General features: G+C 42.0%; 2 protein-coding genes across 2 annotated transcripts; one reads left to right on the plus strand and one right to left on the minus strand.

The window, feature by feature from the left end:
* Positions 1–2,762: 2,762 nt before the first annotated feature.
* Positions 2,763–37,080, minus strand: fbxo15 (F-box protein 15). Its single transcript, XM_071414914.1, has 12 exons — positions 36,918–37,080; positions 36,459–36,635; positions 26,970–27,074; positions 26,795–26,867; positions 16,253–16,419; positions 7,663–7,863; positions 7,364–7,493; positions 6,995–7,077; positions 5,711–5,856; positions 4,998–5,122; positions 4,661–4,825; positions 2,763–4,549 (listed from the first exon to the last, which is right to left on the minus strand). The coding sequence occupies exons 1-12, from the start codon at positions 36,950–36,952 to the stop codon at positions 4,439–4,441; spliced, it is 1,518 nt and encodes a 505-aa protein (XP_071271015.1). The 5' UTR covers positions 36,953–37,080; the 3' UTR covers positions 2,763–4,438.
* An 11,194-nt stretch (positions 37,081–48,274) lies between these two features.
* On the plus strand, positions 48,275–51,899 carry cbln2b (cerebellin 2b precursor). Its single transcript, XM_071414915.1, has 4 exons — positions 48,275–48,670; positions 49,091–49,691; positions 50,471–50,590; positions 50,798–51,899. Exons 2-4 carry the CDS (start codon positions 49,398–49,400, stop codon positions 50,993–50,995), a joined length of 612 nt encoding a protein of 203 aa, XP_071271016.1. The 5' UTR covers positions 48,275–48,670; positions 49,091–49,397; the 3' UTR covers positions 50,996–51,899.
* Positions 51,900–72,089: the final 20,190 nt, after the last annotated feature.

The raw sequence follows: 72,089 nt of genomic DNA on the forward strand, positions 1-72,089 counted from the left end.
ATACGAATTGACTCAAGCCATTAGTTTTTCATTTGTAATGATTTAGTATTTTTTTTTTTATAAAAACACAATTCCACTCTGACATTATGGGGTATTGTGTGTAGGCCAGTGACCCAAAAAATCAAAAGTTAATCTATTTTAAATTCAGGTTATAACACAACAAAATGTGGAAAAAGTCAAGGGGTGTGAATACTTTCTGAAGGCACTGTATATTTTGGAGCAGTAACAGCGAGTAGGCGTTCCCCTTTCTCTTTATATTGGATCTTTTTCCAGCTCATGTGAAAAGTTTGGATGTGCATAAAATACTCCACAGTCTACATAGTTTTAGGCCAAAAATTATATGCCCACGGGAAGCAATTATGGTGCCTGTAACTTTATTTAGACATAGCCTATTTCAAACAAGTTGTTTTATTTTATTCTAATTTGATTAGAATTATTTGCTGTCTTTTTAGGTCTTATCATAAATTGCCTGGATTGATGCGCCAACGATTAATAGAATGACACATTTATAACATTAATGTGCACCAGTTTTATTAAATGACCCTTTCAACTGCTACTACTAGTTTTATTGTAGTAGCCATCAATTGTCCCATTAACAATCACTCATATTAGCAAACTTATTTCATTCCAATCTTCACATTTCTCTAGTATAAGCTACTTATCGTAACCAACGATATCAGTAAAATGCCTGCGATAAGTGGTCGGTATGGTCGGTGTTGATCATTTTCGTTTTGTTGTCCCAACTCTAGTCTTATCAATAGTGGATTCAATCTTGCTTATTGACAACGTTAGGCATGTCCATGGCTCAGACATAATGCACTTTACAGTAGGCCAAAATCAGTGTGAATGCTATGTTATCAATATATTTCCATATGGAAGCCATGCAATTACTGTTCAAAAACATGTTCAACATGTTTAGCAAATATGAGATAGGTCTACATTTTGTTGTTTTGTTTCTGTAGGCTATTTAACAAACTAAGCTACGACGGACTAACATTCAAATCGGAGTTGATGACAATGCAATACATAAAAGACCGTAAATACACAACTTGAAGCAACCACATATTTAGCCATGGAGCACGTCCCGATTGGCCCGTGAGGCGTCAAGCCTCGACACACCTTCAACTTGCTTACACACTTAACTTGTTTATTCAAGTTGCTGCGCCCATAATTCTGGTTGTGAAAATATCAAAAATATTTGACACACCCCTGAACCTATAGCGACCGCCAGAGCTTACAACTTGACCAAACCGGCCCCACGCGTGCATCTGCCATCTTGCCATTTTTGTCTATCCCCACCAGACACATTCATGCAGATTAAAATACCAAAACCAACTGAGAAGCAACTCTATTAACTTTGGGACAGGTCGGAACACACAAAACATTCATGGACATTTAGCTAGCTTACTGTAGATAGCTAATTTGTCCTGGGAGATAAACAGTGGGTTGTTATTTGACCTGAAATAAATATGGTCCTTTTTTTTTGCTGGATCTTTGTAAGCAGTTTGGATGAAATAATTAAATAACGCTTGGACATGCAATGTGGCCGGTCTAGTCAGCATGTTAGATTTACCATTGCATTGGGTTTGTTAAAATAGAGCCCTCCATGTCTGAACCATGGTAACTTAGGAGTCTGGTATTGAAATATAATATAATTTAGCATGAAATATTCAGCAAGTGTTCCAACAGGGCTATGATATTATCTGCTGTCACCATGACAAACATCTGCATTTAAAAATGGTCACATTGTGCCTCCCATAAAGGACAAGAAACACACAAACACATAACAGATTAAGTATTTTTAAGGATCTTTTGGGGCATAGGTAGGGCTGTGGCTGTCATGAAATTGTCAACCGGGGATTGTCAAGCAAACAACTGGTCGGTCTCACGGTAATTGACCGTTAATTAACATAAACACATTTAGCATCTCCTGGCTTCCACACATAGCCTACAAGCCATTTTAAAATGACTATGCCAAATGGCTGTGGGTTACACTAGTTCATTTATCAGACAAGATTTGCTTATAATTCTGTGGCATTATTTTATATTATGAAGAATACAATTGAACAAAGCTGAATAAAATAGAAAGGACATTTTCTCCAAAGGATTTGAGGGAGAGCACACATTCTATTCTGTGTTGAGCGGTTAACAAAGACAGGTACTCCTATATGCTTAATTTAGAGTTACTAATGTAACTTTAGTTGTTCTACAAACGTTGGGCTATATGTTTTGATTTATAATACATTGTAATTCTTCATGATGAGACTAATGATGATTTGAAAAAGGTCACTTGAAAGGCATGAGCTCTGCTGTTTTTTGTGCAGGCTGTACACACTCCAATAGTCCCTTATTCACAATTTGACAAGCACTTGATAATGCCTCAAAGTTCAGTGGCATTCCCCTTGTGGCCGTAATGCACCCTAAAAGAATCCATGCCTTTTGCGGCCCGGAGTGTTGCGTTGTGCCCTTCTCCCTGAGTGTGCTGCGCAATCCGATGCGTCTCTCACTCATACGGCTCTCCGTCACGTGATTGGGTCTTTCTCACAGGCTACAAGTTAAGGCAGACACATTAGGGACAGAACTGCACGTGTCCTTATCCAATTCCGAGGTGCATATTGAAGATATTGGATGACCTGTCCACATTTACTTTTCATCAGCCAACAAGATAAGTAGGCCTAAAGGACAGCAAAAGCACTAGCCTATGTCAATCTACCCTCCTGTTAGGTTCTAATTACCATAATAAGAACTCAACGGACACTATGAAAGCTTAAACTAAGTTTATTAATCGCAGAGGATCGAACAGCTGTACCGACAAAGACATGGTTCCACCAGTGGTGGTATACATACCCCACTTTGGATGGAGTCTCCTCCTTCTCGCTAAACATTGTATCTGTATTGCTAGGCAGGAAACTAAGTGATATGGGCAATAAACTGTTCCTTCCCCCTTAACGTGACCTGACCTGGACACCCTTCATTGCCAACTCATGGTTCTCTCCCCTTATCAATGCCGGCCACGTGATCGTTTTCCCTACACTCAGTACATTCCAAGCTTAATTGCACCTTAATATACCTTCCTCCTACAGATAACCATTAACTTCTGGTGTAGACCCTAGACTATGGCACCCCTCATGTCTCTAGCATAACTAATGATTAATAATATTCAAAATTTAGAAATCCAAACCCATCACCCCCATAGTACAAAAGTCGACCTATTCTATTCTGTGCAATAAATAAATATTCCAAACATAGTCTGGGACAGTTGAGGGATGTGATAGATCCCAAATTAATACAACCACTAACATCCCAAAAATATTTTTATGCAATGTGGCTGACGCAACAGATCAGCACTTTTAGCTTAAAATGTTGATAAACATTTAGGCTATTTCTTCACATTATATGTGCAGCAATGCGCACATGGTAGTAGGCTATAAGCGCAAATGTTCCATTAGCGGAAAACACCATTATCAAAAGTGACCACAAATGCAGTTATGAATGTAATGTTTTTATAGTAAAGGTGCATTTTTATGGTGAGAATTATCTTCCCCAAACTTGAAATTCACACGCTGCTTATATATGCCAGTTAGGCTCTACACCTTGTAAAGCGGATTAATGTGCTTAATTTTAAGAAGTTATTTGGCAACTTTAGTTGTGATACAAACCTTATTAAAACATACAGGCCTATAGGCTAGGCTACATGGGGTGTGCGACTATGATTCGAACATAGGGGGCATCATTCACAAGTGATCATTTAGAATTTACAAGTGATAGGCTAATATTGTCACTCATCGGACTATTCTTGATTTAATCTTGTCTTTACATATACTAAATAATATGTGTGTGACATTTGTTTTGATTTAGAATGGACCATTATCATGCACCTGTATCGAAACGGCAGCAGGAAAAAATACATGTTATCTATGCACTTAAATAGCGAAAGGAGGACGCTTTTCCCCGTGGTTTATTTTCAATTTAAGCAATGTGCTTAATATTAAGAAAGTTGAGAAATAAATATAGTAGGCCTAGCTTATAGAAAGCTGATGGGATCCTCCTCTTTTTAATAGCTGTTTTCTCCCACAATTGCATAGCCTATAGAAATGTTGCGTAACATGAATTGATGGGCTCTCATGAAGTGTTTGATTAGCTTTTCGAATATATTTGCATTGATGTCAGAGTGATTAGAGAGACAATAGAATGCTGAGTACCAGGCAGTTAGCAAGTTTGGTAGGCTACTAATGACCATCAGCAGCATCAGAGCTTGGAGAAGCCTAATTACCGTGACTAAACAGTCACGTGGAATTTGACTGCCCTCATGAATCGTGACCGCCGGTGTGGCGGTAATATGGTCACCGCAACAGCTCTAGGCATAGGGAAATGTACCTAAAAAAAACTAGGCAGAGATCATATAGTACAAACTTACAGTACCCCCTAAACAGTAGCCTTAGTAGGCTCTGCCAAAGTGCTGGTTGACTTTGACTGTGCTGATGTAGACAACCAGATTAATAAGGAAGAACTGTCTCTGTTCCTCCAGCAGCACCACGTCCATCTGTACCTACACACAATCATATGAAATAATATAATACATAAATTATTCTAATTATTATTCACTTTGGTAGAGAAACAAAAGTCAATAACTGATAATTGAATAAAGCTAAAAACACACCTTTCCCTCTGCATCCTGGTACTTGATCAGGAAGTGCTGGCCCTGGTAGTCATAGTCATAGGAGAAAGGCTCCTCATTGGCCAGCACCATGGAGACAGGCGTGCTGACACACCAGAAGGGTATCTGGGACTCATCCAGCAGAGTCAGGCTCATCATGCAGCAGTTCTACACACAGAGGAGAGAAGAGAGAAAAACACAGACAAATGCTGCTTTAGCTAAAAATAAGTGATGATGGTTTATGCCATCTGTTATTTCATTGCTATGTCAACGTTAGGTAGGCCTTATGACAGGTGGTTGCTGTAAACTAAACAAGTGAGTCAGTGTTCCTTTCCTGTACCTTCACAGTCCCCTCCAGAGCATCAGACCTCCAGGGCAGGCTGACCCTGGCAGAGAGAGGGGTCTGCCGAGACTGGTTACTCCTGATGATGGCATTCAGCTGGATGAAACCTTCATTGATCTGACCTGGATAACCACAAGGACCACATCAAGACATCGTTAAGCCACATTATCTCTGCCTGTAGGAACTAATGTGCCGAGATGCCCCCTAAACATTTTCCCTGGGATGAGATGGGAATCATGGGATGGAAACCGGGAGAGGAGTTAGCTAGTGTTAGACGCATGTCGATGTTTGAGGCATTAATGCCCAACAGCCTAAGGTCAAGTAGCTGTGTAGAGCAACTACAAGGCAGAGGAATGAAGACTTGACTCAGTAACTCGAGCGAGGGCACACAGTACTGTAGGAAGTTTCAGTACAGACTTGATATTAAACAGTGTCACTAAGCTAAAAACAACCCAACTCTATCATTCTCCTCGGGAACCCAGGCTTCTCACCTTCTGTTTGAACGCTTGGGGAAGTTCTCCTCAGTAAGAAGCTACAAAGGGTAGAGTACGGTGTCTAGATGGAAAATGAACGCCAGCGCTTCCGTTCAAATGCAAAATACAACACTTAAGCTCGCCAGACTTCCAATAGACAAGTCAATGAGACGAGATTTGGAAGAACGGCCACGCGAGACCATGATAACCCTAACCTGTGGACAGTGGTTAATTAACCTTTCCGGCAGAAGAGCTGAGGGAAGTGGCCAGACATGATCTCCGTCACAGTGTTGTGGAGGGTAATGTGTAGCGTGTAACCATGGAGACCGTAGTTTGGGTCCACGTCGTCAAAAAGAGGCCTGTTCTCTGGAATGGTGTATGGGCTGGGAGAAAAAGTGATAGAGAGATGAGAGACAGAGACACAGACCGAGAATTAATGTAAAACAGAGGCCTATAGGACCATTCCCACCTGTCACCAGGAGAGGGAGTTAGCACGCCATCTGCAAGTCTACAGCTCTGTCACATCAACCCACAGAACCAACTAGAGGCAGTGTGCAGTCGGCACAAATCATCTTAGACATTTCTTATTTTATTCGGATCCCCATTAGCTGTTGAAGCAGCAGCTATTCTCCCTGGGTTCCACACAAAACATGACAAAATACAGACCACTAATAAAAAAGAACAGCAACAGAAATATAAAACAACATTTCAAATAATAATAATAATAATAATGGGAGTGTGTGTGTCTCTTCACAGTCCGCATTGTTCCTTGAGTTGTTATTTTATATGTTTTATTTCCAATGTATTTTATTTCTTGCCTTGAGTTACTTTGCTCTATACAGTATCGTGGGTTTCCCAGCCTCTGTTCTGACTTGGGGACTGTGAAGAGACCCCTGATTGCATGTCTTGTGGAGTATGTATGGGTTTTTGAGCTGTGTGTTAACTGACTGAACAGACAATTCGGTACATTCCTCACGTCAATACTTCTTACAAAGCAGTGATGCAGTCAATCTCGCCTCCACTCTGTGCCAGGAGAGACTGTCATGCATGTTATTGACATTGGCCCTAAGCGTACATTTGAGGGCCAGAAGAAGTGACTGATTGTGTGCCATTAGTTTACCATTGTCAACAGCTGAACTCAAATTGGTTTATAGATGTTAAATACTGAAATTAACTATTTTCTTGACTCTCAAGAGTTTGAGAGTAGAGTGCCTAGAGTACACTTGGCAATGGGAACTGCCATAATGTAAACAATAACACAAGCATTATATAGAAACTAACAGACTAATGTACTTAACAAATAAGCAGCAAAAATAATATATGAATAATGTATAACTCCGGGTTAAATAGTGGAACAAAGAATCTGACCCTTAGTCATGTTAAGGGACATTGGTCTTCAAAGACACTTTGAAACAGCCAGCGGGCCATCTGTGGGTAATAAAGCTATGGAAAAAGGTGAATACAGAGAGTTGCGGCTGGCCTGGACCCGGGTGGGGGCGGGGGAAGCCAGGTGCTGCATACCAAACAGATGAGCCCAGGAGACTCCTTTCCAACAGCCTGTGGTAGTGGAAGGTGGCCATCACAAAGGCTATGGACGACTGGCCCTGTGGTGAGAAACGGGGAATAGACGTCATCATTATTCAATCATTAAGATCAAATTAATCCCCTCCTAATTATCATCCTCTTCCTGATCATCATCATAATTATTATCATCAGGGAATAGAGAAACACCATCATTACTCAATATCTTCCTTCCCCTCCGAATTATCCTCATCATCATTGGGGAATAGACCAATACCATCATTATCACCCTCATTATCGTTCTCCTCTTCCATCATTATCAGCAACAGATCAACTCATCATCAGCACATACTGTGAATGTTGGCCTACCCTCCAGATGCCGATGACGATGCCTGGCGACAGCAGCACCAACTTGACCAGTCTGTCTCCACCAATCACCTGGCTGCTCTTAGAGATGGTGTCAATATCCAACTGAGCCATCAGAGACCTCCAGCCTGGCCTGAAGGGTGGAGGTGACAGAGGGGGGAGGGGAGAGGGCAAGAGCTCTTTTCACTCAAAGGACCAAAACCTCCTAAATATGATTTGATATTGGATGGCTATAAGGATGGGTGGTAGGAGATGGGGGGAACAAGAAAGAAATGGTGAGGAGGGAAAGAAAGCAAACTCACTTGATGGCGCTGGGACATTTGAGGGGAACTCTCTTGACACCGTGAAGCTGTACGGTAGAGAGTTGGTGGAAGGCGGGCCATGAACCGTTGGTCCAGCACAATGTCACTGACGAGTCACTGTAGTAGGTGTGGCTCTGCTCAAAAGTCCCCTCACAGACCGACCTGTCACACACTGTGATCTCCCAGGCCACACGCTGCTCTCTGAAACAGAGGACAAGAGAGGAGAACAATTTAATGAAGTGATACTGACATGGTTTTCATACACTTTAGTAGTTTTCAATAGGGTATGTAGCCAAATCAAAGTTTATTGGTCACGTGCACATCGTGCAGTGAAATGCTTACTTGCTAACCCTTCTCCTCAACAATGCAGTACAATATCAATCAAGAATCAAATAGAGAAGTCCAAACATAACAAATAATAAAAAATTAGAAGGAAAAAATCAATAAAAAGTTATGAGAAATACAGTATGTACATAATAGAATATACAAAGCATGATTCAGTGTCAAGTCATTAAATCTCGAGTCCGAGTCCCTAGCATTCCAGTCCAAGTCCGAGTCCTTTATGCTCGAGTCATCAGTCCCGTGTTAGTAGTCAAAGCTACATTTTGTAACGTAGAAAGTTGGATAAATGACTGTTTTGAACAGCTAATTCAGTAGCCATCTGACATTTGCTGTTGTAGCCATAATGTTGAAAAATGCAAGGGAGAGAGACTTTCTGACAACAAAGTCACTACTGGTTGAGTCTGAGTCCAAGCCATCACTGGTCGAGTCTGAGTCGAATCACGAGTCATGAAAATCGTGACATGGATCCGAGTCAAGTCCGAATCTTGGACTCGAGTACTACAACAATGATATGATTTCTAAAATGTGTCAAATTATGATGACTGTTTCTGTATACATTGTTCTGACTATGTCAGCATTACTTAATGGAAAACATATCTATCTTTCTGTAAACTGTTTGTGACTGAGCCCATACAATGTAAGCCAGATAAATTCCCATTCTACCCTCATTGTTCAATAAAGCATTTGAAGGAAGAAATCAACCAATGTGTTTTTGGCTATTGAAATCACAGCATTGACAATGACCCACTAAAACCGAAATGACTTGCAGATAGCTGAAATTAAATCGCATGTATTAGGATACATTTCTGACCCAGTTCTTTCGACAAACACAGCCCAGGGATACCCCCACATGATGATGCATCCTGTGTCTGCTGGCAGCAGCCCCATCATCCAACATAAATTAAATAACAGAATAAAACGAAGAACCCGAACAGCCAGGAAGCCCTGGGGAGCCCTGGGAGAATTCCATTGACTCTGTGTTGTTTTGTTCGTCTGACTGTTGTCATATGAAATTATCATTACCTGGGTAAATCGCAACCTCCTGCATGGCAAGAAACCACAGGTCTCCAGAGGTAGTAGTCTGGGCAGGTGGGGATGTAGGGAGGGGTGGGGGTTCAAGTAATTTATTTAAACAGAAACACAATTATTTCTCCATATGCCGCAGCCACTGCCATGGAACTCAGAGACTGAGTGCCAGCGTTGCTTCTAATCAAAGGTTTAAAAAAAAACAGAGCTTAAAACAGCAGAGGAAATGCTAAGTGAGCTTTCACCCCTGTGTGTTTTTAATCGGTATTCCCCATAGCACGGATCGCAATTCAGACAGAAACTCCCTCCCTGCGCTTTAATAAGAGAGGTCATTAACAGAGGACAAAAACAAACGGAAGCGGATTGATCAAAGATTGTTCTGAAAACGTTTCTGTAGTTAGAAACAGATAAGATTAGCATTCCTACAACATTTTGTTGAAATATAATTTGATATCTGAGAAATTAAGCTAATTGATTGCACCCAAATTGAAACAGCACCATCTAGCGGTCAAAATCTGGTAATATCAGGATGTAGGATGTGACAACTTCAATGACACATTTCTCTGAATAGAGGACTAAATAAACTGAGAATACATTACATAGGATGAAGAAACAATACGCAGAACCGCAACTCCATACTACACGTTATAGAGAACTGATACTGTATAGTTATTGTTGGGGTGGGATTGGTGTGGGGCGGGTCCCTGGGTGGCTTTTGACTATGTCTTTGGATTCTTCATGTCTTACTCATTGTTAGAAAAAATGTTTGGTCCAAATCTGATGTTAGGTACTATATATTTATTGATTATGGCCAATCTGGATGCAATCATTTATCGTAATTTCTCAGATCAAATTATATTTCAACTAAATAATGTTGCAGGAACAATTTCAGAACAATCTGAGATGGTGGGAGTCGAAATCCTCTTTCTTGTGCTTTTTGAGGTGGAACGACCAAGGCGTTTTATATTTTGGAGGCTCATATCATCTTCATTAGGGGTGTGCCGACATGGCCATAGTTATATTCGTAATTGGATCCGTAAATTGACAGTTGATAGTCAGATTGGATATGCCTAAATAGATGGTCAAAATACCGAAATAAATGTTGTCAAAATACCTATCTCCCTGCATGTTTATAGACCGAAAAACTGCAGATTAGGAGCAGCAGAGGGATGTCTATGTCCTAAACTTGCAGTGGGCAGACAAGCTTGCTGTCACTTAGTCAGCCTGTGCAGTTCACATTTTTTCCCTACCCGCTTGTTAGATATTATGCACATTGATAGCTTGGCAGGCTAGCAAACGTCCTCGCCATTTGATTTATCATAGCAGCAGGCTAACACGAGGCAGCAGCAATCTAAATGATCAGACCGAAACAAGTGAGAAGTGATCGGATTCAGGTGAAGTTATGAAGAGAAGTGAGTGAACTGAGAAATACACCTTCGCTCTATCCAATCAAAGCAGCAGGATCAATGTACAGCCCGCCCTTCTCTTTACAAACAACTCAACTGCCTAGTTTGTCTATTTAGTCCACGTAGCACCTCGCACTTGATTGAAAGACGCATGCTGGCACCCAAAAATACCTTTACTCGTTTGTCTGACTATTTGGCACAACCCTAATCCCCCATGCTTTAACATGAACCCCGAATAACAGGGAAGCGCTTCAAAATACACCGTTTTTAATTTGGCAGAGAGAATATGAGATTACCTTGACAGCGCTGAATGAAGCCTGGAAATCCCACGGTGTTATAGCTTTGTAAATACTAGGGATGCGCGATATAAAATCTGTGAACATATTGGAATCGGCCGATATTAGCTAAAAATGTCAACATCAGTATCGGCCCGATGTCTAGTTTAAAGCAGATGCGCAAAACCGATGTCAAAGCTGACGTGCATACCTATATACACGTAGGTACATTACGAAATAACTGCATGTAAAATTTTGCGCTACACATGCAACACAGCATTCCTAACCTAGCCCACAATGTCTGCAGTGTGGATCGAGCAGTCATCAAGTCGAGCAGTTATTTGATAGAGTAAAACAAATTCAGCGAGCCACCTCATTGCCCTTGACAATCAGACGTTCTCTGTCGTGGGAGATGTTGGCTTTCGCCGACTGGTCGAGCACCGGTACACATGTTGCCCTATGTTGTCAAATAACACAGTTCTATTATAGAATGTTGTGTGTCATGAATTTGCACGTGCAAGCCAAGCGCCACCACTACTGTCAGTAGCACTGTCAAAGCCGTACAAAAAAAGTCTGCAAACAAGCAAACACTGGCCACGAACAATGTGTTTACAATACCGCATTGGTAATAAAGCATTATTTGTTCGACTGCAACTTCTGGGGTAGCTAGCTTTAGCTTGGTACCTAGCTAGCACCAATACAACCAGCTTGAAAACAATGACCAGTAGAAACTGCAGTCATTTCAGTATTCTTAGCCATGATTTAGGAATCCTTGTAAGTATTAGCTAGGTAGCCACTTGTTGTTCACCTATTGAAATTGAACTTCAGTTCATGAAAATAAATAGCTAGCCAGCTACTTAACCCTGTTGCCCAAAGCTAATGTTATAAGCAGCCAGCTAGCTTCATCTGGCTAGTGATGCTCGACAAGACCGGGTTATGTGTTGTGAAGCTAGCCAAGATAAGGAGTAGGCACAATAGCGGAATTTGCGGTTTGCCTTCAAAATAAAAGTACCTCTGTGAAAGAGATGCAGAAGGTTACATTTGGTGGAATCATGCTATAATGTGACTAGATAATGTTAAACAAGGTTGGAATGTGAAGCAATGAAATGGGGTAACAGTCTACTCAATACCCACAATATTGTTTTCCAACGTCTTCCTCAGAGTTAACAGACTCCAAAACATCCACGCAGTATTGCTCTTCCTCGGGAATAGTGTTCAATACACATAGGTTGACAATAAATGCGGCTAAATTCACAGTTGTTTCAGATTCCCGCAATAAGAGCTACGAGGCTAATGTTCTCTGGGTGTCACGGAGTAGACTGATACCCCATGTCATTGATCCACAATCCATAGGTGAAATAGTGAAATAAGTATGCCCCCAATGCAATTCTAAAGTATAATACATCCAGTGTGATTTCAACTGATTTTTGTCAAATTAACTAAATGTATTTTGTTGATTTTATATAACATTCCAACCTCGTTAGCATGATCTATTCAATTATGGCATAATTCGACTATTTGTATTCATTTGGGTCACTGTCAATAACACACTTTTATTTTGAAGGCTAACCGCAAAGTCCATTATTGTGGCTAATCCTTATTGTGGCCAGCTTCACATAGATGGGTCTGACCACCATTAATAAAATAAGAACTGTCTTATAAATTAGGGTTATTTTAGATGAAGACACCTAGCTATATAATTAGCTAGCTAACTATAGCTACTGAAACAGATTGTTGTTTTGCTATGTTTTGGGGGAAGAACATTCTTTGCATCCATGAGCTAGCTAGCTTTTCTTTTTTAAATGACCAGCACTGTAGGTGCGCGAATCAACTTTACCAGCATCATAGCATACATATCGATGAATCGTTGTGACATATGAAATACGAGTGATAATGTAATAACTACGTAAAACATTTATGAACGCGTTAAAATATTATGTGAAGTGCAGTCATATTCAGGTCTTGATTGGTCAACAAGCTTATTTAAATAGCAGACCCAAACGGCATTCCATAGTATGAGAAACGACTGAACAAATGAACAACGAAACAGCACAGCAAGTAAGTGAAAGAAATAGGTTTTGATTATGTTTTACTGGTAATGTGGACATACGTAAATACCAACAAAATAACTTTTTGGTCAGTGTGGTGTTTTCAGTGCCATAATGTCCTTGAGGAGCAGATTCAAGTTAAGAACAAATTCTTATTTACAATGACGGCCTACACAGGCCAAACCCAGACGACGCTGGACCAATTGTGCATCGCCCTATTCACGGCCGGATGTGATACAGCCTGGATTCGAACCAGGGACTGTAGTGACGCCTCTTGCACTGTATGCAGTGCCTTTGACCGCTGCGTCCATGTTTGTGTTTTAACTATTTAACTGTACTAGAATGCTTAAAAGGCCGCTAAAATGTTGTTGTTTTTTGGCAAGGAAAATATTGGATATCTGTATTGGCCAAAAATGTCATATCGGTCGGTGCAGGCATAGAAAATAGTAGCCAAATAACTGGTTGATGTGTAATAAGTTCTTAAAGGCCCAGTGCAGTCAAAACTGTGATTTTTCTTTGTGTTTTATACATATTTCCATACTTTGAGGTTGAATAATCCTGTGAAGTTGTGAAAATTATGATAATGCCCCTATTTTGTAAGAGCTGTTTAAAAAGACTGCCTGAAATTGCAGCCTGTTTTGGAGGGATGGAGTTTTGGCATTCCTGGTGATGCAGTAAATTAGTTAATACCAATAACAAAGACAATTCCAAACCGCTCTGCCAATAACAGCTAGTTTTCAATTTTCCCCTCCTCACTCAAAACACTCCCAGACAGTCCTAGCAAAATGTTTGCTTGAGAAATCACTCTTTGCTAAGCCTAAGCAAAGCCTAAGCAAATGTTTTTTTAAAGCAATCACAGTAAGGTACCGTTAAACTTCCCTTAAAGCCTTGGCGTTTATTTGCTTAAATCACTCTACACAAGAGGCGATTAATAGAGACAGGCTTCTATTTTCTTAAATCACACAGCTTTTGCTCATTTGCATAGTTAAAGCTGCAATATGTAACTTTTTGGGTGACCTGACCAAATTCACATAGATCTATAACACATTTCTCATTGAAAGAAAGTATTTTGTTTGCTTCTATGTTTAAGTTTAGTTTTACTTTCGATTTTGTACACCAGCTTCAAACAGCTGAAAATACAACATATTTGGTTATGGAAAATATATTTCAGTGGTTTAGATGGTACAATGATTCTACACTATACTTCCTTGTTTTGTCACAAACAGAAATTAGGCAAACTATTAGATTTTTTTGCAACCAGGAAATAGCGGTGCGATTTCTGCATAGTGCATCTTTAATTGTTTAATTCCAGCATTCACTTCCACCATTTTAATACATTTCTTAATTTCCTGCACTAATGTGTTATCATTTACACACTGTAACCACATTTACAACCACAGTTACATATCGTAGAAAAACAAATCCAGAAAGATGTGATTGAAATGCAGACAGATAATTTGATAACTTGACATGGTGGGATCTTTTTGTGTCTGTACAATTAATAATGTCACCAAATGAAGGTGGAAAAACCTTTATGCGCAAATATTGATATAACAGCCATCATATTGAAGTAAACTTGGAGTCACGCGACGATATGGTGTGTGGTCTTCCCATTACAACTCAGGAAACCATGCAGTATATTAGGCTACAGATTAAATAAGTGATGAACTTCACAGGGTGGTGAAAGTGCAAGGTGATGAGCTTGATGCTCCTTTCCAATAAATATTGAGGGTCTTATTCTGGTGACATGATGATCGATGCTTGACTACCGTTTGACAAATACAAATATTCTCCCTCTTATCCATAATAATAATAATCTCATCATGTAGACTGTATCTGCGAGCTGTTGGCTAGAGCGCACGTAAGACTAGAGTAGGCCTCATTTGCGACAAACCTATCGGTAGAGATGAAAATGCGATGGAAACACATTGAACTTTAGAATTTTATTCAGTCCATGAAAATGAAAAAGTACATTGTGGGTGCACTAGGACATCACACACTGATTTTTACCCACAACCTGAAACACACCACTGGTGGAAAAATGCGCATATTTTCTTTATGTGGATTTTAGGATATTCGCATGAAAATCTGTCACCAATTGGATGGAAACCTAGCTTGTGTGACATTTATTTTGTCTTAATATTCCTCTATTTCGGGAAAACTTTTCCTTGACAGGATAATTATTTTCCTCTTTCACTGTGCATTTCGCTACACCCGCAATAACATCTGCTAAACATGTGTATGTGACAACAAAAAATATTTACTTTCGCCACTAGAGGGCAATCAGCTGATGTCTGGGGGTGTGTACCACAATCTATGGTCTGTACTCCCGAAGTAGACTCTTTTTGTGCTTGATAGTTAGCTAGGAGTTCTCAGCTGTTAGCAGCCAATGGCTGGAAACTACAAGTGTAATGGCTGGTACAATGCAATGGCACTTACAAATGTAGATCCTTCAAAACACCCCCAAACAGGGAAACAGATCCCAATCAAAGGTGTTATCACATGCTCCACTAAGGCAGTTATTTATCTTATAAAAATTATGTGGGCGAGCGCAAATTATAAGTACGAATCATTAGGTGCAAAACTTGATTTACCCAGTTGCGGCCCACTTTTTGGAAGCAAACCACTGATTTCGTCCCTACGTTATATCGGCATCGAACATGTCACCCTCCCTAGGAGGGGGTGACCTCGACAATTTATTGTTAAACGAGAGGCTGTCTGGATCTTTAATTTAAAGACCCTTGCTCCCTTCGGTCTCAACGTAGACTTTGATCTGAAGCCATTCATTGTAAAAGTTTGTAGGCCTATGTAGCCAAATTGTATCTATGATCGTATGCTATCCATTCATGTTTTTTGTATGTTATTTTTATATCTGAGAATTAACCAATGATATCAGGCCACACCTGGCCATGATTACAGACACGCGTCCTTTGACACTATATAAACTAGTGTCCCGCAGTGTTTGTCATTATACCCTGATGAAGACGTTGGATATTAGGTTAGTGTGCGGCTCTCCTTTTCTTTTTCAAGCAGCCAAATGGTTAGCAGCTTCATACTGGCGATAAAAATGGATGATTGCCTTAATTAGTCATTACTGAATTATTTAATGTAACAAATAAAAACATTAAACCTTGTAAACAATTCATGGTAATTCAATGGTAACCTCGTAAACAATTAATTTAGACCCAGGCGTGTATTTGCTAAAGCGTGCTGTTGGCCAGCTATTAAAAGGGACAGGTGGCTATTTGAGACTGCGATTAAAACAAGTTTTACAGTACTTCAATCGTTAGCCAGAAATTATTTGATATTGAGATAAAAACGGCTGCATTGGACCTTTAACAAAGGTATTGCATAGCCCAAACATGACATATTGTAACAAGGCATTCTGGCCCGTGAGTTTCAAATAGTATGTTCTGACAATACTTGTATTGGAGTCTGTTTGTTTCTGTACCTACAGTGTAGCCTCAGCTACAGAGCCAGTACAGAATCTAACCTGAGGACTCTCTCTGTGTGGCTGGGAAGGCCTGTGAAGGGATTGATGGTTCTCAGCTCCTTCAACCACTTGGTGTGGTTGTAGCCAGCTACGGTCCTAAAGTACAGCCTTCTCCAGTAGCCCTCTGGTCTCTCCTGAACTTTCATCACACTCAGCTTCTCCACAACCTGAATGGAGGAGCAGACACATGATAATACATTTGGTTCATAATGCTATATTAGTACATACAAGCATACAGTATTCACTTACATACTAAATCATGAACCATTCACATACTCAATACATTGAAGAAAATAAAAAACTGCTGTATTATGTATATACACTGTGTGTACAAAACATTAGGAACACCTGCTCTTTCCATGACATAGACTGATCAGGTGAATCAAATCAAATTTTATTGGTCACATACTAGGGTTGCACATTTTGGGGAATATTCTGAGGTGGAAACTTTCCGTGGGAATTAACAGGAATATATGGGAATTAATGGGAATATACGCAAATTAATATTAATACCATTTAAATGTAGATGGTTTTTGCATTGGATATATTTACCATATCAGAAACATAAACCTTTTACCTTATCATAAGTAGCAAATGATTAAATCCGTCCAAATGTAAAAAAAAAAAAAAAATGTAGTTACGAATTGAACTTTAATTAAATGAGTTGACTCTTCACATGGGAGGATTTCACTGAACAACAAAATAAAAGGCAATATTGAATGATCCCCAATGATCCATCGCATCTCCCAAAAACATTTTCAACATACATCTGTAAAATGATAATCTAGAAACTAAGAGTTGGTTGTCTTCCTCTCAGGCTTCCATGTCTTGTCCCTGAACTTCCTCAATGTCCACCTCTTGAACATCAGACTCTGAGGCCTCGTCTTCACTGTCACTTTCCAATCTTGTTGAGGATGGCTCGTTGTCAGGCTCAAAAAAACTCAAATTTGCCCGGACGGCCACCAATTTTTCAACCCTAGTATTGGTCAGCTTGTTGCGTGTTCCCAAACAAGGACCAGTTGCAGTCTGAGGCAGCTGATGCTGGTGGGATTTGGAGGATGATGATGGAGGCAACAGAGGAATAAGTCTTAGATCCACAAAGTCCCTTTCACCAGGTGGCTGATGAGATATGTTGGCACAACTGCCATATTGCATCTCCATCCCAAAGCCCTTGCTTGGAAGTGTACTTCGCCAGACTGTCAAGAACCTTGCCCTCATCCAGGCCAAGGTGGCGAGACACGGTAGTGATGACACCATAGGCCTTGTTGATCTCTGCACCTGACAGGATGCTCTTGCCAGCATACTTGGGGTCCAATGTACGCTGCGGCGTATATGGGCTTCAGGCAGAAGTCTTCACGCTTTTTGATGCATTTCAGAACTGCAGTTTCCTCTGCTTGGAGCACTAGTGAAGTGGTCAGGGCACTTGATGGGGCTGTCCATATCGGCAGACTGATATGGCCATTTCTTTGAGAGACTCCTTCCCCTTCAGGAGACTCAAACATGATGACAACACCACCCCAACAGGTGTTGCTGGGTAGCTTCAATGTGGTGCTCTTATTCTTCTCACTTTGCTTGGTGAGGTAGATTGCTGCTATAACTTGACCCTTCACATACCTAAGCATTTCCTTGGCTCTTTTGTAGAGTGTATCCATTGTTTTCAGTGCCATAATGTCCTTGAGGAGCAGATTCAATGCATGAGTAGCACAGCCAATGGGTGTGATGTGAGGGTAGGACTCCTCCACTTTAGACCAAGCAGCCTTCATGTTCGTAGCATTGTCTGTCACCAGTGCAAATACCTTCTGTGGTCCAAGGTCATTGATGACTGCCTTCAGCTCATCTGCAATGTAGAGGCCGGTGTGTCTGTTGTCCCTTGTATCTGCTCTTGTAGAATACTGGTTGAGGGGTGGAGATGATGATTATTCTTTACCCACGAACATTCGACCACCCGTCAGAGATGATTGCAACAGTCTGCTTTCTCTATGATTTGCTTGACCTTCACTTGAACTCTGCATCCAGCAAATGAGTAGATAAAGCATGACTGGTTGGAGGGGTGTATGCTGGGCGAAGAGAATTCAGAAATCTCTTCCAATACACATTGCCTGTGAGCATCAGAGGTGAACCAGTTGCATACACAGCTCGAGCAAGACATTCATCAGTATTTCTCTATGTTCCTCCATTGAGTCAAAAGAACATCTGAGGACCATGAGCTATTGGTATCAATAAGGTGTCTGAGTCATCATTTTCCCCTCGAATAGAAGTAGAGGGACTTTTGTCAGAAGTTGATTGTGAGCGCAGGGCAAACATTATGCACTTGGCCAGATGATTCTGCATCTTTGTTGCATTCTTCACATATGATTTGGCACAGTATTTACAAATGTGCACAGCTTTTCCTTCTACATTAGCTGCAGTGAATAGTGCCCTTAGCATTTTCCTGTAAAGATTAGAAAAACATAAAATAATACAATTCCATGTACAGATAAATAGTTAAGCAGTTAGACTAAACAACTCCTTTGTAAGATACATGTTTTAAATTGAAACATGTATGAAAACAGATGAATTAAGACTCCTAAGTTAGCATGCTCAAGCAAGCTAAAAACCCACATGTTAGCAAAAACTAACTAGCAGAAATTGTTAACAAGTTATAAATGATTTAAAACACACTTTGCTGTCGGCTACTATTTACTAGTTCACAAAAAATCATGTATGTCATATAAAATATATTCACCCGACCCAGTATTGTAATCAAAACTTAGCAAAAAGCATGTAGTCCAATGGCTCAGACAGTGTAGTAGTGTGGACTCAATAACATCTCATTAGTGTGCAAGATCTTGAGAATCAGCTGTACATGTGATGGAAGAATGCACTGTGCATGCAGAGTTTAACCAAAATATGCCACAAGACCTAGAATTGCCTTATGTGTATCCCACAAAAAAGGTTCACTGTTATATGCTAACTAATATCAACAATTCCACAACAAAACCTAATCAAACAAATTCCACAACAAAACCTAATACACACAATCTAGTAAAGGAATGTGATAAGAATATATGGATGAGCAGTGAGAGGCTAAGATTCTTTTAATTTTTACATTTATTTAACCAGGTAGGGAAGTTGAGAACAAGTTCTCATTTACAACTGCGACCTGGCCAAGATAAAGCAAAGCAGTTCGACACATATAACAACACAGAGTTACACATGGAGTAAAACTAACATACAGTCAATAATACAGTAGAAAAATAAGTCTATATACAATGTGAGCACGAGGTGAGATAAGGGAGGTAACGGCAATAAACAGGCCATGGTGGCGAAGTAAATACAATATAGCAATTAAAACAATGGAATGGTAGATTTGACAGTAGATGAGTGTGCAAAGTATAAATAGTGGGGTGCAAAGGAGCAAAATAAATCAATCAATCAATAAATACAGTACGGGAAGAAGTAGTTGTTTGGGCTATTTAAATATGGGCTATGTACAGGTGCAGTGATCTGTGAACTGCTGTGACAGCTGGTGCTTAAAGCTAGTGAGGGAGATAAGTGTTTTCAGTTTGAGATTTTGTAGTTCGTTCCAGTCATTGGCAGCAGAGAACTGGAAGGAGAGGCGGCCAAAGGAGGAATTGGCTTTGGGGGTGACAAGTGAGATATACCTGCTGGAACGCGTGCTACGGGTGGGTGCAGCTATGGTGACCAGCGAGCAGAGATAAGGCGGGGCTTTACCTAGCAGGGTCTTGTAGATGACCTGGAGCCAGTGGGTTTGGCGACGAGTATGAAGCGAGGGCCAACCAACGAGAGCGTACAGGATGCAGTGGTGGGTAGTATATGGGGCTTTGGTGACAAAACGGATGGCACTGTGATAGACTGCATCCAATTTGTTGAGTAGGGTATTGGAGGCTATTTTGTAAATGACATCGCCAAAGTCGAGGATCGGTAAGATGGTCAGTTTTACGAAGGTATGTTTGGCAGCATGAGTGAAGGATGCTTTGTTGCGAAATAGGAAGCCAATTCTAGATTTAATTTTGGATTGGAGATGTTTTATGTGAGTCTGGAAGGAGAGTTTACAGTCTAACCAGACACCTAGGTATTTGTAGTTGTCCACATATTCTAAGTCAGAACCGTTCAGAGTAGTGATGCTGGATGGGCGGGCAGGTGCAGGCAGCGATCGGTTGAAGAGCATGCATTTAGTTTAACTTGTATTTAAGAGCAGTTTGAGGCCACGGAAGGAGAGTTGTATGGCATTGACGCTCGTCTGGAGGGTTGATAACACAGTGTCCAAAGAAGGGCCAGAAGTATACAGAATGGTGTCGTCTGTGTAGAGGTGGATCAGAGATTCACCAGCAGCAAGAGCGACATCATTGATGTATACAGAGAAGAGAGTCGGCCCAAGAATTGAAACCTGTGGTACCCCCATAGAGACTGCCAGAGGCCCGGACAACAGGACTTCAGATTTGACACACTGAACTCTGTCGGAGAAGTAGTTGGTGAACCAGGCGAGGCAATCATTTGAGAAACCAAGGCTGTCGAGTCTGCCGATGAGGATGTGGTGATTGACAGAGTCGAAAGCCTTGGCCAAGTCAATGAATACGGCTGCACAGTATTGTTTCTTATCGATGGCGGTTAAGATATCGTTTAGAACCTTGAGCGTGGCTGAGGTGCACCCATGACCAGCTCTGAAACCAGATTGCATAGCGGAGAAGGTACGGTGGGATTCGGTGGGGTCGGTGATCTGTTTGTTAACTTGGCTTTCGAAGACCTTAAAAAGGCAGGGTAGGATAGATATAGGTCTGTAGCAGTTTGGATCAAGAGTGTCTCCCCCTTTGAAGAGGGGGATGACCGCAGCTGCTTTCCAATCTTTGGGAATCTCAGACGACACGAAAGAGAGGTTGAACATGCTAGTAATAGGGGTTGCAACAATTTCGGCAGATAATTTTAGAAAGAAAGGGTCCAGATTTTGCAGCTCTTTCAGAACATCAGCTGACTGGATTTGGGAGAAGGAGAAATGGGGAAGACTTGGGCGAGTTGCTGTGGGGGGTGCAGTGCTGTTGACCGGGGTAGGGGTGGCCAGGTGAAACGCATGGCCAGTCATAGAATGGCCAGTCATAGAAAATGCTTATTGAAATTCTCAATTATAGTGGATTTATCGTTTTCTATCCTCAGTGCAGTGGACAGCTGGGAGGAGGTGCTCTTATTCTCCATGGACTTTACAATGTCCCAGAAATTTTTGGAGTTTGTGTTGCAGGAAGCAAATTTCTTCTTGAAAAAGCTAGCCTTGGCTTTTGTAACTGCCTGTGTATATTGGTTTCTAACTTCCCTAAAAAGTTGCATTTCACGGGAGCTGTTCGATGCTCATGCAGAACGCCACAGGATGTTTTTGAGTTGGTTAAGGGCAGTCAGGTCTGGAGAGAACCAAGGGCTATATCTGTTCCTGGTTCTAAATTTATTGAATGGGGCATGCTTATTTAAGATGGTGAGGAAGGCATTTAAAAAAATTAACCAGGCATCCTCTACTGACGGGATGAAGTCGATATCCTTCCAGGATACCCGGGCCAGGTCTATTAGAAAGGCCTGCTCGCTGAAGTGTTTCAGGGAGCGTTTTGATAGTGATGAGTGGAGGTCGTTTGACCGCTGACCCATTACGGATGCAGGCAAATGAGGCAGTGATCGCTGAGATCTTGGTTGAAAACAGCAGAGGTGTATTTAGAGTAGAGGTCGACCGATTATGATTTTTCAACGCCGATACCAATACCAATTATTGGAGGACCAAAAAAGGCCGATACCGATTAATCGGCCGATTAATTTTTATTACTGAATGAACACTTATTTTAACTTAATATAATACATCAATAAAATCAATTTAGCCACAAATAAATAATGAAACATGTTCAATTTGGTTTAAATAATGCAAAAACAAAGTGTTGGAGAAGAAAGTAAAAGTTCAATATGTGCCATGTAAGAAAGCTAACGTTTAAGTTCCTTGCTCAGAACATGAGAACATATGAAAGCTGGTGGTTCCTTTTAACATGAGTCTTCAATATTCCCAGGTAAGAAGTTTTAGGTTGTAGTTATTATAGAAATTATAGGACTATTTCTCTCTATACGATTTGTATTTCATATACCTTTGACTATTGGATGTTCTTATAGGCACTTTAGTATTGCCAGTGTAACAGTACAGCTTCCATCCCTCTCCTCTCCGCTACCTGGGCTCGAACCAGGAACACATCGACAACAGCCACCCTCGAAGCAGCGTTACCCATGCAGAGCAAGGGGAACAACTACTCCAAGTCTCAGAGCGAGTGACGTTTGAAACGCTATTAGCGCGCACCCCGCTAACTAGCTAGCCATTTCACATCGGTTACACCAGCCTAATCTCGGGAGTTGATAGGCTTGAAGTCATAAACAGCGCAATGCTTGAAACGCACGAAAGTGCTGTTTGAATGAATGCTTACGAGCCTGCTGGTGCCTACCATCGCTCAGTCAGACTGCTCTATCAAATCATAGATTTAATTATAACATAATAACACACAGAAATACGAGCCTTAGGTCATTAATATGGTCGAATCCGGAAACTATCATCTCGAAAACAAAATGTTTATTCTTTCAGTGAAATACAGAACCGTTACGTATTTTATCTAATGGGTGGCATCCATAAGTCTAAATATTCCTGTTACATTGCACAATCTTCAATGTTATGTCATAATTACATAAAATTCGGGCAAATTAGTTCGCAATGAGCCAGACGGCCCAAACTGTTGCATATACCCTGACTCTGCATGCAATGGACGCAAGAGAAGTGACACAATTTCACCTGGTTAATATTGCCTGCTAACCTGGATTTCTTTTAGCTAAATATGCAGGTTTAAAAATATATACTTCTGTGTATTGATTTTAAGAAAGGCATTGATGTTTATGGTTAGGTACACGTTGAAGCAACGACAGTCCTTTTTCGCGAATGCGCACTGCATCGATTATATGCAACGCAGGACACGCTAGATAAACTAGTAATATCATCAACCATGTGTAGTTATAACTAGTGATTATGATTGATTGATTGTTTTTTATAAGATACGTTTAATGCTAGCTAGCAACTTATCTTGGCTTCTTACTGCATTCGTAACAGGCGGGCTCTTCGTGAGGCAGGTGGTTAGAGCGTTGCACTAGTTAACCGTAAGGTTGCAAGATTGAATCCCTGAGCTGACAAGGTAAAAATCTGTCGTTCTGCCCCTGAACAAGGCAGTTAACCCACCGTTCCTAGGCCGTCATTGAAAATAAGAATGTGTTCTTAACTGACTTGTCTAGTTAAATAAAGGTGTAAAAATAAAAAATGTAAATCGGCAAAATCGTCATCCAAAATTACCGATCCGATCCGGCCCTAATTAATCGGCCATTCCGATTAATCGGTCGACCTCTAATTTAGAGGGCAAGTTGGTTAGGATGATATCTATGAGGGTGCCCGTGTTTACGACTTTGGGGTTGTACCTGGTAGGTTCATTGATAATTTGTAAGAGATTGAGGGCATCAAGCTTAGATTGTAGGATGGCCGGGGTGTTAATAAGCATGTCACAATTTAGGTCACCTAGCAGCACGAGCTCTGAAGATAGATGGGGGGCAATCAGTTCACATATGGTATCCAGAGCACAGCTGGGGACAGAGGGTGGTCTATAGCAGGCGGCAACGGTGAGAGACTTGTTTTTAGAGAGGTGGATTTTTAAAAGTAGAAATTCAAATTGTTTGGGTACAGACCTGGATAGTAGGACAGAACCTGCAGGCGATCTCTGCAGTAGATTGCAACACCGCCCCCTTTGGCCGTTCTATCTTGTCTGAAAATGTTGTAGTTAGGGATGGAGATTTCAGAGTTATTGGTGGTCTTCCTAAGCCAGGATTCAGACACGGCTAAGACATTCGGGTTGGCAGAGTGTGCTAAAGCAGTGAATAAAACAAACTTAGGGAGGAGGCTTCTAATGTTAACATGCATGAAACCAAGGCTTTTACAGTTACAGAAGTCATCAAAAGAGAGCGCCTGGGAATAGGAGTGGAGCTAAGCACTGCAGGGCCTGGATTCACCTCTACATCGCCAGAGGAACAGAGGAGTAGAATAAGGGTACGGCTAAAAGCCATGAGAATTGGACGTCTAGGACATCCGGAACAAAGAGTAAAAGGAGCAGGTTTCTGGGGGCGATAAAATAGATGCAAGGTATAGTGTACAGACAAAGGTATGGTAGGATGTGAATACAGTGGAGGTAAACCTAGGCATTGAGTGATGATGAAAGCGATATTGTCTCTAGAAACATCATTGAAACCAGGTGATGTCCTCGCATGTGTGGGTGGTGGAACTGAAGGGTTGGATAAGGTATAATGAGCAGGGCTAGAGGCTCTACAGTGAAATAAGCCAATAAACACTAACCAGAACAGCAATGGACAAGGCATATTGACATTAAGGAGAGGCATGCTTAGCCGAGTGATCATAAGGGTCCAGTGAGCAGTGAGATTGGTTGGGGTCACGGCGATTCAGACAGCTAGCCGAGCCATGGGTAGCAAGCTAGCAGAAGATGGAGGTCTGTTTTTAGCCAACCTGTGCGTTTCCATCGGTAGATTAGTGGGTTCCGTGTGGTAGAGGGGACCAATCCAATTGTCAAAATAGTTATAGTTATAGTGGCCCAAGAAGATTGTTCGATAGACCTGTTCAGATAGCAGCCAATATGCTCAAGACAGCTAACGATTAGCGGGCCGCAGTTAGCAGATGGGCGTTCAGGTTACGTCGCGATGGAGGGGCCAGTTGAATAACTCCCTCGGGCAGATCACGACTGGAATACCGACGTTAAGGCCCGGTGGGGCTCCGCATCGGCAGTAAAACGGGTCCGGATAGGTGATTGTAGCCCAGGAGTGGCTGATGGAACTCTTCAGCTGGCTAGCTCCGGGATAATTGGTGTTTGCTCCAGAATCGACGTTAGCCAATAGTCACTCGGATAGCGGCTAGTTAGCTGCGAGATCCAGATGTAAATGTCCAGAGCTTGCGGTAGAAATCCGGGGATATGGAGAGAAAATAGGTCCGGTATGCTCTGGTCTGAGTCGCGTTGTACAAAACTGGCGAAAGCTTTCCGAGCTAAAGGATAGCTGATGACCGCTAGCCGTGGTTAGCTGAATACTAACGTTAGCTAGTGAGCTGGCTAACTTCTGGCTAGCTTCTGTTGTGGATTTCGGATACGAGGTGAATAATACTTTTGGGAAAAAAACAGATCTGCACCACATTTGGTGAAGCGGGTTGCAGGAGAGTGTTTTGAAGTTGAGTCTTTAGAAAAAATATATACAAAAAAGACACAAAACATATATACACGGGACAAGACAAGGACAAAGGACGTCTGACCGCTACGCCATCTTGGAAACCTGTGGCATTGAATGGCATTGAAGCTCGCCTGGAGGGTAGTTAACACAGTGTCCAAAGAAGGGCCAGAAGTATACAGAATGGTGTTGTTTGCGTAGAGGTGGATCAGAGACTCACCAGCAGCAAGAGCGACAGCAAGATGCAATAGATAGTGTAGGATACAGTATACAGTATATACATATGAGATGAGTAATATGAGATATGTAAACATTCTTAAAGTGGCTAGTGTTCCATTTATTAAAGTGGCCAATGATATCAAGTGTGTAGGCAGGCAGCCGCCTCCCTGTGCTAGTGATGGCTGTTTAACAGTCTGATGGCCTTGAGATATAAGCTGTTTTTCAATCTCTCGGTCCCAGCTTTGATGCACCTGTACTGACCTCGCCTTCTGGATGGAAGCGGGGTGAACAGGCAGTGGCTCGGGTGGTTATTGTCCTTGATGATATTTTTTGGCTTCCCGTGATCGGGTGTTGTAGGTGTTCTGTGGAGGGCAGGTAGTTTCCAGGTGAAAGCAGGTAGAATCAAGGTGAAAGCTATGATCCCTTATTGATATCACTTGTTAAATCCACTTCAAATCAGTGTAGATGAAGGGGAGGAGACAGGTTAAATAAATAGTTTTAAGTCTTGAGACAATTGAGACATGGATTGTGTATGTGTGCCATTCAGAGGGTGAATGGGCAAGACAAAATATTTGAACAAGGTATGGTGGTAGCTGATAGGCGCACCGGATTGAGTGTGTCAAGAAGTGCCATGCTGCTGGGTTTTTCACACTCAACAGTTTCCCGTGTGTATCAAGAATGGTCCACCACCCAAAGGACATCCAGCCAACTTGACACTACTGTGGGAAGCATTGGAGTCAACATGGGCCAGCACCCTTGTAGAACGCTTTCGACACCTTGTAGAGTCCATGCCCCTACGAATCGGGCTGTTCTGAGGGCAAAGGGGGGTGCAACTCAATGTTAGGAAGGTGTTCCTAATGTTTTGTACACTCAGTGTAGATTGGGTATGTAAATATTTCATGTTGTAAAGTAAAATAGTAGTGTGTAATATGTATGCTGTGCATGTTTGTATCTGCTTCTTGTATTTGAATTCACACTGCTTTGCAAGCTTGCCCTCCACTTTGTCCCTAGTGGGATAATTAAAAGTGTTATTCAATTGAAATTATACTGAACCTCGTCCATGCGCTTGGCCTTCAAGTTCTTACTCTCCCCATATTTTGCAGAATACATTTTACGCCACATTGCACTGCAAGACAATTAGACAACATATTCAGCTATTATGTGATTGAATAGGGTCGCTAGATAGTGGAGAAGAGTCCTACTGCCTCCGGATATAAAGTATCCTTACTTGTTTTTGGCCAGCTTATATAATAGCTTGTTGACATAGCCAATGCAGTAGAGAGAAGAGGCATCCAGGTTCCACAGGATCTTCATTAGGATCTCAGGTGGCAGTCTAATAAAACACAAATTACAATAAGGCTGCGTCAAAAAAAGGCATGAACTGGGTACTTGCTAGCTGTCTCCTGCCTAATAAATATACTTTTATACCAATACTTGATATAGTCTAAAACAGCAATGCAAAATTGTCAAAGTTTTCCATACAACCCAGAATATTCAATAACATTACATTTGAACTTACTCTACCGGTTGGTCCTGAAATTTGAGACAAAATATCCACAGGAAAGTATTGTTCACCCAACATTTAGAGCGCCGGTACTGCCGTTTAAATTTATATCACCTGGCACATGGTCAAAACCATGTAAACACATGCAGACTTCGGTTACATGCATGCGTCGCCTGTACTTCCGTCTTGTGCATGCGCCTTTGGTCACGAGCAAACAAATCTTAATTATCACACACAGAGAGATGCGTTTTCATGTCGTGTTAATAACACTTTCCTGTGGATATTTTGTCTAGAATTTCGACCAAAACCACAGACAATCGGCAGAGTAGGTTCAAATGAAGTTTACTCAACATTCTGACTTGTAAAGGGACTGTTTGGATTTTTTTTACGGAAATGTGAGTCAAACATAATTTGAATGCATCACCACGTTTCGTACCTAGCTGTCTCCAAGTCCACACAGCCAAACATGTTGTACTCAGGATACTTACAGCTAACACATTAATACAAACACACAGACTGGATAGATTTGTCAACTGTTTATGAACATCATTTTGAAGAATTAAATAAAATACTGTATAAAATAAAGTTATTCTAATTTCAATTCTAACCGTGGGACTTGGAGACAGAAGCAACTCTGTCCTTTCTCTCTGCAGATTACAGAACAGGATATGGACCATATGAAACAGGTGGAGGTGCATTCTTGTCATACATGCAACCAATCAGAGCATGCAAACAATTAATTCAAATGGACCAAAGCTCACACTTCCAAATCACATGATGATTACCGTAATGCACGAGGCACCTACACTCTGTTACACATTAATTAAGTGTCGAAATAGTTAGCTAGCTACTGTAACAAATGACGGAGAAGATGGCGGGAAGAGGATGTGGAACTTGAATCGGATAGCGGTGGAAGTGAGGAAGAAAGGACTTTTGTACAAAAGAATGGTAAAATAAGCTAAACTGAAGGGGGAAAACAAACTAGTGTTGATAATACCCCATCATATATCTGGTACGACTACATTTTCTGGGAGTATTGGTGCCAAACTTGGTGAATCCGTTGAAAATATGAAAGCTTTGGGTAAAGTAAAGTTGGTGAAGATCACAAAAATTGTAAAAAAAAAAAATGTTGGGTCTCAGGCCAGTTTATGATTATGCTATGCATGTTTTGAGCTACAGAAAAGGGCACCTGTCAAGGAAGTAATTTCTGGAGTCTCGAAAGAAAATTGACATTGATGTACTGAAGAATATTCCTGGAGTGGTCAATGAACGTAGGATGAATTGTTTGGTTAACGGCAGGAAAGAGAAGAGTTAATCTGTTCTTGTGTTTTTGATGTGGAGTCCCACCTGACCCCAATGAACTATGTCCTATCCAGTCAGAGCTTTTATATCCAGGTCTTTGCAATGTCATCGTTTAAAAATGTTTGGACATGTAGAAAGTGTCTCCAGAAAGAAGAAGACCGAGATGTGAGAAAGATCACTTTGAAGGGGTCAAGGAGCAAGGTGTTGTAACTGTAGTGGAGAACATGAGGCGACATTCTTGGAATACCTGAATAGGGTGAAAGAGACTGAGGTTGCCAAACTCAGGGCAGTTGAGTCTCCTATGCAGAGGCGGTCAAAAGGGTAGAAAGAATGAATATCTCTGAAGGTCTGGTGGTAGTGAATAACGAGCAAGAACCAAAAATTCTTCATGTGAAGAAAGTGGACTGTGTCTCTTTTATAGTGATGAATCAATTGCAGCTGAAATATTTCTGGATTAAAAGATGTCACATCTGAGGAAAGGATGGTCATGGCTCACATCAACACCATTATCCCAGAAACCCTAGACCCACTACACATTGCATACCGCCCAAACAGATCCACAGATGATGCAATCTCTATTGCACTCCACACTGCCCTTTCCCACCTGGACAAAAGGATCACCTATGTGACAATGCTATTCATTGACTACAGCTCAGTGTTCAACACCATAGTAACCTCAAAGCTCATCACTAAGCTAAGGATGCTGGGACTAAACAACTCCCTCTGCAACTGGATCCTGGACTTCCTGACGGGGCGCCCCCAGGTGGTGAGGGTAGATAGCAATAAATCTGCCACGCTGATCCTCAACACTAGAGCCCCTCAGGGGTGCGTGTTCAGTCCCCTCCTGTAATCCCTGTTCACCCACGACTGCGTGGCCAGGTACGACTCCAACACCATCATTAAGTTTGCAGACGACACAACAGTGGTAGGCCTGAACACCGACAACAACGAGACAGCCTATAAGGAGGTGGTCAGAGACCTGGCAGAGTGGTGCCAGAATAACAACTTATCCCTCAACGTAACCAAGACCAAGGAGATGATTGTGGACTACAGGAAAAGGAGGACCGAGCATGCCCCCATTCTCATCGACAGGGCTGTATTGGAGCAGGTTGAGAGCTTCAATTTCCTTGGTGTCCACATCACCAACAAACTAGAGTGGTCCAAACACACCAAGACAATCATAGAGAGGGCACGACAAAGGCTTTTCCCCCTCAGGAAACTAAAAAGATTTGGCATGGGTCCTGAGATCCTCAAAAGGTTCTACAGCTGCAACATCGAGAGCATCCTGACTGGTTGCATCGGACCGCAAAGGCACTACAGAGGGAAGTGCGTACAGCCCAGTACATCACCGGGGCTAAGCTGCCTGCCATCCAGGACCTCTATACCAGGCGGTGTCAGAGGAAGGACCTAAAAATTGTCAAAGACCCCCACGCACCCCAGTCATAGACTGTTCTCTGTTCTCTCTATTATCGCATGACAATCGGTACCGGAGCACCAAGTCTAGGACCAAAAGGCTTCTCAACAGGTTTACCCCCAAGCCATAAGACTTCTGAACAGGTAATCAAATGGCTACCCGGACAATTTGCATTGTGTCCCCCCCTCTTTACACTGCTGCTACTCTCTGTTTACCATATATGCACAGTCACTTTAATTATACATTCATGTACATACTACCTCAATTATCATGCCCCTCTTCAAAGGGGGGGACACTCTTGACCCAAACTGCTACAGACCTATATCTATCCTACCCTGCCTTTCTAAGGTCTTTGAAAGCCAAGTCAACAAACAGATTACCGACCATTTCGAATCCCACCATACCTTCTCCGTTATGCAATCTGGTTTCAGAGCTGGTCATGGGTGCACCTCAGCCACGCTCAAGGTCCTAAACGATATCTTAACCGCCATCGATAAGAAACAATACTGTGCAGCCGTATTCATTGACCTGGCCAAGGCTTTCGACTCTGTCAATCACCACATCCTCATCAGCAGACTCGACAGCCTTGGTTTCTCAAATGATTGCCTTGCCTGGTTCACCAACTACTTCTCTGATAGAGTTCAGTGTGTCAAATCGGAGGGTCTGTTGTCCGGGCCTCTGGCAGTCTCTATGGGGGTGCCACAGGGTTCAATTCTTGGGCCGACTCTCTTCTCTGTATACATCAATGATGTCGTTCTTGCTGCTGGTGAGTCTCTGATCCACCTCTACGCAGACGACACCATTCTGTATACTTCTGGCCCTTCTTTGGACACTGTTAACAACCCTCCAGGCGAGCTTCAATGCCATACAACTCTCCTTCCGTGGGCTCCAATTGCTCTTAAATACAAGTAAAACTAAATGCATGCTCTTCAACCGATCACTGCCTGTACCTGCCCGCCTGTCCAACATCACTACTCTGTACGGCTCTGACTTTGAATATGTGGACAACTACAAATACCTAGGTGTCTGGTTAGACTGTAAACTCTCCTTCCAGACTCACATAAAACATCTCCAATCCAAAATTAAATCTAGAATTAGCTTCCTATTCCGCAACAAACATCCTTCACTCATGCTGCCAAACATACCCTTGTAAAACTGACCATCCTACCAATCCTCGACTTCGGTGATGTCATTTACAAAATAGCCTCCAATACCCTACTTAATAAATTGGATGCAGTCTATCACAGTGCCATCCATTTTGTCACCAAAGCCCCATATACTACCCACCACTGCGACCTGTACGCTCTCGTTGGCTGGCCATCGCTTCATACTCGTCGCCAAACCCACTGGCTCCAGGTCATCTACAAGACCCTGCTAGGTAAAGTCCCCCCTTATCTCAGCTCGCTGGTGACCATAGCAGCACCCAGCTGTAGCACGCGCTCCAGCAGGTATATCTCTCTGGTCACCCCCAAAACCAATTCTTCCTTTGGCCGCCTCTCCTTCCAGTTCTCTGCTGCCAATGACGCGAACGAACTACAAAAATCTCTGAAACTGGAAACACTTATCTCCCTCACTAGCTTTAAGCACCAGCTGTCAGAGCAGCTCACAGATTACTGCACCTGTACATAGCCCATCTATAATTTAGCCCAAACAACTACCTCTTTCCCTACTGTATTTATTTATTTATTTTGCTCCTTTGCACCCCATTATTTCTATCTCTAGTTTGCACATTCTTCCACTGCAAATGGCCTTTTTTTTTTCTTTTTTGCCTTCACCTCCCTTATCTCGCCTCACTTGCTCACATTGTATATAGACTTATTTTTCTACTGTATTATTGACTGTATGTTTGTTTTACTCCATGTGTAACTCTGTGTTGTTGTATGTGTCGAACTGCTTTGCTTTATCTTGGCCAGGTCGCAATTGTAAATGAGAACTTGTTCTCAACTTGCCTACCTGGTTAAATAAAGGTGAAATAAAATTAAAATTAGCCCGACTAACCGGTGCCCCCACACATTGGCTACCCAAACTATCTGCATTGTGTCCCGCCACCCACCAACCCCTCTTTTACGCTACTGCTACTCTCGGTTTATCATATATGCATAGTCACTTTAACCATACCTACCGTTGAAGTCAGAAGTTTACATACACCTTAGCCAAATACATTTAAACTCAGTTTTTCACAATTCCTGACATTTAATCAGAGTAAAAATTCCCTGTCTTAGGTCAGTTAGGATCACATCTTTATTTGAAGAATGTGAAATGTCAGAATAATAGAGAGAATAATTTATTTCAGCTTTCATCACATTCCCAGTGGGTCAGAAGTTTACATACACTCAATTAGTATTTGGTAGCATTGCCTTTAAATTGTTTAACTTGGGTCAAACGTTTCGGGTAGTCTTCGACAAGCTTCCCACAACAACTTGGGTGAATTTTGACCCATTCCTCCTGACAGAGCTGGTGTAACTGAGTCAGGTTTGTAGGCCTTCTTGCTCGCACATGCTTTTTCAGTTCTACCCACAAATCTTCTATAGGATTAAGGTCAGGGCTTTGTGATGGCCACTCCAATAAGCCATTTTGCCACAACTTTGGAAGTATGCTTGAGGTCATTGTCCATTTGGAAGAACCATTTGTTACCAAGCTTTAACTTCCTGACTGATGTCTTGAGATGTTGCTTCAATATATCCACATAATTTTCCTCCCTCATGATGCCATCTATTTTGTGAAGTGCACCAGTCCCTCCTGCAGCAAAGCAACCCTACAACATGATGCTGCCACCCCCGTGCTTCACGGTTGGGATGGTGTTCGTCGGCTTGCAAGCCTCCCCCTTTTTCCTCCAAACATAACGATGGTCATTATGGCCAAACAGTTCTATTTTTGTTTCATCAGACCAGAGGACATTTCTCCAAAAAGTACAATCTTTGTCCCCATGTGCAGTTGCAAACCGTAGTCTGGCTTTATATGGCGGTTTTTGAGCCGTGGCTTCTTCCTTGCTGTGCAGCCTGTCAGGTTATGTCGATATAGGACTCGTTTTTACTGTGGATATAGATACTTTTGTACCCGTTTCCTCCAGCATCTTCACAAGGTCCTTTGCAGTTGTTCTGGGATTGATTTGCACTTCGCACCAAAGTACGTTCATCTCTAGGACACAGAACGCGTCTCCTTCCTGAGCAGTATGATGGCGTGGTACCTTCAGGCGTTTGGAAATTGCTCCCAAGGATGAACCAGACTTCTGGAGGTCTACCATTTTTTTCCTGAGGTCTTGGCTGAGTTCTTTTGATTTTCCCATGAGGTCAAGCAAAGAGGCACTGAGTCTGAAGGTAGGCCTTAAAATACATCCACAGGTACACCTGCAATTGACTCAAATGATGTTACCACTGATAACTTGAATGACCCTAGAAAGTTTTGGAATGCTATTAAGTCTATGTCTGGTAACAGTGATGTTAATGAATTATCATCATGTGTTTTGAAGGACTCTGTTGCTATATATGACAAAACTGAAATGCTGAATTGTTTCAATGAGCACTTTGTATCATCTGGTAGGCTGTTTGATTCAGTGTCCTCTGTCTCTGTACAACCCTGTGTGGATGAACCAGTGTCGTCTGTCTCTGTACAACCCTGTGTGGATGAACCAGTGAGAGCTGGTCAAACTTTTAGCTTTTTGCCATTCTCAGTGCAGGTGGTACATAAAGCCCTGAAATCCTTAGATCAAAGAAAGCCTGCAGGTCCTGATCTTTTGGATCCCTGCTTTTTAAATCTGGCAGCTGATTTCATAGCTGAACCACTTACATATCTGTTCAATCTAACCCTGGAATGTAATGAAATTCCAAAGATCTGGAAATCAGCATTTGTCCTACCACTTTTAAAAGCTTGAGATCCAACTCTTTTAAATAATTATAGGCCAATCTCAAAGCTGTCACCCCCGGTGAAAATACTTTAAACCCTTGTAAGTGAACAGCTAAAAGAGTTTTTATTTACTAACTCTATTTTATCAAAGTACCAATCGGGCTTCAGGAAGAAGGATAACACAATTACAGCAGCCATGAAGGTTTTAAATGATATCACTGAAGCCCTTGACAAAAAACAGCACCGTGTCTCACTTTTTATTGATCTCTCTAAGGCTTTTGATACAGTTGATCATGCTATACTAAGGCAGAGATTGTTGAGTGTAGGTCTTTCGGAGCATGCAGTTGCATGGTTTGCTAACTATCTGTCTGATAGAACTCAGTGCACTCAATTTGATGGGCTTATGTCTGTTAAATTGTCTGTCCTCAATGGTGTGCCCCAAGGCTCTGTACTTGGTACTCTCTTATTCACTATTTATATAAATGATTTAGACAAAAATGTCCAAAATGCAAAATGTTTATGCTGATGATACTGTTATTTACTGTTGTGCCTCGTCTCTTACAAAAGCTTTCCAGAACTTGCAAACTACTTTTTATACTGTTCAACATACCTTGTGTCAATTGAAGCTTATCCTCAATACTGACAAAACTAAACTAATGGTGTTTTCTAATGCAAGAAATAGACCTCTGAACCTTTCACCTATTACTACCTGTCAGGGCAAGGAGATTGAGGTTGTAAACTCATATAAATATCTTGGAATTCTAATTGATGACAGCCTCTCTTTTAAATTGCATATTCAACAACTTACAAAAAATTTGAAGCTGAAATTTGGATTTTATTTTAGGAATAAGGCCTGTTTTTCTTTTGAAGCCAGAAGGAGGCTAGTATCAGCTACATGTATGCCTTTACTAGACTATGGGGATATTTTATATATGAATGCTTCCGCTCAGTGTTTGAGATCAATTGACACTCTTTACCATGGCACTTTGAGATTTATTTTAAACTGCAAAACCCTTACGCACCACTGCACTTTGTATACCAGGGTTGGCTGGCCTTCTCTAGTCACTCGTAGGCTCAGTCACTGGTATACTTTTATTTACAAAGCCATTTTGGGTTTACTACCTTTTTATTTGGGCATTTTTATTGTTCAGAAATGTGGTGGGTACTCTCTTCGTTCGCTGGACTTTATCCTGCTAACTGTTCCAAATGTCCGAACTGAATTTGGTAAAAGGTCTTTTATGTACTCTGTGCCATCGTCTTGGAACACCTTACAAAATAATTTTAAACTGGAAGAACTTGTCCCGATTGGTGTTTTTAAATCACTGATGAAGGATTTTGAGGCTGATTCCCTGACCTGTCAATGTTTTTAATTTGCTGTTTTTGATTTTGTTATACTCTTGTGAATTCTATGGTCTTTACTAGATTACTTGTAGTTTTTCATGTTGTTTGTCTGTAATTTTTGTAATGACTTGGTGCTGCCTATCTTGGCCAGGACGCTCTTGAAAAAGAGCCCTTCCTGGTTAAATAAATAAATAAATAAATAATAATAATAATTAGCCTATCAGAAGCTTCTAAAGCCATGACATCATTTTCTGGAATTTTCCAAGCTTTTTAAAGGGACAGTCAACTTAGTGTATGTAAACTTCTAACCCACTGGAATTGTGATACAGTGAATTATAAGTTAAATAATCTGTCTGTCAACAATTGTTGGAAAAATTACTTGTGTCATGCATAAAGTACATGTCCTAACCGACTTGCCAAAACTACAGTCTGTTAACAAGACATTTGTGGAGTGATTGAAAAACGAGTTTTAATGAATCCAACGTAAGTGTATGTAAACTTCCGACTTCAACTGTACATGTACATACTACCTCAATTAGCCCGACTAACCGGTGACTGTATACAACCTCGCTGCTGTTATAGCCTTGCTTCTGTTATTATTCACTGTCTTTTTACTGTTGTTTTTATTTCCTTACTTATCTATTGTTCACCTATTACCTATTTTTTACTTAAAAATTGCACTGTTGGTTAGCATTTCACTGTTAGGTAGGTCTACACCTGTTGTATTCGATGCACGTGACAAATAAACTTTGATTTGATTTGACATGGAGTACAGTCTAGTGCAGTCCCTCCCTCTCAGGCCTCAGAGACTAAGCAAGGTATTTGAGTCTTCAAATGACTGAAGGAGTGGGAATATAAATATTTGTATAATTTTCGGTTAATCATTTTAAGTAGTTTGTGTGGATTAATGTTGTTTTTCCCCTTCCCTGTGTCATGGAATTACTTTTATTTTGTGAATTTTTCACCCCCGCCCAGTTTAAGAAGTAGCTAGCTACTGTAACAAGTTTGACACAATACTGATACTTATTATATTGCGTTCATAAACTAAGATTATCTAAACTGTTACATCACCCAACCCTAGAGTATTATCCTGGCCTTTGGGTAGACTACCAGTACCTGTGTACAGTGGAGGCTGCTGAGGGGATGTTGGCTCATAATGGCTGGAACAGAGCAAATGGAATGGCATCAAACACATGGAAACCATGTGTTTGGTGTATTTGATACCATTCCACCTATTCCCCTCCCGCCATTACCCCGAGCCCGTCCTCCCCAGTTAAGGTGCCACCAACCTCCTGTGTCAGCAACCCACTTACTGTTCTATGTGGTTCTGAGTGCAGCCAGCTGGCCTGGCACTGGCAGCATGTCTAGTAGACCTTGGTAGCAGAGAGGTGAGTCTCTTTGTTGGTACCCTGCTTGGTACTGGACGGCTGGGTACAGTGGCCTTTTTCTGTGTCAGTGGCACTCGTTTTGCATTGTTGGTAGCCAAGCATCTAAAAAGACACAGATGTAAGACATTTAGCTAGCTAACCAACTAGCAAACTAGACAACTAGTATCTAGCTAGCTTGACATTAGTTATATGCATAATGCACCACAAGTAAGTTAGCTAGAAAGCAAACTGACAAAAAAGTCAACAAAGGTGTTTCTCTGTAACTAGCTAACGTTAGCTAGCTACGTAAGCGAACTGTAATTAACTAAAGTACTAAGTTAGTAGGTCAGCTAGCTATGGTAGTCTGAGCAGCCTTTGTTGACACTCGGTCCACGCTATACCCACCTTTGAGGGCTCGTGCCCGGGGATTTTGTGGTCATGATTTTCTTATTTTAGGACGTCTGCACTTCTTTTCGCCTGTAGGTCCTCTACCCTCGGTTGGCGGTACCTTCATCCAAACCCTCTCTAAAACTGTGGAAAAGTTGTCTAGCTTCGTCCAGTAGTCATGATAACAGATAGGCTGCACGCATAGAAAAAGGAATTGGAATACTAGAACGATCACCTTTTTATGGTTCTCCAAATGTCAGCCATGTTGTTCAGGTAGATGGTCAAACATGGTTTGCTGGCGCTGAGATATTGTGTAAAACAATAAATGAGAAGAATGTATCTGCACTGTATGTGTGTTAGCTAGCTAGCCAGACAGTTCTAGAGGAATGATTCCATTAATGTTTCAAATGAACTGCTAATATTCCAACATTCCATTCAAACAATGCAGTCAATCCACAGGCATACACTGGCTGAAATCAGTTGATGATAGGACAAGTTGTTAATGCATCAAGTACTGAATATTGTATCATAGTGTAACGACCCTGGGTTTATAAGCGCGGAAATCGATTATGCCGCACGAGCATGCTTTTGAGCATGCTTTTGCGGCACAGTCGATAGCGCGCCGGACCTCGGGCTAGAAGGTCGAGGGTTCGAGACCTGCTCCCTGCTGTTTCATTACATTGGTGTCAGAAGTGATCGAACCTTGCACCCACGACAGTGCGTGTGCTTGGCCGGTGAACGCGTTCCTGTAAGACGTAGAGTCGCAAGCTAGTGCGAGGACGCGCTCTTTGAAAGGAGGGAGTAGTGTAACGACCCTGGGTTTATAAACGCGGAAATCGATTCTGCCGCACGAGCATGCTTTTGCGGCACAGTCGATAGCGCGCCGGACCTCGGGCTAGAAAGTCAAGGGTTCGAGATCTGCTCCCTGCTGTTTCATTACAATATAATAGCACTCACAGCTTTCCAAGAAAACAAAATCTGAGACATTGATGGTCTGTTTCCAAATACTTTAGAGGCTATTTATACAGTACATTTGTTTAAAACCCATATAAACTGTATTTATAATTATATGACAATATTTTAGGTCGACTATAATTCCATGACACAATTTCTGATACATCACATGCCTTACTTTTATTTTCCTGCATAAGTAAAAGCAGGAAATGCATCACCTCTACCATTCCTTCCAATTAGACTGTTTTTGGATTTCTCCCTGACCAAGATGGCTGCCATTTTTCAACCCCATAATGGAGCTTATGACACACCCTCTAGTAATTTAATAGGATCTCTATTGCGGCATGTCTAAAGTTTTGAACACACTGCCTCCTAGGGGTTTGGCATTTCTTGACCTGCAGACAAATATGTTTTGAGTACAGTATACTGCCATTCACTTGGTATAAGTCTATAGTGAATCCCATTCCCAAATCTTAAAAAAATGACCCGAGAGTACCACTGAACTATAGAGGCATAAGTTTATTAAGTACGGTTTATAAATTATATTCATCCATCCTCAACAATAGGCTAATTACATTTTTGGAGGACCAAAACATTCTGGTGGAAGAACAAAATGTTTTTTGTAAATCCAGAGCCTGTATAGATCATATCTTCTCGGTCTGTACAATAATCAGTAATAGATTACATGAAGAGAAGCATACTTTTGCATGTTTAATTGATTTCCAGAAAGCTTTTGATTTTGTAAATCGGGATCTTTTAGCCTATAGTTTGTTAAAGACAGGGGTTGATGGGAAATTTTATCAAGCAATCGAGTCTCTTTACAAAGTACCAATTGCTTGTGTGCGTGTTAATGAATATGGTACAGATTTGTTTCCCCACACCCTCGGGTGTAAAACACGGAGACGCCTTATCACCCACTTTGTTTGCTTTGATTATAAATGATTTGGCAAAATAAATGAAATATTGGAGTAAGATATGATGATGAAATGCTAAGTATCCTTTTATATGCTGATGATATTATTTTGATGGCAGAAACAGAACAAGACCTGCAGAACATGTTATTATATGCAGTCAATTGGTGTAAAAGATGGAGACTCATGATCAACCAGACAAAGACACGGATAATACATTTAGAAAACCAGCTACTAAGAGAAGTGTTTTTCAGTTTTGTTTTGGTGAAGACATTCTGGAGTTTACTAGCATTTATAAATATTTGGGTCTTTTTATTGATGAACATATTACCTTTCTATACGGAACACCTGCCCTGGCCGACTCAGGAAGTAAAGCTCTTGGGGGAGTTATAGGAGAAACAAAAACACTCAAAGATATTGGTTATGCCACGTACTCCAAACTGTGTCAGACGTGTGTGTGCCCTATTCTGGACTATTCAGCACGCGTGTGGGGTGCTAAAAGGTGTTTTAAAAACAAACATGTTCATAACAGAGCAGTACGTTACTTTTTAGGTGTCCACAAGTTTGCACCTATACTTGCAATAACAGGGGACATGGGCTGGGAACCCTGTGAGGTGAGATGGAAGGTGTGAATGGTGAGACTTTGGAATAGACTGTTGGATATGCCAACTGCCAGAATAGCTAGTCAAGTTTTTCAATGGGATCTATCCATAGGTGGAGCCTGGGCAACTGAAATGTCTGACCTTTTTCAACAGTCTGACTGTGAACATCTGTATGAAAACCAAATTAAGGGAGACATAGATATGATTAAAAAAACAACTGTTGATGCAATATGAAAAGAAAAATGGGTGGAGGAGATGAATCATAAACCCACATTGAGAACTTTTTGTTTGATTAAGGGTGAATTGGTGTGAGAGATACAGTGGGGAGAACAAGTATTTGATACACTGCCGATTTTGCAGGTTTTCCTACTTACAAAGCATGTAGAGGTCTGTAATTTTTATCATAGGTACACTTCAACTGTGAGAGACGGAATTTAAAACAAAAATCCAGAAAATCACATTGTATGATTTTTAAGTAATTAATTCGCATTTTATTGCATGACATAAGTATTTGATCACCTACCAACCAGTAAGAATTCCGGCTCTCACAGACCTGTTAGTTTTTCTTTAAGAAGCCCTCCTGTTCTCCACTCATTACCTGTATTAACTGCACCTGTTTGAACTCGTTACCTGTATAAAAGACACCTGTCCACCCACTCAATCAAACAGACTCCAACCTCTCCACAATGGCCAAGACCAGAGAGCTGTGTAAGGACATCAGGGATAAAATTGTAGACCTGCACAAGGCTGGGATGGGCTACAGGACAATAGGTAAGCAGCTTGGTGAGAAGGCAACAACTGTTGGCGCAATTATTAGAAAATGGAAGAAGTTCAAGATGACGGTCAATCACCCTCGGTCTGGGGCTCCATGCAAGATCTCACCTCGTGGGGCATCAATGATCATGAGGAAGGTGAGGGATCAGCCCAGAACTACACGGCAGGACCTGGTTAATGACCTGAAGAGAGCTGGGACCACAGTCTCAAAGAAAACCATTAGTAACACACTACGCCGTCATGGATTAAAATCCTGCAGCGCACGCAAGGTCCCCCTGCTCAAGCCAGCGCATGTCCAGGCCCGTCTGAAGTTTGCCAATGACCATCTGGATGATCCAGAGGAGGAATTGGAGAAGGTCATGTGGTCTGATGAGACAAAAATAGAGCTTTTTGGTCTAAACTCCACTCGCCGTGTTTGGAGGAAGAAGAAGGATTAGTACAACCCCAAGAACACCATCCTAACCGTGAAGCTTGGAGGTGGAAACATCATTCTTTGGGGATGCTTTTCTGCAAAGGGGACAGGATGACTGCACCGTATTGAGGGGAGGATGGATGGGGCCATGCATCGCGAGATCTTGGCCAACAACCTCCTTCCCTCAGTAAGAGCATTGAAGATAGGTCGTGGCTGGGTCTTCCAGCATGACAACGACCCGAAACACACAGCCAGGGCAACTAAGGAGTGGCTCCGTAAGAAGCATCTCAAGGTCCTGGAGTGGCCTAGCCAGTCTCCAGACCTGAACCCAATAGAAAATCTTTGGAGGGAGCTGAAAGTCCGTATTGCCCAGCGACAGCCCCGAAACCTGAAGGATCTGGAGAAGGTCTGTATGGAGGAGTGGGCCAAAATCCCTGCTGCAGTGTGTGCAAACCTGGTCAAGAACTACAGGAAACGTATGATCTCTGTAATTGCAAACAAAGGTTTCTGTACCAAATATTAAGTTCTGCTTTTCTGATGTATCAAATACTTATGTCATGCAATAAAATGCAAATTAATTACTTAAAAATCATACAATGTGATTTTCAGGATTTTTGTTTTAGATTCCGTCTCTCACAGTTGAAGTGTACCTATGATAAAAATTACAGACCTCTACATGCTTTGTAAGTAGGAAAACCTGCAAAATCGGCAGTGTATCAAATACTTGTTCTCCCCACTGTATATTATGTATAACCTACCTATAAACAAGAGATCGCTATGTGCACAGGTAAGATCAGGGATATTGCCTCTGCCTATTGAAACAGATAAGATCAGGGATATTGTCTCTGCGTATTGAAACAGGTAAGATCAGGGATATTGCCCCTGCATATTAAAACAGGTAAGATCAGGGATATTGTCTCTGCGTATTGAAACAGGTAAGATCAGGAATATTGTCTCTGCATTTTAAAACAGGTCGGTATTGTGGTGAAATGGAAGAGGAAAGATTATGCAACTATTGTGAATTCGAAGAAATAGAGAATTAAACTAATTTTATCCTTTATTGCCCTTTCTACCACGATATACACTTGATTTTATTCCAGAAAGCACACCAGATATATCCTAGCATTATGTGGCTGAGCGATGAGGAGAAATGTAAAAGTTTTATTGTCCATTGTGTATTTCTGTTAGCAGAATATTTACATAAAGCATGGAATAAAAGAAAAAGGGCTACCTATAATTCAATAGTAAAAATATTTATCTTATATGTGGTTAATGGTGTGTGTATATAGATTGTGTATAGGCTTGTCTACCATATGAATCTTCTCTTTGTGTCAGACTGGGTTCAAGTGATATCTGTTTATTTTCTTCTGTATTTATTTGTCTGTTTATGGTATGTACAGTTGAAGTTGGAAGTTTACATACACCTTAGCCAAATACATTTAAACTCAGTTTTTCACATTTCCTGACATTTAATCCTAGAAAAAATTCCCTGTTTTAGGTCATTTAGGATCACCACTTTATTTTAAGAATGTGACAGGTCAGAATAATAGTAGAGAGAATGATTTATTTCAGCTTTGATTTCTTTCATCACATTCCCAGTGTGTCAGAAGTTTACATACACTCAATTAGTATTTGGTAGCATTGCCTTTAAATTGTTTAACTTGGGTCAAACGTTTCGGGTAGTCTTCGACAAGCTTCCCACAATAAGTTGGGTGAATTTTGACCCATTCCCCCTGACAGAGCTGGTGCAACTGAGTCAGGTTTGTAGGCCTCCTTGCTCGCACACGCTTTTTCAGTTCTGCCCACAAATGTTCTATAGGATTGAGGTCAGGACTTTGTGACGGCCACTCCAATACCTTGACTTTGTTGTCCTCAAGCCATTTTTCCACAACTTTGGAAGAATGCTTGGGGTCATTGTCCATTTGGAAGACCCATTTGCGACCAAGCTTTAACTTCCTGACTGATGTCTTGAGATGTTGCTTCAATATATCCACATCATTTTCCTCCTCATGATGCCATCTATTTTGTGAAGTGCACCAGTGCCTCCTGCAGCAAAGCACCCCCACACATGATGCTGCCACCCCCGTGCTTCACGGTTGGGATGGTGTTCTTCGGCTTGAAAAAATCAGTCTGAAAAATGTCTAGATCTCCACAAGTCTGGTTCATCCTTGGGAGCAATTTCCAAACGCCTGAAGGTACCACGTTCATCTGTACAAACAATAGTACACAAGTATAAACACCATGGGACCACGCAGCCGTCATACCGCTCAGGAAGGAGACATGTTCTGTCTCCTAGAGATGAACGTACTTCGGTGCGAAAAGTGCAAATCAATCCCAGAACAACAGCAAAGGACCTTGTGAAGATGCTGGAGGAAACATGTACAAAAGTATCGATATCCACAGTAAAACGAGTCCTATATCGACATAACCTGAAAGGCCACTCAGCAAGGAAGAAGCCACTGTTTCAAAACCACCATAAAAAAGCCAGATTACTGTTCGCAACTGCACACGAGGACAAAGATCGTACTTTTTGGAGAAATGTCCTCTGGTCTGATGAAACAAAAATAGAACTGTTAGGCCATAATGACCATCGTATTGTTTGGAGGAAAAAGGGGGAGGCTTGCAAGCTGAAAAACACCATCCCAACCGTGAAGCATGAAGCATGCAGCATCATGTTGTGGGGGTGTTTAGCTGCAGGAGGGACTGGTGCACTTCACAAAATAGCTGGCATCAGGAGGAGGAAAATGATGTGGATATATTGAAGCAACATCTCAAGACATCAGTCAGGAAGTTAAAGCTTGGTCGCAAATGGGTTTTCCAAATAGACAATGACCCCAAGCATCCTTCCAAAGTTGTGGCAAAATGGCTTATTAAGGACCACAAAGTCAAAGTATTGGAGTGGCCATCACAAAGCCCTGACCTCAATCCTATAGAACATTTGTGGGCAGAACTGAAAAAGCATGTGCGAGCAAGAAGGCCTACAAACCTGACTCAGTTACACCAGCTCTGTCAGGAGGAATGGGCCAAAATTCACGAACTTATTGTGGGAAGCTTGTGGAAGGCTTACCGAAACATTTGACCCAAGTCAAACAATTTAAAGGCAATGCTACCAAATACTAATTTAGTGTATGTAAACTTCTGACACACTGGGAATGTAATGAAAGAAATCAAAGCTGAAATAAATCATTCTCTCTACTATTATTCTGACATTTCACATTCTTAAAATAAAGTGGTGATCTTAAATGACCTAAAACAGGTCATTTTTACTCAGATTAAATGTCAGGAATTGTGAAAAACTGAGTTTAAATGTATTTGGCTAAGGCGTATGTAAACTTCCGACATCAACTGTATAATATTGAAACAATTACAGAGAATAGCTACTTGGTTGCAGACTCTCAAGTGGTAAAGTGGGAGGCGCACGCACACACACATGCACACACACTTCTGGGTTAACATGAGATTGAGAGTTTGTGTGTTTTAAACAACCTGCAGCTGTCTCCAACTCAGCCAATTCACTGTGAGAGTACACACACAAAGGAAAGATCTGAAAGAGTGGTCAGGGAGGAGGGAGAGACGGAGAGAGACGGAGAGGGAGATAAAACAGCTGGTGAACAAATGTGTGCAAGTGCCGAGGTTCATATCCATCCATACCCCATGCCTTATAGTTTAGTTTTGATGAGGGATTCCTACAGATATTAGGGAGAGATAGATAACAATAGAGAGTGCGAAAGAGAGAGGGGAGGGGGGGGGGGGGGGGGGGTGGCTAGGCCCTATTGGAAACAGTTCACTTTTTAAATGAAAGCAAAGCAAGCAACCTCCAGTGCAGGACAGGGATGTGTATCTCTCAAGGTTAACAATATAGCACTCAGCAGGTAAGCTAGGTGTCGAAGGTCAAACTACTGCAGAGGAACCTGGGAAATGAATCTTATTTTCCTACGGGGTCTCATTGATGTGGGGTTCAGAAGGGCGACGCAACACAATGAAAACGTTATCTCTTTTTCTTCTGTTTTTCCTTTGAAGATGCTTTTGGAATCACAGGTTTAAATGGAACCTCTTTGGCCTCATTGGACAGGCGCACACACACACATACGCCTTGTTCTCTCTAATGCACTGCACATGGTATTTGGCGTCTCTGGAGGATATAGTAGTGAGGTACTTTGTAGCGTGGTAGGTATATTTCCTTATATTCTCTGATCTACAGACAAATATATATCCAAATAGAGCCAAGGTAACTAGAGGAATGAACAAATGAACATCCATTCATCTTTGCCACAGCAGCACTCATAACTATCACAATCCTGATTGCTTAATCAACGCCTATCTCATCAAATCACTCCACCAGGGGAAATCCCACCACCACCATGGTTTCTAATCTTTCTGGATTTACTAAGCCGACTGCGTTCTAAATTACGCCTATAGATAAACAATGGCAGCCAGCCGCCAGCAGCAGAACTGACTGACTGATGCTAAGTCTCTTTTCATTAGAGCAGATGTCTGTGCTCTTAGACAGACATGCCAGCACACGGCGAAGGGTCGGGATCCCCCTAGTCCTGGGAGCTGGTCTGCTCTGCTAGCTGTCACTGCAGATAGCTGTAACGTCCTCCCTACTGCCAGTCCCTTCGCCTCATTACAGAGCCTTGGTCCATGGCAGGCCCCTCTCAGGGCAGAGGCAGCCTCTGGTAATGGGAGTACCAGCCCCCCCCCCGCCCCCCCCCCCCATTCCCACATGCCTCTGCTTGACATTTGATGTTTGTTGCTCTAGCTTGGTGTCCTTCTGCAGGCCTCCGGGTCGGTCTTAGCTCTGGGGTGTCTGATGGCTTGCTCCTGCATGGGTTATCACTCAACACTGACACTGTGATGTTTGTCAAATGAAGTGGGAAGGAGGGAAGAGGGGAATAAGAAAGGGAAGTATGGAGCGTGCATGTTGGGTAGCTGTAATTAAGATGTCTATATAGCTACAAGTGCATAATAATGTCTGGTGTTTTACTACTGCAAGGCAAGTGGGTCACTAGATGATGTGACATGGATAACTGGTGGATGTTAATTGTTTAATGTCATTCTGTGTTATCTAAGGATATATGGTTTCATTCCAACATAGATTAACAAAATACAGTGTGATATGCTATTTGTTGAATTGTATACCGTGGATGTTTGGCCTATCACTGCTATGTATACTGTGTACTGTATGTAGACAATTGTTTCCACACATATTATCAGTCAGGAGATTTGTACTAATCAAATCAAATCAAATCATATTTATATAGCCCTTCTTACATCAGCTGATATATCAAAGTGCTGTACAGAAACCCAGCCTAAAACCCCAAACAGCATGCAATGCAGGTGTAGAAGCACGGTGGCTAGGAAAAACTCCCTAGAAAGGCCAAAACCTAGGAAGAAACCTAGAGAGGAACCAGGCTATGAGGGGTGGCCAGTCCTCTTCTGGCTGTGCCGGGTGGAGATTATAACAGAACATGGCCAAGATGTTCAAATGTTCATAAATGACCAGCATGGTCAAATAATAATAATCACAGTAGTTGTCGAGGGTGCAACAAGTCAGCACCTCAGGAGTAAATGTCAGTTGGCTTTTCATAGCCAATCATTAAGAGTATCTCTACAGCTCCTGCTGTCTCTACTACACCCAGGCTACACTGTTGAACATGTTTATTCCCTTCATGACAGTTTGGACAGTGGTTGGATGAGTGGTTGTAAAAGCACAGATGTTTCAATGTAAAGGAACATGCATGTGGAATATAAAATAAGGCTTCCAATGTGTTGATGGTTATGATGTCAAGAGATCAGATTTCGTCTAGCGTTTCAAAATGTTCTATGATTTCATTACGGATGGGTGGATCAGGGTGGATTGATGCACGGATTAATTTAAATGAATGAATAAATAAATGGATGAACAGATTAATAGATGAACAGATGCCAATGCCGAATGGATAGATAGACGAAATTCCAACACAACCTCCGGTCAGAAAATCCAGTTTTAATTGCATTTAAAATATGGATGACATACCTAACAGACCCTTAATGATACACCTACCCCCCACAACCCCCTCCCCCCCACACCCTCTCGCTCCCTTGGGATAATCAGTGGAGTCAAACGTATTATGGTATATGAATCTGAACTCCTTGCATAATCTGGCCAATTAGCAAAGCTTAGAGCGAGTGGAGTGACAGCTCATTACGAAGTTTAAGTGAAAGTTCAGCAGTTCTGAGGAAGAACTCTCAGATCCATCAGAGACAAGGAGCCATGATAGGGACCCTTCCACAGAGTTCTTCAGAGGTATTATGACATGTTTGGGCAGGGCTGGACAGAGAGGGTAGGAGTTTGCTAAGGTGAGGTGTACAGGATGTATACTAATACATTGTATATAGGGTCCAGAGTTTTCCTGGTCCGGGGTGAAAAAACCCTTGGCCCTTGGAGTGGGGGATTCCATGTATTAACTGTTTTAAGCCAAATTAATAAACTGAAATCACACATGTTGCTGTACTCCACATATGGGAGACGCATAAATTGAACTGAATCCCGACCTCTCAGCCCTCCAGCTAATATCATCAATAGTATCAGATATGCACAATATCAATATTAATAGATAGCGTAACTATTAATTAAATGTAAGGTTGCAAAGGAATAACTTATTGAAATTCCACCACTGCTGTACTCCCACTGCTTTAACTTTGACTATGCTAGTACTTCCTGGTTTGGGGGCTTATCTAAACTTATGAAGGGGAAGCTCCAGATAGCCCAGAATAAGTTGATCAGGGTAGTTTTGAAGGTGAGTCCACGTACTCACATAGGCAGGAGCTGCTTTCAGGAACTAAACTGGCTGCCTGTTGAGGCTAGGGTGTCCCAGATAAGACTAGGTTTGGTTTACAGGAGTATTTATGGTCTTGCGCCGAGATATTTAAGTGAGTTTACTTTCCTCGTGTTAGGGATGCACACAATCACAGCACCAGATCAGGTGTTGCTGATGTGTGCTTATACAGGTTCAGGAGTAATGCTGGGAAAGGTACGTTCTTGTATACTGGAGCCTCAGAATGCAATGAGTTGCCTCTGCCTATTAAAACAACGTCCTCTCTGGACAGCTTTAAAAAGAAAGTAAAAATATGTTTGATGTCCTCTGTGCCCATATGAATAACCCCTATGATGTAACTGGAATGATGAGATAGATGTTCTTCTTTAATGTTTTTGTTTTATTATTTCACTGCCGTACTGTGTTCGATCTTGTATAGCCATCTTGTCTCAAGAGGACCACAATGGAAATAAGTCCCAGACTTTATTATGTGTTATCCTCGATGATTTTATTAATGTGCATGTATGGCTTTTAAGTTTTATGTGTGCTTGTTTTTTTAAATGTTCGAATTAATAAAATAAACTAAACTAAATAACACAACCTAGTGACAATGAAAGACTGCAAGGTGCTGCTCACTTCCACCTAAGGATTTTGCCTTTTGCCTTTGCACTGTTAATAAAAACAACAGGATATTATGGTAGCTTGAAAATTGTCCTCATTAGTCGAACACAAATTCACCATGCACCTGTGGTGAGAAAAAAAAGAGCTGACAGTACCACCTTCATACCGCTGGGTGTCGCACAAGTATCTTTGTGGCTCCTGTAAAACTGCCAGTTTTGAGCTCAAATTAGTGACATACATATCCAATTATAGGAACAGCGCAAAAAGCAATGATATCCGCTGTTCTGCCACTTTCATCTCTGATTAAGCGCGCGACAAGAGAAGGGGGGATGGCGGGATATAAATTGCGGGTGCAGATTGGGAGGCAGCCATGAACTCCGCTGTCCCGCGAGGGCCACTGATGTATAGTCTCACAACATTCAACTGGTTATGTAAACAAGCGAATTAATCCATACGTGTGCTTATTCTACTGTTCTAGTCTACTAGTGAGTGAGGTGCCCTTATACGCAGTGCCTACGACATTACTACTGGACTTGGACTTGAATAAAAAAGGATGGGCGTGAGTCGCCTTTGAAAGGGAAGCGAGGGGCGATCCTTTTTCAGCACAGGATGCGAGCCCACCGCTCAGTTCACTCTGCGCGCTGCTTCCTATACGGAATGAGAGACTGACTCCACGCTATGGATAGGCCTATTACAGGTAACGTCCAGACGTCTTTTCGGGAAAACATATATTTGGGTTTTTGATAGTGCAAAGGAGTAGGCTAGTATAAGAGTGGCCAAATTAAACTTGAGAGGAAGAAAAATGTAATAAATAATTGATCACAATGATTGTTTTTAGGATTTCCAAATTGCATGAGTATTTAATAACGTTCATTTAATAATGGGAGGTGCTACATCTGACTAATATTTACTAATTTGAAAACTATAGCCTAAATTAAATAGCATTTATTTGACGCACTTACTAGATAGGCTACCTTAGAATTCCGTGCGTATTACGCACGAGTTTTTGTATAGGTCTATGGATCCCAATTAATTATTTTTAGCACTCAATTTAGTATATCTTAAACACCTAATAGTCTGTCATGAATCAGTTGTTATTTGTTTCTTAAATCACCAGGAAACACCACCAAACTGTATGTTTGAAGACCAGCCTAATATCAACTGAGACGCACAGGAGGAAGGGGGTGTGAGAAAGAGAGAGCGTGTCTGTGCGTGTACTAAAAGTGTGTGCGTGTGTCAAAGTGTGTGTGTTAGAGAGAGAGAGCGAGAGAGAGAGAAGGGTAAAGAGAGAAGGGAAAGAGAGAAGGGGAAAGAGAGAGAGGAAAGGAGTAAGGTTGGTCCAGGTGATTGCGTCCTTTCAAACCTCCAAGGAGCTGCCGTGTAGGATCAGTGTGCACAGGAAGGATCAGAGTTCCGACCAGACCATGGTGGTGCCAGCCCGCTGCCCGGGCCCCTGTGCCATGCTGGCGCTCAGCCTCCTAATGGGATACGGCGTGGTGTACTGCGTCGCCGGCCAGAATGACACGGAACCCATCGTACTGGAGGGGAAATGCCTGGTGGTCTGCGACTCCAACCCTTCCTCGGACGGCGGGGTGACCTCTTCGCTCGGGATATCCGTCCGGTCCGCGGGCGCCAAGGTGGCTTTCTCTGCTGTGCGCGGAACGAATCACGAGCCCTCCGACATGAGCAACACGTCTATGACCATCTACTTTGACCAGGTCAGCCGTCCCGGGAATTTGCGTATGCAAATATTGTCCCTATGTGGACAGATACTTATTTTGGAGATTGATAATATGTTTGATATATTTTTTTTTCTGATGCGGCATACAGAATAATGTTTTAATGCAAATGGGTTATGATAACTTCACCTGGGTTGAGTTTATGCGTTGGGAGATTTCTTTCTCTCAAAAACTTGAGAGCAGTTTTGGGGAGCCTCTGCAAGAAAATGTTGCAGTATGATAACGGGGACATTGTGATCGTTGTGCGTAATTACCCCAAATATGCATAAAAGCTGCAGCTTGATGCAAATGTTGTGATTTGAAAATACGTAGGCTATTGTACATATAGTCTGTCTTGTAGGTTTAAGGGACGCGCAAGCACTGCGGCGCAACAATAGATGTGACTGCTGCTGTAAATGCTCCAACCATCAAGTGGAGTATTTTTACGCCCAGCTGGTGCGCTGGAGCATTATGGACAGTTTTATGTTAATTGATGGCCCCACCCCCCTCTCCAACAAACTAACGTGTATAGATTGAAATCAATGATTCGACCACTACGTTTCTCGACTTCAACAATAAAAATGCATTGTCCAATTGGAAAACTGAAAGTGACAGGCGAGCAACATTGGATAATGTGGGTCGCGCGTTTAAAGGACCGCTCTATTACGCAGTGTGAAAGTGCTTGGTAATTTGGCTAGTTTAACCCTCGCGGTGTCTCAGTCTGTTATATGGTGACTCTGGGTTCTGCTTATGCGTTATCTTGTCGCTTTGTGTTGCAGGCTTTAGTGAACATCGGCAACCATTTCGATCTCAAAGCGAGTGTCTTCCAGGCGCCAAGGAGGGGAATATACAGCTTCGGCTTTCATGTGGTCAAGGTTTACAACAGACAAACCATACAGGTAAGACCAATAGTCAACATTTGCTTTACTATGATCGCTATTCAAGGTTTTCTGATGGTTGGCCTAGTTGGGCTATAGTGTATTGTTGTAGGCTATGCCACGGAGCAGCCATCCCAAAATGGGTACATTATTGGTTCGTAATTAGAGTAGGCCAACCGTACGATGTAACACGTCTGAATTCTGCGCGTGCTGTTTCCGTTACCCCAGGTCAACCTGATGCAGAACGACTACCCGGTCATATCAGCTTTCGCCGGTGACCAGGACGTTACGCGGGAGGCCGCGAGCAACGGCGTTCTTCTGCAACTGGAGCGCGAGGACCGGGTGTATCTGAAGCTGGAACGGGGCACACTCATGGGCGGCTGGAAATATTCCACTTTCTCAGGCTTCCTAGTCTTTCCACTATAATTTAATATGCGATCACGGAAATCGCAAACGTGACTCCTCCACGGTTGAGGAACGATAAAGACAAAAATGTGGTATTTTATTTGAACTAAACTGTCAGAGGAGGAAGAAGACAGACACATATGTGTACATTCACACACTATACAGTATCTATTTAATTCAAACATGAACGTTTCCTTGGAGTTCATACATCCAAATCCATCGACCAAACCCAATCTGGAAGGATAACCGAATCGATCGCTCCGTGATGTATAGGCAACCACTTGTCGATTATTTGGATTTTATCACTTGGGAATCAATGAACTTTTGTCAACAGACAGACGAGTCAGTGTACCTCTGTGTACCCGGACTACTGAACAGATGAGAAGAAGGTTATATGAATCGAAGAACTTAAAGTCCCGAGCTAGTCTACATGTATTTTCCAATGCTCTATTTTGTGTTTGTATAGCCTTTGGCATAGAACTAGGGTTTCCGTCAAGTGAGGTGTGTGGAATTATAACGGACGTCCAAGAGAAGAAGAGTGGTTTCACACCCAAAGCATTTTTTGCACGAACGGAAGAATGTTTTTGTTTTGTGCTGTCTATGGTGTTCCATTTTGGATGCTGAACATATTGAAAACAAGCCAACTGTAGGCTGCCTAACTATCCAGAGATGACATAAAAAGAGAAAAAAGGCAACATATTTCAGCCAATGGAGACATCTATAGAAACTCTTTTACAAAAAACATTTATCGAATTTATAAAGTACATATTCACATTATGGTGTGTTCTACTCTACATTTCGAATCTGCGTAGCTTTGACTGATTTAGTGTCCAGTGACGTTGCTCACAAATGTACATTGTGAAAATAACAACAGAAAAAAATCCCTATATATGATGTCCCGCCTAATAAAAAATATTGTATTGTATACGCGTATCGATTCACTTTTATTCTATACCATTTTGAGCTTGCAAATAAAACAAGTTCGAAAAGACATCAGGTCTGAAGTAAGTTAATAAGAAATTGACGTTCAAAGTCGAAGTAATCGTGACAGAATAGGCCACTAATAAAGTACTGTACAGCGAACGTCCTTCTCAGACCTGTAGCTCACTATAGATTGGCGCTGTCCATGGTTCTCATCTAGCAGCCGCTTGAACTGAATGCAATGCTATGCTCGTCACGACACACTGAAGTCCACACCAAACCCCATTCAACTCTCGTTGTTGAAAATAGTAAACAGATCGCTATCAACTTTTCATGTTTCTTTATTCTAAGATCAAAGCAGAGAAATAACATGACAATACAATAGCATATTGACATTGTCAAAACCGCTCTATTTTGATGTGAATAGTGATAGTTATTCACACACTGTAATTATCTTAGCCAAATAATTATGCAACGCAGAGACAATGAGATATTGTTTTGGGCCTGCTGTACAAAAACAACCCTCCAGCACGCACACACACGAACACACACACGAACAAACACACACACGAACAAACACACACACGAACAAACACACACACGAACACACACGAACACGAACACACACGAACACGAACACACACACACACACACACACACACACACACACACACACACACACACACACACACACACACACACACACACACACACACACACACACACACACACACACACACACACACAGAGAGAGAGAGATCAAGGTTGTTTTTCAGCCACGATGTACAGGAATACATTCCTAATACATCTTCACAGCTGAACAATCAATAGTACATCAATGAAGCCTACTCTATTTCTAGAGCTTTGGTTTAATCAAGATACTGCATGGATATGGGAGCATCACAAATGTTCAGATATGTCATGTGCTAAACGATGCTATCAAAGATGTACCCCAAACAAGTCCACATAATTAAACATGCATTGTGGTACATAGAAACCAAGGAAACAGGACTGAGCAAGTCACCACTATCTTATCATGTAGAACTGAAGGCTATGTGTGTGTGTGTGTGTGTGTGTGATAGCAAGTATATTAATAGATGCTATAACTAATGGTGCCTAGATGCTGTATATAGGCCTATACCATGCAGGTCTGATTGGCATTCGTTCTTTGATCTAGGTTAAAGGGGGGGGGGGGGGAACAAACGTTGATATAGATTGAAGATATTGGCCATGAATGAAACAGATAGTAGAACAAAGGGAATTGGTGTGGTGTAGCTAAAGTGTAGCCTAATAGGAAAATAAGGGAGATGGTAAGTACACCTACACCTGTCAATTTTGGTTTCCTCTGGGCTGCATGGCCAGGTGCAGTGTAGTTTTCAGCAAGGCTAGGATGTGGATCAATGGAATACTTAAGATTGATCTTTGCATTGGAGCCTAGCTCTCTGTCTGATTAAGAGACCAAACCCACTTATTTGACTGTTGCTACAAGGTATTAAACAAGTCATGGGTTGTTTTGAATTGTCATAAAATGAGTAAATCGTTTTAAACAGCTAAATGTTGTGTTGATGCTGTCAGGCATCTATTGTATTATAAACTGTAGATTGTGATGCTTAATCTGATCTCGTAAATTTACATTGAGAACAGTGAAACACCATTTTGATAATGATGTAGGTGGGCACTGCACTGTAAGCCAAGCAGTCATGACAACAGCAAGATGGCTGACTTTAGGAGGTGGAAAAATGTGATTGGTTGAGATCTCTGCTCAAAAGAATGCTGAAATGTTCTTATGCAGATGATAATTTCTAGACTTGTCAATACAATATTGATTGAAGTTGATTAGCTCACCAAGATCTCCTAACTATGGATACTTTATATTCAGCTATCAACAATGGCACAAAATACTGAGATTGTATAGCCTATTATTCAGAAAATCTTATAAAATTGAATGTCCCAAAAAATTCAAGATGGCAGCAGGATTGGCCTTGGCAGTGGAACCTAGCTGGCAACTGCCTAGGGGATCAGGGTCTTACCTAGTTCGATCCAGTTTTTATATTCAACATGCCAAACACTAGGCAGGTTTCAATTGACCAAGATTTATTAGACAAAAGCAAAGTCGCAAAAAAAATTATAATTGTGACATGTGTAATGGAAACAGCAGCTGTAGGAGAAATGTTCTAAAGATCAACAACATTTTTATCTGTTAGAAAGCGGTGCATTTTTATTTTGTCCAACTTTCTTTATAGCAACAAATGATGATGGAAACAGTGTTTTTCGAATAATGATGATTGCCGCTAATTTTGAAGGTACGCAGGGCATGTGATGTCATTAAGTAACTATACAACTCCACTCCACATTTAATTCTGAATGCTTACTGATTTCTAAATCTATATTTCAACTATAAAACATAATGTTTCTTTGCGGGACAAGGATTATCTGGACTTTCAAGAATGCCTGAATTGCTCTGCCTTGTGTTTCTGGTTGGCTGGATGCGAGATTCACCATCCAATTATTTCAGATCTAAGGGAGTGCAAGTTTCACCATGGCACTGACTGTGGCAGTTATTATAATTATTAGAGTATGGCAAATATAAGTAAATTCTTGCATTCTGTCCATGCTGGCTTTTGTGGGCTACCTGAGACATGAAACAGGTGGGAGGGCATACAGGCTGTCACCAATTTATTGACGCGCAGTTTTCCAATTTTTTTTTTTTTTTTAAATGTGTGATGTCATTACGTGCAGCTGTTATTATCGAGACAAGACAGTTCAATGGAAAAGCACTGGACAAGTTAATGGCAACGTAGCTAGTGTGTGAAGGCAACAGGCACTTTGAGTAAGCTAACACTACCTACACATCAGTGTGGATATCGACATCCATTGGTTTCTACTAGTTACCGTACACAACGTCAAAATTGGCTATATTGTAAAAAATCATAAAAACTAAAATAAGCATTTTGACCTTAATTTAAGGTTAAGCATAAGGTTATCAAGGTGGTTAAGGCTATGGTTAAGGTTTAAAATCACATTTTAACAAGATACATTTATGACTTTGTGGCTGTGGTAAGTAGTTACGACCGCATACGTTTTGCGGAAACGAGACCTAAATCTTCTAATTGGACTCCAACAGCTGAGAGCAGAGCAGAGAGGCCTGCTGTTACTTCTGCAGATGCCAGGCCAGGGATAAAGTAGCATAGAGTAAAATGGCTCTGGCAACCAACATACCACTCACCACTTCACTCTCAACAGCTTATTTGGACAGCATTTTAAAAAGCCCTATAAACTTTTGATTAAGCCCATACTGACTCAAACGGTCTATTTTTGGACCATTTATTTTCCTAATTATGTCTGTATCTCATTCTCTTATCTTGTCATGGCTTGATTACTCAGAAATGATTCCACATTGTTGGTGGTCAAATTATCTCAATCCATAGAGGCAGACACAAATATATAAAACTAGAACTAGGGTTTGTGTACCCTTACGAAAAAAGATTGCAGCCAGAGTGCAGTATAACTGCAGTACACTGCATTATAACTGCAGTCAGAGTGCAGTATAACTGCAGTATGTGACAAATACTGCATCCAAAATAAGTTCACATAAATTCCACAATCTGATGCTAGCTCATGATGAATCCTAAACACCGTTTGGCACGACAGGTGCCAGATGAGTGTATTTGATGTTACCAATATATAGCTTTGATGAACGTTAGCCACCTAGCTGACATGTACATCTTTATGCCCTTATGGGTGTGAACCATGGATAAAGTAGCCTATTGTGTGTTTTCCACAGATATCAACAACATTTATCAAAGATGTGAAATGATAACACCACCATGTGTCCACCCCAATAGTACCATCAATCCCTGTGTATGGGGGACACTTTTATGGATGTACAGATGGCAGTATATTGTTCTTTGTGGGCCCGATATAAATAAGGATAAAACTGGTACCACCCATTAAAAAACACTGAGCTAATATGGCCTTTTAGTGTTTTAAGACGTCTTTGTTTCAGAGTTAGTCTCTTGGAGGCAGGCATGCTTCTTGTTAAATATCCTTTGTGGCCTCGTCTTCGGGCTCGTGTTTCATTTAAACAGCTCACCCAGCAGGATAGACTTCAATGTGGGCCCTCACGGCACGCAGCACTGCAATACTTTATGCATTACAGTCTAAATTACATATTAGAGTCATCAGAGGCATATTATCTGTGGGTTCAGCCTGTCGTAATGGATGTCAGTTGCAGTTATTCATTAAACTGTAGGTTTGGTGAGGAGTCTTAAACACACACACATATATAGACACACACACACTGGCTCCCCTCAGAGAGACACAGCTGTAATTTCTACCCAGTCAGGCTTGAACAAAATGCCACATATCTAAACATTTGAAAACTGCCAGAGAAAAAAACAAATTAAATCGATTACAGCAATCAGATATTGAAGTCCTCTGGTGTTGACTTGAAGGCTGTCATCCAGAGAGCATCATAACTGTAACTCTTTTAGACAGCATTGGAGTTTACACATCTAATTTAATTGCTTCAGCTTGCAGTTAATGGTAAATGTAGCAAAAATAAGTAAATATTCTGGGAGAAAACAGTGGAGTATCTTTGCTTCGTCCTGCCCAAACTTTTGATCTTTACAGCTGAAATAAAACCATTAATTGATTATCATTCTCCTCACTTACCAACAGTGCTCCAACAGTGGCGTATACAGGTGATTAACTACCGACAACTTAATGAAAACCATAACAAGTAAATACCATGGAACAAAGTTTGATTTCGTTGGCAATCACCATTAGTCTTTGGATTTCCTTAAAATTAACACAATCTTAGTGGCTTTAGCTTTTGAGTCCTGCCTAAGGGTAAAGCACAATAAACACAGTTGGAGCATACTGTATACTGCTCTGTGCATTTGTCGCTTTACTGAAAAACCTTGTGGACCTCATGAATCAACATACACAATCTGATTGTGGGGGGCTCTTTGCTGCCACTTTACAGAATGTCATCTGGTTCTCTGCAGAGTACTCTGAATATTGAAGGACCAAACTGCTTCTAGAACAATGACAAGCCATCAGAAATCCTATTTTCGTAGTTTTCTATAGTTTGAGGCTATTAGACACACACAAAAGCCCCAGATTGGCAAATTATCCCTCTGTCTCTCTGAATTTGGCAGAAGGAGTTTGCATCCCCCCACTGGGCACAGACGTCATATCAACGTCCATTCCACGTTCGTTCAACATAATTTCATTGAAATGACATGGAAACAATGTTGATTCAACCAGTTTGTGGCCCAGTGGGCAGGCTTTGTTTGTTCTAATGTCTCTCAGTAGGAATCCAAAGGACTGATAGGACTTCCATCATGCTTGACGGTTCCCTCAAGGGGAACAATAAAGAAAAACTCAAGCATCACAATCACAAGAGACCAACTAACAATGTACAGTATCTTTTTATTTAACAATGAACAGCCAAGTAAATACATGTAGTCACAGCAACTAAAATCCCTCACACAAAATGTCTCCTCTTCCACTCATTTTCTCAAGTGTTCCTCAGCTATCCATTTGTGGTTAAATTTGCCCTTAGTGTGATTCTGGGTGAGAATAATCCTTTCACAGCAGTATTTTTATATTTAGTGTGCTTTCAGGCAAACCTAGCGGCACTTCCGTCTGGGTTGAAACGATGCTTAGTCCCACACTCAATCTAATATCTAACGTGGAGGCAAGTTAAAAAGGAAATGCATACTGAATGTCAGGCTTTACCGCTAGCCGTAATGGCTCCGCCCTCTTTATATCATATTAAAACCCATTCCATAGGTTTCTCTCCAGACAAGCTCTGTTAATTTCATGGTCCTGCAGTAATGGCATAGCAATAGGAACATAACCACCTGTGCCCTTCCCTTCCCCTCGTTAGGAATAAAACTAACCAATGCTTTGGCAAGGGAGGGAGGGAAAGTGGCAGGGAGGAAAAGAGGGCCTCATCAAGGTGAATCATGCCTTTCTATTCAAACATTTCTATTCTTTAATCACATATTAGTGCTAAGACCCCTCATACATCTTATCAAGATTATAGTTTAAGCAACAAATAGGTCAGAGCTGATGAAACACCAAGTGGACATTTTGTCTTACTCTAATGAAACACACTTGGGGGTTTTCCAAGTCCTCCCTACTGTGCTGTGGGACATTGATTCATTTATTGATAGCACCTGTTCATAACTATTAGATGTGCTGCATCTGTAGCTTCTATCCCTTCTCTTGAAGGGGGTTCAAGACCCCTGCGATAACTGTCATGGCCGCCTGATGACCTGGCCAATTTACACTTGAATGAGAAGACACGGTAGCAAACCGGGAGAATACACAGAGAGGATAGATAGAATGCACGCACGCACACACAGCAAGCACTGCACAGTGGCTGGTTAATAATGCATCTGTTTGCCTAATAAGTAAAGAGACTCATATTACAGACCCAAACATCAGACAGACACCCGCCTCTGTGGATGGACCCCTGTGTCAATCAGCTCCCTGAAGAGATGGAGAGAAGGAGACCGAAGAGAGAAAGATGGAGAGGAAATAGAGAGAGATGGGAAGTCTGTTTATTCCTTCTGTCTTTCCTCCCAACTCTGCAATATCCATACTGCTGAAATGTGCAATTCCCCAAAGAAGCACCCCCCTCTCACCTACCCCGCATCCCTCCTACTTACAGAGACAGAACAGTAGACTATGCAAAGCTAGGCAATGCAAGCCAATCTCATATGAGGAACTTCCATGATGATGAGAGTCTCCGATATATCATCTGTCTACACATTAGATTCAGTCAATGTCCCAGCCCCACAGCCTAACCAATTTAACCACATTCATTAGAATGGGAAACACTGTGCATCAGCACTACTCTAGCACTACTGTAGCAATAGGTGGATGACATAAATACACTGCGATGTGAGCTGGGAGATGCTCTGACACAGAGGTGGGTGTCATACTTACAGCATGTACTATCCTTTGATTGTTCCGTGGTTGCCATGGCGCTGAGGTGCCGTGAGGCTGCCTAGGAAGAGAACTCCTGTACATTTGTAAGTATTTTATCCGTTTTTAAAAAGCTATTTTTTTCAATCATTTTTGTTTGTTTTTGATAACTTATTGAGGGTTGACCTAAAATATCTGGTGATAACCCACGTAGTTGCAGGACTGGTGATGGCAAGTCCATTTATGTGGCTTGGCTAGCTAGCTAACTATTTGAACGATACATCAACACAGAGCCATCTTTCCACCTGCCCCAGTTTCTGGAAGGAGGTTGAAAGCGGTGTGCGGGATGAGAAACTACAAGCTTTTCTCGAAGGGGACTGTTCCGTATACTACCAATGTGTGGTGGTCTTTTCTGGCACTTTTACAGCCGCTGAAGCATCATCCCGGTTGGTGCTACATTTTTGGGAGTTGACAATCCAGCCTATGTACAATGTTGAGCTGAATATCGTAGACATCAAAGTGTCTGGTGAAGAGCTCCTGTGGCCTGACTAACATTTCTCCCTGGCTGCACCATCATTTAAATAGGAAGACAGTACACTAAGGCCACATAGGGACCAAACCAACAGTGGATTTAAAGCTAGCTCATGGATGTCCTTAAATATTCAATATTACAGAGGTTTGTGCCAGTTTAAGTTCAGTAATATAGTAATGTTGTTCTTTATGCTGGGTATGTTTATTTATGAACAAGTAATTATTATTTTTTAAATGTGGCTAGTAGGCTACACGGGCAGGATTTGAAAAGTGGTGTGCATTGCTAAGACATAGACTGAAGAGTTTGGGACTGTGAAATACTGCCACTATCCAAGCAGTATCTCCTTTAACAAGCAGTAAAACTAAACTAGCAGAAGCACAATGAATATTTATTTGAGATTTGCAGGTTTGACAGAGTCATTGTAACATGCATGACTATATACTCACACTGAATGTACAATCATCATAGTTAAAGCAACACCACTAAATGAATAACAACTACTCACATAAACATAACTAGTCATTTAAAGCAGAAGTCTACCTTACAATACATATGGTACTTCAACCACTTACAGTGCCTTCAGAAAGCACACCTTGACTTTTTCCACTTTTTGCTGTGTTACAAAATGGGATTGATATGGATTTAATAGTCAAATTTGGTCAATGATCTACATAAAATAGTCTGTAATGTCAAAGTGGAAGAAAAATGCTAACATTTATTAAGAATGAATGAAAATTAAAAGACAAATTTATCTTGATTAGATATGTCACGCCCTGGCCTTAGTTATCTTTGTTTTCTTTATTATTTTGGTTAGGTCAGGGTGTGACATGGGGGATTTATGTGTTTTGTCTATGTCTAGTTGCCTGTGTCTGCACTTTTGTATGATAGCTTCACGTTCGTTTTGTTATTTTGTATAGTTTGTTTAGTGTTCATCTTCTTAAATAAATAGAAGATGTATTCATATCACGCTGCGCCTTGGTCCTCCTCTCCTCCACATTACGACGAACGTGACAGAATAACCCACCACAACCGGACCAAGCAGCGTGAAAGGAAGGAACAGCACTTTGTGGAGCAATGGACTTGGGAGGAAATATTAGATGGCAAGGGACCATGGGAACAGCCGGGTGAATATCGCCACCCCAAGGCAGAGCTGGAGGCAGCGAAAGCCGAGAGGCGGCATTATGAGGAGCTAGCTCGGCAGCGCGGCTGGAAGCCTGAGAGGCAGCCCCAAAAATTTCTTGGGGGGAGGGACACGGGGAGTGTGGCGAGTTCAGGTAGGAGACCTGCGCCAACCTCCCGTGCTTACCGTGAGGAGCCGAAGATGGAACCAGAGCCAGTCGGGGTGGAATTGGAGGTGAGCAAGGGGAGTGAAACAGAGACTGTGAAGGAATTAATGGGGAAATTGGAGGAGAGTGAAATGAGGGAGTTGCTGTGTTGGTGCATGAGACACGACATCCGCCCAACGGAGCGTGTCCGGGATTTGATGTTACCCGAGTCAGCTCTCCATACTCGTCCTGAGGTGCGTGCTAACCGTCTGGTAATGACAGTACCAGGCCTCCTGTGCACCTCCCTAGTCCTGCACCTCCTGTGGCAGCCCCACGTACTAGCTCTCCTGTGGCAGCCCCACGCACCAGCTCTCCTGTGGCAGCACCTCACACCAGTCCTCCGGTGCCGGCGCCACGAACCAGGCCTCCAGTTCCAGCACCCCGCACTCGCCTTGAGGTGCGTGTCCCCAGCCCAGTACCACCAGTGCCAACACCACGCACCAGGCTTCCTGTGCGTCTCCAGAGTCCTGTACGCCCTGTTTCTCCTCCCCGCACTCGCCCTGAGGTGCGTGTCCTCAGCCCGGTACCAGCAGTGCCGGTACCACGCACCAGGCATCCAGTGCATCTCCAGGGTCCAGTACTCCCTGTCCCTGCTCCTTGCACTCGCCTTGAGGTGCGTGTCCCCAGCCCGGTACCACCAGTTCCGGCACCACGCACCAGGCTTCCTGTGCGTCTCCAGAGCCCTGTACGCCCTGTTTCTCCTCGCCGCACTCGCCCTGAGGTGCGTGTCCCCAGCCCGGTACCACCAGTTCCGGCACCACGCACCAGGCTTATAGTGCACCTCGGCAGTCCAGTATGCCCTGTTCCTTCTCCCCGCACTCGCCTTGAGGTGCGTGTCCCCAGCCCGGTACCACCAGTTCCGGCACCACGCACCAGGCCTACTGTGCGCCTCCAGGGTCCAGTATGCCCTGTTCCTGCTCCCCGCACTAGCCTTGAGGTGCATGTTCCCAGCCCGGTACCACCAGTTCCGGCACCACGCACCAGGTCTACTGTGCGCCTCCAGGGTCCAGTATGCCCTGTTCCTGCTCCCGTCTGTACAGCGCCGCCTGAGCTGCCCATCTGTCCAGCGCTGCCTGAGCTGCCAGTCTGTCCAGCGCCGTCTGAGCTGCCCGTTTGTCCAGCGCCGCCTGAGCTGCCCGTCTGTCCAGCGCCGCCTGAGCTGCCCGTCTGTCCAGCGCCGCCTGAGCTGCCCGTCTGTCCAGCGCCGCCTGAGCCGCCCGCCAGTCAGGAGCCGCCAGAGCCGCCCGCCAGTCAGGAGCTGCCAGAGCCGCCCGTCAGTCAGGAGCTGCCAGAGCCGCCCGCCAGTCCGGAGCTGCCTTTCAGTTCGGAGCTGCCCGCCAGTCCGGAGCTGCCCCTCAGTCCTGAGCTACCCCTCAGTCCTGAGTTACCCCTCAGTCCTGAGCTGTCCTTCAGTCCGGAGCTGCCCGTCAGTCCGGAGCTGCCCCTCAGTCCGGAGCTGCCCCTCAGTCCAGAGCTACCCCTCAGTCCTGAGCTACCCCTCAGTCCTGAGCTGTCCCTCAGTCCGGAGCTGCCCTTCAGTCCGGAGCTGCCTTTCAGTCCTTAGCTACCCCTCAGTCCGGAGCTGCCTTTCAGTCCGGAGTTGCCTTTCAGTCCTGAGCTACCCCTCAGTCCTGAGCTGCCCCTCAGTCCTGAGCTGCCCCTCAGTCCTGAGAAGCCCCTCAGTCCGGAGCTGCCCCTCAGTCCGGAGCTGCCCCTCAGTCCAGAGGCGCCCCTCCGTCCAGTGGCGCTCTCTACAATGGTCTTCAGTCCGGTCCAGAGGCGCCACCAAAGCGGGTAATGACTATGGTGGAGTGGGGTCCACGTCCCGCACCCGAGCCGCCGCCGTAAGAAGGCCCACCCGGACCCTCCCCTTCTGTGTCAGGTTTTGTGGCCAGAGTCCGCACCTTTGGGGGGGGGTACTGTCACGCCCTGGCCTTAGTTATCTTTGTTTTCTTTATTATTTTGGTTAGGTCAGGGTGTGACATGGGGGATCTATGTGTTTTGTCTATGTCTAGTTGCCTGTGTCTGCGCTTTTGTATGATAGCTTCACGTTCGTTTTGTTATTTTGTATAGTTTGTTTAGTGTTCATCTTTTTAAATAAATAGAAGATGTATTCATATCACGCTGCGCCTTGGTCCTCCTCTCTTCCACATTACGACGAACGTGACAAGATAAGTATTAACCCCCTGAGACAATACAAGTTAGAAACACCTTTGGCAGCATATTTCTGGGTAAGTCTCCAAGAGCTTTGCACACCTGGATTGTACAAATTTGCCCATTATTCTTTTAAAAATTCTTCAAGTTCTGTCGAGTTGGTTGTTGATCATTGCTAGAAAGCCATGTTCATGTCTTGCCATAGATTCTCAAGCCGATTTAAGTCAAAACTGTAACTACGCCACTCAGAAACATTCAATGTCTTCTTGGTAAGCTTGAACATATGAAGAGTGGTACTCAGTCATGTGTTGTTTTGGATTTGCCCCAAACATAATGCTTTGTATTCAGGACAAAAAGTACAGTTCTTTGCCACATTTTTTGCAGTATTACTTAAGTGCCTTGTTGAAAACAGGATGCATATTTTGGAATATTTGTATTCTGTAGATGCTTCCTTCTTTTCACTCTGTCATGTAGGTTAGTATTGTAGAGTAACTATAATGTGGTTGATCCATCCTAATTTTCCTCATATCACAACCATTAAACTCTGTAACTGTTTTAAAATCACCATTGGCTTCATGGTGAAATCCTTGAACGGTTTCCTTCCTCTCCGGCAACTACGTTAGGAAGGACACCTGTATCTTTGTACTGACTGTGTATTGTTGCACCATCCAACGCATAATTAATAACTTCACCATGCTCAAAGGGATATTCAGCGTCTGCTTTTTTTATTTTTACACATCTACCAATCGTTTCCCAATCAAAACCTCCCTGGTCTTTGTGGTTGAAACGGTGCTTGAAATTCACTACTTGATTGAGGGACCTTACAATTATCTGTATGTGTGGGGTGCAGAGATGGGGTAGTCATTCAAACATTATTTGAACCACTGTTATTGAATATAGAATGAGTCCATGCAACCTATGTGTTTTATTAAGCACATTTTTACTCCTGAACTTATTTTGGTTTGCCATAACAAAGGGGTTAATTCTTTATTAATTTCAAAAATGTTCTACAAACAAAATTCAATTTTGGCATCATGGTGTAATGTATCAGTGACTCAAATTCTCAGGCTGTAACACAACAAACTATGTGAAAAAAGTAAAGGGGTGTGAATACTTTCTGAAGGCACTGTAAATCATGCATTCATGTCAGTGCCAAAATTGTGCAAAACATTTAACTACTTATGTCAATGAGAGATATTGGGGTTACACGGTTGTATAATTGATTTTATTTAGCCAGGATAGTCCACACAGTAACACATGTTTTTCAGCGAGTCAATTTACAATCCAGCCCTGAGTTGTCCGAAAACAAACATCAAGCTATTGAAGATGTCTAGACGATCCATCATTGATCAGAGCAGTCTCTCTGCCAACCAGTAAAAATACAAGTTTAAACATGTCAAGTCCAACCTCAGTTCATCATATCACCAACATATGAGGTGAGTAGCATAAAGCTTGCCGGAAGGATTGCCTTACATTCACTGGAGTCAGTTTAGCCTGGGGCTCCATCGCAGACTTGGAGGAGCGCTACAGGCATGGTAAAGGGCAAAATACAGAACAGATACTTCTATGGAGGCTTCCGTTTCATCTACGATCAATCCACTGCAGAGAGAGAATGGGAAATACATTTCTCAGATTCAAATATCAACGGCCCGTTTCGCCAGTTTCTTTCACACCCCTATCTGATGCTATACTTAAGCAATAATGCACGAGGGGGTGTGGTATATGGCCAATATACCACGACTAAGGGCTGTTCTTATGCACGACGCAGCGCGGAGTGGCTGGATACAGTGCTCAGCCGTGGTATATTGGCCATATACCACAAACACCTGAGGTGCCTTATTGCTATTATAAACTGGTCACCAACATAATTAGAGCACAAAAAAATCTATGTTTTGTCATACCCGTGGTATACGGTCTGATATACCACAGCTGTCAGCCAATCAGCATTCAGGTCTCGAACTACACCGTTTATAATGTGAATTATGGCATTATATTTCGGATAAGTAATTAAGAATCTGTGTTAGGTCCCTATCGTTACAGCAAGCACACACACTTTTTTTGGTCTGTCCCAGACAGAGTGTTATGGCTAAGCATGCCTGTTTTAAAGGATGCATTGGATTTGTTGTGTTGCAGGGTGGATCAATGCCAGGCATGCTGATGAGCAGTGGAAAGGTGTAGCCAGCGGCAATGTGATAATGGCCAACACATGCAGAATCACACCACCAGCCATGAGAGTCTATGGGGAACCTTATGCACGTCTGCACATCCAGTATAGATAGACTGCAGGCATGCATGAAGAGAGAACTCACACAAGCACACAGACACGCACACCCACATGCCTATAGGAATGCCAAAACACACACACACACACACACACACACACACACACACACACACACACACACACACACACACACACACACACACACACACACACACACACACACACTCTGTCCCAGGTGTTTCCATCACTCGCGTGATTTAATAATGTACAAAGAACAAGATAGAAAGACAGACAGGCCTCGTCGGTGCCTCCCTCCTTTCACCCCTAGACTGCTGATATTTATAGCCCTTAACATTATTTTTAATATGAGATCTTATCCTCCCACTTCTCACCACAATTGTCTCTCTTCAGCTAACTACAATCCCCATGCAAATCCCATCTGGAGAATATAAAAACATGCAAACAGGCCAAATTGGCTTCCAGGAGAGCTAAAACCAGCCTTCTGAGGGAGGAATGAATCTCTGTTGCAGTTAAAGGGGTCAAAGGGGAGCCCTCAGTCTGATATGCTGTGTTCCTTGGATACATGACCTGACTTCATGATGAATGGAGGATTCTATGCCTGGAAACAAAGCTATCCTGCCATAGCTATGTTCATACAAACCCCTGCCTGCAAACACACACACACACACACACACACACACACACACACACACACACACACACACACACACACACACACACACACACACACACACACACACACACACACACACACACACACACACACACAACTTCTGAACACTGGAAGCATGCTGACTATATTAAATACTGAATCATACTGAATGTAAGTTCCGTTGAATTGAGCCCTAGCTATCTGGGATACATAGCATTTGTGCCTGTAATTCAAAGTATTCCACAAATCATTTAGTATACTGTATCATATTTAAAATCCTAAACAACCTTTTACGACGACAAGTTAGCAGAGTAGCAGGGTGCTTAGGAAAGCCATATTTTATAACTAGGGGAGTAGAGTCTGATGTGTGTTGAAGATAGCACATTTAGCCAATCAAAGTCTCTTTCCCCTTCTCTTCCATCCGTTCTGCCCCAGTTTTGGTGAGCTCCCCCATCTGGTTTGACAATCTGTTTTGATGGAAATCATCAGTTGTTTTTACAGCGCTCTCGTCTCCTCTCTCTGCTTTCGTCTCCCAGCTTGAAGTTTCCCTGAGTTCTCTTCTCTGAAGCGGGATGAAGCTCAGCAACGATCACAGTCTTCTCCAACGTCAACATCAACAGTGTATGTGTTTTAGTGTGTGTGTGTGTGTTTTACTGTGGTGTGTACGCATGCTTGTGATCCCTGGGGGAAAGTGTCCTATAAGATCCAATAGTCCAAGGCAGTTTTCATAGATGATTAAGAGGAAGATTAGTCTCTTCTGTCTGTGAACATGATTTTTATGTCTGCTAATTTTCAAAAGCTAGTTTTGAAAATGGTTCCCCTCCTTGGTCTTCTGCCAGTCAAGCTAACATCGTTGTCGATATGATGTCTAGAGTATCCCGCCTATGATTAACACAGATTTTTCTACTCACACGCCCCTCTCCCTTAATCATATTACATTATATGTCCGTATCGCTGTTGGGAGTGTCAGTCAAGTTGGATTATCCTCTCATTAAATTTAAATCAGTAAAGTATAACCTCATGTCAGATTCCCCAGCTTGATATTTAAACTGATAAGAAAACTTGCTAAGAATGTGTGTGTACACATCATACTGTATAATTGCTGGAGTTGTTTATCCAGAATGTCTACTGGATATATAAAATACTGCAGATACATTTTCAGTGCACTGACAAACCATGAGGGAGCAGAAAGTTGAACAGCATGGGTTAACTGAGTATTATATACCTGTTCTCTCTGTCATTGAAGAGAAAGATTTGAATATGAGATGGAGGTAAAGTTTTACGAGCGAATAGCTCCCGCTGTTTGATGTCAGAGGTGTGAGAGTAAACATTGTTTAGAGAGATGGAGGAGAGGGAGTTGGGGAAGTTCACTTCGCTCTCTTTATTTCTCTCTTTGTCTCTCTCCCTCTATCTCTATGGAATAACAGTGACTACCTCTGCAAAGTCTGTCAACAATTGCCACTATATCTTCTGACATCTAAGATATGATGAGCATCTTGACACTCACCCTCAAGACACATTCCTTTTTTTTCCTCTGGAATTGTAAATATTCCTTTGTGTCCTGCTTTTCTGCTCCTGCCTTTTATATCCTAAAGTTTAGGTTTTTAAATGCAAAGATGCTGTGGATTTCTTCTCACAGAGTGTAGCCTCATCCCTTCCTCCTTCCCTCCCTCTCCCCACCGCCCCGATTTCTTTCTTCCTCCTCTTTCTCTCGCTCTCTCTCCTGCTAGTCCTCCAGATGACGTCTGTGTCTTAACTCTCTCTTTATTCCCTCTTCCCCCTCTCTGCACACATCACTTTTCTTTCTGACTTTACTTCACAGGAGTTTAAGAGAACTAGCTTGACTTTTTTCTCTTTTATCTTAGTGTGCAGTGTGACATGTGCGTGTGTGCTGTGTGTGTCCTAGGATGTACCCAGCTAGCACATTTGGTTCCTTGGAAGTTGTGGGAACATATGTTTTTGCTTTCACATTGGTTGTGGGAATGAAGTCATATGTTTCCTGACCGGTCATTTAAAAAAAAAAAATCTGACAACAGAAGTGAACATTTTGCCTGTTCTGGGAACGTTTATTTTTAGGTTGCCGGAAGGATCTGAGAACGTTTTACTCTGATTCCTTAAATGTTGTCGCGGGACGTTTTATTAACACTCTAAGAACGGAAATTATAGGAAATTTGGAGGTTTTTGAATAACTTCCTTCAAATTTTTACTGAATGTTTCATGTTTCAATAAGACTTTTAATAACACTGCTAGCTTATTTTGGGTAAATTTTTTAAGCTCCAAGCACAAACGGAAATACATTTCCTTACGCATTAGGAATTTCCTTTGGCAAATAAGAAACATTCATTTTGTATTGTGGCAAGGCGTCAGAGAGGTTTGAATCTATGATCTTCTGTTCTCTATCCATGGAATTAGTTCACTGTGCCACAAGGATGGAGCTAGCATACCTTGTTTTTTTTACACTTATAAAGCTGTTAATTTTAGTCTATTGAAACAAAGTCCAATTCAAAGAAAAAAAGCACTCGTTAATATCAGGATTGGTCAATTAGTGGGTGGTGCCAACACACCTGAACACACTTAACAGGATAGAGTATAGAGAGAGTTTTGTTTATGCTGAGAACTGAATTTATATGTTTTAAAATAACATTCTTATAACAGTCTCTGAACATAACATAAGTTTTCTTGTGATTTCTATGGACCATGATGAAACCTGTAGGAAATATTATGCTGAATTATTGAAATTCTGACAGAAGAACAATGTTTCTTAACATTCTATGAACTATTTGAGAACATTCCCAATGTCAAAGCAGTTGGAGAACGTTACTAGAACATTAAAATTGTTTCAATTAAATGTAACCATGTGTCACGGCCGTTTAAAGGAGTGGACCAAGGGGCAGCGCGATTGGAATACATATTTTAATTCCACGAAGAACACTTAACAAACGAACAAACGAACAAACGAACGAAACGTGAAGCCAACGTAGTGCTCACAGGCAACTAAACATGAACAACTACCCACCAAACCAACATGGAAAATGGCAACCTAAATAAGCTCCCCAATCAGAGACAACGATAAACAGCTGTCTCTGATTGGGAACCAACTCAGGCCACCATAAACCTACAACTCCTAGACAATACAAAATCCCCATAGATAACAAAAAACCCTAGACAATACAAAAACTAAACAAACCACCCCTTGTCGCACCCTGACCTAACCAAATAATAAAGAAAGCAAATATAACTAAAGTCAGGGCGTGACACCATGTTTGAACATTTAGGAAACTTTCGTTTAAAGTACTGAAATACCAAGAAATACTTGTTTTCCCAAGTTGACTAAATATGCTGAGAGTGTTCCAAATCCAAGCAACTATCCTGCACCATTCTCAGAAAGTTGCAAAAATAACCATAGGGCAGCCACCCTCCCACCAAGCTCTAAGAAACATATAGTTCTCAGAACGTTATGTGCTAGCTGGGTAGTCAGCTGTATTAAGGAGACATAGCAGAGTCTCCCCCCTGCCACGCTCCAACAGCACACAATCTCACAATTCCCCACCTGTCAGCGAAGATACACACACATGCACTTAGATGTAAACACACATACATCGTACACATACCCGCAATCTATACAGTATCTCTCTCTCTCTCTCACACACACACACACACACACACACACACGCACACACTGCATATTACATTTAGTTGCACGGATGATCACACACACACACACACACACACACACACACACACACACACACACACACACACACACACACACACACACACACACACACACACACACACACACACACACACACACACACACACACACACACACACACACACACACTCTGTCCCAGGTGTTTCCATCACTCGCGTGATTTAATAATGTACAAAGAACAAGATAGAAAGATAGACAGGCCTCGTCGGTGCCTCTCTCCTTTCACCCCTAGACTGCTGATATTTATAGCCATTAACATTATTTTTAATATGAGATCTGATCCCCCACTTCTCACCACTGTTGTCTCTCTTCAGCTAACAACAATCCCCCTGCAAATCCCATCTGAAGAATATAAGAACATGCAAACAGGCCAAATTGGCTTCCAGGAGAGCTAAAATCAATCTAAACTGAAAATTGCAGGGAGAGAAGCCTTGGGATGTTTTGGAGGAAGAGAGATGGAGAGATGAAGGGATGGAGAGGGGGGAATGAGCTAAACCAAGGTTGTTTTGGGTAATGTGAGCGTGAAATGCCACAGCATCACTTACTGAATGATTGAAGACAATCTAAGTGTAGCTGGTGAAGAGCATCTAATGGAAACACACTGATGAAGCTCTAGTCGTCTAGATTTATCGTGTTCATATTTACATTACACTGTATGCCCGTACTGTATTTTGGTACAACAACATCTGTGTTATGGCTTTGAGCGCTTTATGTACTTTATGATTATATGAGTTGTTGTGAAGTTGTCTGACGCACCTTGAGATTTGCAAGATGGATAGGTAAACATTGTAATTTCCCGTGCTTAAATCGCTAGGCATTTATGATTGATTTATTGTCAAATTAAATCATGGCAAATTTAGTCTTTGAATGTTTAAATTTGCTCACTGCACACATGGTGCTCGAAGGCTGCACTGTCTGCTGGTTTTAATCCTTACATTTTAATCAGATTCTTAGTTATACTTGACTGAACAGGTAGCCTATGTGAGATCTCTGGCCAGTCAATGATATGGATAAATGATTTGCCTTGGAGGAAGGAAAACCAGCATGACTCTAGCCCTCTGAGACACCTGCTTCAAACTGTGTGGAGAAGAGAAAAGGAGAAGTTCATACATGCCAAGAAGTTGGTCATATATGTGTGTGTCTCTCTCTCTCTCTCTCTCTCTCTCTCTCTCTCTCTCTCTCTCTCTCTCTCTCTCTCTCTCTCTCTCATCATCTCCCTCTACCCCCCACATCTCTCTCTGTCTCTCTCCTCCTCTCTCACCGCCACTCTCCTTCTTTCTGTCTTTCTTCCTGTCAACTTGCCTGTCTCTCTCCTGCTTAGTTAAGCTAAGTGATAGGCCATGGCAAGGCCGATCCGTTCAAAAGCGAGCCTCATCATTAGGGATCTCCAGAGAGCAGCTCTCAGAGCTCTACCTGCCCCCAGGGGAAGGATGACAGTTCGTCACAGCCCTCGGGGGTTACCTTCCACACAGAATATGGAAATCAAAGAAGGCGACCAGAAATATGAATAGAATCAAATTAAATTATTTCATACTCTTTTTTTTGTTACCGATAATTATTATCTGAAAAAAGGGACGGGCGGAAAAAGAAAGAGATGGTGAAAAAAATTATTCACACCATTTTGAACTGATAATGATTCATCATGGAGTAGAGGGCCTAGGTGTTTCAAAGTGGAAGCTGTGAGTGTTTGAGGATTGGCTTGAAAACAATGTAGAAATGGAGTGTCGTTCTTGAACTACGATAGCATTTGGGCATGGCATTTTGGAAAATAGTTTTAATTTAAATGTATTTGGGTACATCTTCCCATTCTATAAATCAACTAATATGGTAGCTTAATGACTTTTAATCATGTTGACCATGAAAACATTTAATCATGTTGACCATGATAAAATGTAATCATGTTGACCATGATCACATTCAATCATGTTGACCATGATAACATTTAATCATGTTGACCATGATGACATTTAATCATGTTGACCATGATAACATTTAATCATGTTGACCATGATGACATTTAATCATGTTGACCATGATGACATTTAATCATGTTGACCATGTGACATTTAATCATGTTGACCATGATGACATTTAATCATGTTGACCATGCTGACATTTAATCATGTTGACTATGATAACATTTAATCATGTTGACCATGATAACATTTAATTTTCAATCAGTGATTTTCCAGGCAGTAACATCAATGACAACTGAGGGACATACATTATACCAGTAGAAAAGGTATTTTAATAGCCTACTTTGTTTTTATTAATCTATACAATATATGAAATACTTTTGTTCACTGTCTAGTTAACATAAAAAAATTGATAGATATTTCTAAATCAGCAAAACATGTCACTACACTTCTGCATATCACCATTGAGACAAGCCAATTTGCTATCCCCAAGTAATTTTTACAATACCTACAAATAGACGTTTGCAGTATAAAAGACATACAGCGCAGTACAGTACAGCCTTATTCTAAAATTGATTAAATCGTTTCCCCCCCCCTCATACATCTACACACAATACCCCATATTGACAAAACAAAAAAGTTTCGTTTTTTTGTTGCTAATTTATATATATATATATATATATATATATATATATATATATATATATATATAT

Source organism: Salvelinus alpinus, chromosome 8 (genome assembly GCF_045679555.1).
Source record: "Salvelinus alpinus chromosome 8, SLU_Salpinus.1, whole genome shotgun sequence".
NCBI lineage: Eukaryota > Metazoa > Chordata > Actinopteri > Salmoniformes > Salmonidae > Salvelinus > Salvelinus alpinus.

Coding starts and splice junctions, on each gene's coding strand:
- fbxo15 (XM_071414914.1), bottom strand. CDS start 36,952: ATGACCACAAAATCCCCGGGCACGAGCCCTCAAAG. Junction 7,494..7,662: donor AAATGTCCCAGCGCCATCAA/GTGAGTTTGCTT, acceptor TCCACCCTTCAG/GCCAGGCTGGAGGTCTCTGA. Junction 5,123..5,710: donor TCAGCTCTTCTGCCGGAAAG/GTTAATTAACCA, acceptor GTGGTTATCCAG/GTCAGATCAATGAAGGTTTC.
- cbln2b (XM_071414915.1), top strand. CDS start 49,398: ATGGTGGTGCCAGCCCGCTGCCCGGGCCCCTGTGCCATGCTGGCGCTC. Junction 49,692..50,470: donor TGACCATCTACTTTGACCAG/GTCAGCCGTCCC, acceptor TTTGTGTTGCAG/GCTTTAGTGAACATCGGCAA. Junction 50,591..50,797: donor ACAACAGACAAACCATACAG/GTAAGACCAATA, acceptor CCGTTACCCCAG/GTCAACCTGATGCAGAACGA.